Source organism: Cervus canadensis, chromosome 11, assembly GCF_019320065.1.
Source record: "Cervus canadensis isolate Bull #8, Minnesota chromosome 11, ASM1932006v1, whole genome shotgun sequence".
Lineage (NCBI taxonomy): Eukaryota > Metazoa > Chordata > Mammalia > Artiodactyla > Cervidae > Cervus > Cervus canadensis.
Genome location: NC_057396.1, coordinates 57,823,778 through 57,894,965, shown reverse-complemented (window position 1 = coordinate 57,894,965; position 71,188 = coordinate 57,823,778). Strand labels below are relative to the sequence as shown.

The 71,188-nt window shown below is 45.7% G+C and overlaps 1 protein-coding gene across 9 annotated transcripts; it reads left to right on the top strand.

Moving 5' to 3' along the window:
• Positions 1-22,017: 22,017 nt before the first annotated feature.
• Positions 22,018-70,103, top strand: WT1 (WT1 transcription factor). 9 transcript variants are annotated; one of them, XM_043482401.1, is made up of 10 exons: positions 22,018-22,758; positions 28,304-28,426; positions 28,837-28,939; positions 38,741-38,818; positions 39,852-39,902; positions 59,196-59,292; positions 61,314-61,464; positions 65,223-65,312; positions 65,922-66,005; positions 68,706-70,103. In XM_043482401.1, exons 1-10 carry the CDS (start codon positions 22,314-22,316, stop codon positions 68,825-68,827), a joined length of 1,344 nt encoding a protein of 447 aa, XP_043338336.1. In that variant the 5' UTR covers positions 22,018-22,313; the 3' UTR covers positions 68,828-70,103. The 9 variants fall into 9 exon arrangements, with proteins under 9 accessions (XP_043338336.1, XP_043338335.1, XP_043338338.1 ...); XM_043482400.1 differs by having other exon boundaries at positions 65,922-66,014; XM_043482405.1 differs by lacking the exon at positions 22,018-22,758 and adding an exon at positions 26,339-26,839 and having other exon boundaries at positions 65,922-66,014.
• Positions 70,104-71,188: the final 1,085 nt, after the last annotated feature.

Genomic DNA, 71,188 nt, shown 5'->3' with positions numbered 1-71,188 from the left:
CCAGCTCCTCATGCTGTATCATCAAACCCACGCTGGCCAGCTCAGCAGGCCTTTCAATGGAGCGTCGCCTCACGCCTCAGTAAACAAGGAGCCGGAGTCAAGGGAGCCTTGCCTTGACATTTGTATCCAAAATTGAATTCAGTCTGCTCAAATGCTCGCTACAATTTCTAGTGTGCCTTTCCCACCTCCCTTCTGCTAAGCACAGCCAAGTCATAGACTCAGGCAGAAGGAAAGAAAGTGATGGGTGGGGGTGGGGCGTGTTTTGTTTCATGCAGAAATAAACTCCACTGGTCAGCAGTTCCTGGCCGACCAGCTCAGAAACAGTCTTTAATAGGAGTCACTTTGGGAGGCCAAGGCAGAAGGGTGTGAAGGTCTTTTGCAGGGGAAGGTGGTTCCCTCTAGCCACCCTTAAGCTGGTGGGGCCCTTGAGATGCCTGAGGCATCTTACATGTCAGGAATTCGGGCTTCTCCCGAGGACGCCTACCCTACAGTTCCCTACCACTTTACAGAGCCCATGAACACAAGTGCTGGCCCATAGAATCCTTGCAGAGCAGGCACCATGCTTGGGTGTGCACTGAGGGCAAAGGGCTAGAAACGATCTCTCTTGACTCCACCTCCAGGACACCTCTCTCCTCCATTATTCAGCCCCCAGCCCCATCCCACACCCTGCTCAGCCACCAGGGCCCCTCTCTCCTCCGTCTGTTGCCTACAGCCTCAGCTCAACTTCATTACAGACATTAAAAATAAAAATCCTATTTGCTTGTGCTAACTCATTTATTTAAAAATCAACTCAGACACCTTAATTCTATTTAATTTTTCTTTCTTTCCTGTCCTACACCCCCACCTCCTACCCAAATATGATGCTTTCTTGACATATGGGCACCCAAGAGCCAAAATCCAGATTGAATGCTCCTACTTTTGTTATATATGGGCCAAACAGTTCATACTCCTGCTAAACTTGGAGACAACTTTTGGTCCTAGTTTTTATTTCTCTGATGTTTCTTTATTGGAAGAAAGGAAAGAGGCATCACAGTAGGAAAAGATGGAGGGTGGGGAGAGCAGAAAGCAAAATAAGGATTTATTTCATGCTGTTTTAGCAGGCCGTGGTAAGGCTTCTAACTTTGTCATGCTTGGCACATCCTTAGCCCCTAAATGCAGTTCATCAACAGACCTTGCTGCTGTGATATCTTGACCTCTGCAATATCTCCAAGTCTACACATTTCTCTTCCTTTTGACCATCTTCACTCTAATTCAATCTTCCCTCAGTTAGCTCCTATGATATTGTACCCACTCTGGGATGGTAAGTGTATGTCTCACACTGCAGGCAGAATGACTGCAAGGGACTTTGAAGCCTCATGTTAACCCCTGTAGGGAATAAGGATAACAATCACGAGCAGCATTGTTAAAATTTGTTGAACACTTCCTTTGTGTCAGGCACAATTTTTAAAAAATTTTTATTGGGGTATAGTTGGTTTATGATGTTGTGTATCAGGTATACAGCAAATGAATCTACTTATACACACACACACACACACACACACACACACACTCTATTTTAGATTCTTTTCCCATATAGGTCATTACAGAATATAGAGTAGAGTTCTCTGCTATCCAGAAGTTCCTTATTAGTTATCTATTTCAGGTTCCTTTTTTTTTAATGCTTAAATATCTGAGTCATTTAATCTTCATAACCTTAGAGGTAAATATGATTATTCTCATTTTAGAGATGAAGAAATTGAAGCACAAAGATGTATGTAATTTGCCCAAGGACAAAACAGTTAAGTGGTGGAACTAGTTTAGGAATCCAATCTAAAAGAATTATTAAGAAATGCCCGAAAAATAGATGCAGTTGTATAGAACAGTCTTTTGGACTCTGTGGGAGAAGGTAAGGGTGGGATGATTTGAGAGAATAGCATTGAAACATGTATATTATCGTATGTGAAATGGATCGCCAGTCCAGGTTTGATGCATGAGACAGGGTGCTTAGGGCTGGTGCACTGGGATGACCCAGAGGAATGGGATGGGGAGGGAGGTGGGGGTGGTCAGGATGGGGAACACATGTAAATCCATGGCTGATTCATGTGAATCTATGACAAAACCACTACAATATTGTAAAGTAATTAGCCTCCAATTAAAATAAATAAATTAAAAAATATATATATTCCCCCCCCCCCCAAAAAGAAATACCCGAGTGATTAATATTTACACATGTGGCAATGACAGAAGAGTCACAGACAGGTGTGAATTTTTATACAGACCGCACAGGATGGCAAGGGAGTTGCATCTCACTGATTGATTGGGAGGAGCTGCCTGGGCCGCTGGGTTGAGAAAGATCACAAGGCTACATCGGGACCCAGTGGGAAACTGTGAGGGATTAGAGATGTCTGTCCTGGGCCAAGTCGTGGCTGGAGTGGGGAGTGCATTTGTTTCCTTGTGCAACAAATTACCACAAATTTAGTGCCCTAAAACAACACAAATTTATTATCTAACAGTCACAGAGATCAGAAATCCCAAATGTGTTTCCTTAGGCTAAACTCAAGGCATGGGCTGGGCTGCACTCCCTTCTGGGGGTTCTTCCTAGTCGAGAATCTGTTCCTTGCCTTTTTCAGCTTCCGGAGGCTGCCTACATTTCCTGGTTTGTGGTCCAAATCCAAGAATTGCATCACTCTCACTCTTACTTCTGTCCTTACTTCTCTGTGACTCCGCCCCTCTTGTCTGCCTCTGTCACTTAAAAAAATTTTTTTATTCATTTATTTGGCTGCTTGGTCTTGGTTCCAACACATCAAGATCTTTGATCTTCCTTGTGGCATAGAGGATCTAGTTCCCTGACCTGGGATCAAACCCAGGCCCCCTGAATTGAGAGCAAGGAGTCTTGGCCACTGGACCACCAGGGCCTCCCCCGTCTTCTGCCTTCAGTCTTTCCCAGCACCAGAGTCTTTCCCAATGAGTCAGTTTCACACATTAGGTGACCAAAGTATTAGAGCTTCAACTTCAGCATCAGTCCTTCCAAAGAATATTCAGGGCTGATTTCCTTTAGGATTGACTGGTTTGACCTCCTTGCAGTCCAAGGGACTCGCAAGAAGTCTTCTCCAGTTTGGGCTGCTATAACAAGTTACCACAGACTGTGGCTTATAAACAACAGAAACGTATGGCTCACACTGGTGGAGGCTGGAAGACTGAGAGCAAGCTCTGGTTCTGGTGAGAGCTTTCTTCCAGGATGCTGACATTTCACTGTGTCCTCACATAATGAAAAGCCAGCAAGCTAACTCTTTGGCCTCTCACTAATCACATCTGTGAGGGCTCTGCCCTCATGACCTACTTACCTCCCGAAAGGTCCACCTCTGAATACCATCACATTGGGGATTAGGATTTCAACAAAGGAACTTTGGGAGTGCGGGTGGGAGCACAAACATTAAGTCCATAGCGTGAGTCTTTTCTTGATATTGCTATCTTTTAACTGCACCAGGGGACAGAGGTCTGATAAGAACACAAGTGTGTTGCATCCGTTCACTCCTACAGAAGACAGTGGGAAGGGGGGGTGAGTTGCTAGCCTTGCAGCAGCTTCATTCTTCCATGGGGAGAACACCTCTCCTTTCCCAGCTGTAGCAGCTGGGATTAGAACAATACCAGTCTGAGTCCCAGATAAAGTCAGGTCTTTCAGGAGCTCTCACTCTGCTCAGGATATAGTTCTAGATTCTCAGCAAAGGTGCCCGGTGCTCTAAGCCTTGCCCTCATCTCCAGTCTTGCCTCTTATCCCACTCCCCCTACCAGCAATCCAGCCTCCAAGTCCAACTCCTTCTGCCTCAAGGCCTTTTGACGTGCCATTCCCCAATTCTGGAATGCTCTTGTTACCTCCTTGTGTCCAATTAATTCCTACATATCCTTGCTGCTGCTGCTAAATTGCTTCAGTCGAGTCCGACTCTGTGCGGCAGCCCACCAGGCTCCTCTGTCCCTGGGATTCTCCAGGCAAGAATACTGGAGTGGGTTGCCATTTCCTTCTCCAACATATCCTTAGGCTCAGCCTAAAATTATATCCTGGAAGAAACTTTCTTTAACCCACAAATCTAAATCAGCACCCCTTCCCCACTCAGGTCATAAAACATGGGGTAGTGTCAGGAACTTGGGGCCTGGACTTAACTGCTTGACCTGCTATCCTAGGCCCATCTCTCATTAGCTTGGGCAGGTTATGCAAACCTCCATACCTCTGAGAGCTTCTACTGCAGAGTATCACCATGAGGATTAAATGAGATAATCCATGTAGAAAGTTCGGAAGAGTGTACTATGAGTATAAGCTACTGTTTTCCTTTATAGCAGTTATCCACATTGTAATTATAAAATTTCTTGTGTTATTATTTATTTTATATCTGTTTTTCAACATGTAGCAGGTTCTGCAGTGGTAAGGTAGTGTGTTTCTTGTCCTCCACTGTACTGGCAGTATCTAGCATGCTGTCTTCCATGCTGAAGATTCTCAACAGGTATTTCCTGGATGAATGGGTAGATGGGTGGATGGGTAGATGGCTGGCTGGCTGGCTGGATGAACATATTACCTATTCCTGGAGTAGGTCCCATGAAAAAGTAACACTTTATCAGAAAATAATCAATGTAATTAAAGGGCATTATCTGGAAATTTTTGATTGTCAGATTCCAGGCTGATTAGTAGCCTAAAGTTAGATGCAACATTCACTGTCTCTCCTTTTCTGGGGCCTGTTCTCACCCAGGGCCTTGTGATGCCCATTGCTGGGCAGATTTATGAAACATCTCAACCGACGCTTACATTCCATATGTCACCATTTACACATTCCTGCTGGGGTCAAGGTGGGGAATGGCATGCGTGCTAATAGCTGCATTTCTCACATGAACTTTCTCATAAACCCTCTTCTCAGCTCATTTTACTGATACATTATAATATGCTTTTATAAACAAGTGTTCAAGGGCATGAATGAATGCTTCCTAATTTCCATTTTTTTGAGGACTACAAATCTTGCAAGGACAACTAGAAGTTTCTTACCTTCACCCTTCCACAGGCCAGAATTCCATCTGAACCATTCTAGAGGCTCCCTAAGGAAACAGGACAACATTTTCCAGTGATTCTAAGCTCTTGCAGATCCTCCTTCCTTAAGTTTCAAGGATACTACATCTATATATGTTAATTGTGCACTTCTTACTCTCATTCTGTTTGAAGTCCTATAAAAAGTGCTCTTTTGCCAGAAAATAGCCAACAAAATCGCCAAATCCAAATGGCCACCGCTGAGCCTTGTTCGTCAAGTTGGTGGAAACCTCCCACGGAATGTTTGTTTCTTGGCAAGGAGGCCAACCAACATCAGTCTTCCTGTGCCTTCATTTTCTTTCTGACCTGAATGGTCAGCCAAGCCCTATCTTTGTTCCATTTGTCAAAACACCATTGTTCTTTCTCCTCCCTGTGGCAGTTTCATTTCTATTGTTAAAAAAAAAATCAAAAGTCAGAGCAGCCTTGGTTTGACAGACACAGGTCTTGTTGACTGTGTAGTCTGATTTGTGGCCAAGAGCCAGTCTCATCTATAGTGCTCAACTGACTGTGGAAATCATCTCATGCTAACCAACTCTGGCTCCATCAGACTACAACCCACAAAAGAATTTCTGTCACCAATTGTTCGGTGCTGGGGGGGGGGGGCGGGTCATGATTTATTGGGTGGTGGTATCTACAACAGGGCAATCTCTTCTTCCAGCTATAACATCCTCATGTAAAACAATAAGATCATTAAGAATAAAACAGATCATTTTTCTAAGAGAAACGCCTGATAAATCTGCATTTTGGAGAGTAGGTAGCCCCAGGTTATTACTGAAGAAACACACACAGTTCAGTGCTGGCCTCAGCCTGTTTTATTCAACAGCAGTTCTCATCTGAGGCTAGGGCGACTGAGGCCTTTTTAGATGCCGAATAGAAATACTATGATTTTGGATGCTCCCACTACCATGAACTTTTCCTCTTCCTCTCTTAATATTATTTGCCCAGAATGTGTATTTTAAAACAGAATTTGTAATTCAGTACCTATGTTAGATTGGATTTTAGATGCTACTTAAGGGGAGAGGGATTTCTATGAAAATGGGTAAGACATTTCTTCCGTCTTTAAAAATCCTCTGTAAGTTGTCATTCTAAAATAATTGTTGGGACAATTTATTTAATAGATAGATTCTTTTAAACAAAGATTATTGGGAATTGAACTGGGCAGTTTGGGGGATTTCTGAAGAGAAGATCCTACCGACTACCAGAGAGAAAAAGCTTATTTCATACATGCGCTGAAGAATCAGATGACTTTGGATTCCCCAAAGACAACGTCTAGAAGCTAAAAAGCAAAGAGCAACGCCTTCAAAATCCCAGGGGAAAATTATTTCCAACCTATCATTATTTACTTAGCCAAATATTAGTCAAGAAAAGGCTAGATTAAAATTATTTGCAGACATACAAGCCCCCTCCAAGTCCATCTCCACCTTTCTTCACCCTGCCCTGGGCCCCTGGAGGCTGACCTGAACTGACTGCATCCATGGGCTCTCTTACCTTTCATTTCTCATAGGATTTGGTCCATGCAAAGTACTGGCAGGGCTTGGAGGGAGAAAGATGAGATCAGATTATTTGTCCCTGGCTCCTTCCCTGCCAAGTCAGCTCAGGTTGACTTCCTTACCCAAGGCCAGGGTCCATGAAAGGTGGCCCTCTCCACTCTTTCCAACAACTTCAGTTTCTCTGGGTTCCAGGAAACTTTGCTTGCCCCCGTCTCAGCCCCAGGGATGGTAACAGGATCCCTTCAGTGACTGTGGTTAGGATGCTTCACTGCCCTTGTTGGTTTGCCTTTAACCCTGCCCGTATCTTCTTAAATAGACTCTTCATTAAACATTCCTCAATTACCCCCATGGGAATGTGGGGTAAAGGACCTGTTTCCTAAAGGACCCCAACCTACGCAAGCAGTTGCCTGGATGACAGTAGATGGTTTCCCTCACTGCTTGAAGGCAGTATATTTATGATGAAAGGCTTCAGCATCATGTCAACCTGGATATGTATTCCAGCTCTGCTATTTTGTACCTCTGGGACTTTGTACAAGTGACAAGCTTTCCATGCCTCATAGATAAAATGGGGATTTTATGTGACTTTCCTCCCAGTTTCTATGAGGATTGAATGAAATAACCTAGAAAAAAATGTACTGCAGTGCCAGTCATTTAATGAGGACTTCCCAGGTGGCACTAGTTGTAAGGAACCCACCTGCCAACGCAGGAGACATAAGAGAAGTGGGTTTGATCCCTGAGACAGGAAGATCGCCAGGAGGAGGGCATGGCAACCCACTCCAGTATGCTTGCCTGGAGAATCCTATGGACAGAGGAGCCTGGTGGGCTACAGACCATGGGGTCGCAGAGTCAGACACAACTGAAGCGACTTAGCAGCATGCAGGCACAGTAAAAGGTAGTTATTATTAATTATTATCCATGTGCCACGTCTAGCCTGCCAAGAGTGGTCCATACTTCAAAGGGCCAAGTGACCCAAAGGGCAGAGATGCCACCCTCATAAGCCTTAAAACCTCCCTTGTGAATCCTGAAGGGATGCCCAAGGAAATGGAACCACACAGGAACCCACGTACCCAGCCCTGAAGTGTGGTTTGGGTTGAGAGGGCTGCTCTTGCTTATGGAGGGGGGGTGGACTCTGACAGACAGGGTGGGGCATCCTCTGGCACCTGGCTCCAAGTTCTGCCCACTGTCCCCAGTTCATGCTCACAGTGTTCTTTGCCAGAGGAGAGGGAAAACTGAAGTCACAATGTATTTCTCAGCAGAGCTGTGATCCCGAATACCTGGATGAGGGTTCTGGTTATCTTCCTTTTGAGGGCTTGACTCCCTGCCTGGGATACTTAACACCCCTCTTCCACCACCGTCTGAAAACCTCCAGAAAGTCAGCTTTGATGGAGTTCTGTCTTTCAGTGTAATTGCACGTTCCCAGTTTCCCCCTATGGAGCCATCTTCCTTTTTTAAATTTGCAATATTGCTTTAGTTCAAGACTTGAGGATTGTTTGTGTGAAGGGGAGCGTGGAACAGAGATGAGGTATAAACAGAAGTTGCTTTTTCAGGAGAGGTAAAAATGAGAAAGCCCAGGTCTGTAAATGTCAAATATGTGCATACGCTTCTGTGCCTGTGTATATGCATGCTTGTGTGAACAGCTAAACGTGCATATGAGCTTCTGGGTTTCTATATGTGCATTTTCTTCTTCCTGTGATCACCAGATATAGCCTAGCTCTGAGATCTTTTGAGAGTCTTCTTGCTAAAAACCTAGGTAGAGTCTTCAGTAGAGCTGCCGCCTGCCTTATTTAGACACAGTATTGGTGTGCGCCCACATTTGGCCTCTGCTCCCCATCCATCCTGGCATACGAAAAGTCAAGTCTGGAGAGAGGGAGAGAGACAAAGAGGAAGAGAGGAGTGATTCAGGAGAGAAAAAAAATCAACTTGAGACTCCTTGAAATAGCACATTCCTTGAAATAGCACATCCCCCAGTACACTGACACAAATTCACGTATTTAACAAAAAAATTAATTTCAGGGACACAGCCATTGTATTGAAGCAGGGTATGCCAGAATCTGACATAAACAGGAAGTGGGTGGGTCAGACTTTAGTTGACACTGTGTGGTAGAAACAGATTCTGTGGCAAAAAATATTTATTTTTACATTGGCCCATGGATCTTGTCATGATTGGTTAGGACATTAAGTCTGATTCTGAGGATAAACTCTGTGCCAAGGGCTGGTGCTGAAGTGGATCCCCGAGGTTTAACCACTTTACTTCCTTCCAGAATTCAGAAGTTAGACTATACAGAATGATGACCGTTGCTCCGGTTACACAACCTTCCAGATGGGCAATAGTGGACAACCCAAACCTCCTGGTGTCTATTTGCTCATCTTGGGCATGGTGATAATAACTGCTAATTAAAATGGTTGTTATGAGAAAATACAGAGAATGCATGAGAGAGCCTACGCACTTCATAAATGACGGCAGATAATTACTATTATGCAAAGGAGAGGAGGAGGAGGGAAGGAGGGATGGAGAAGGGAAGGAGGGGGAGAACTAATTACATAAAAAAGTCACCCAGAGGGCCATCTGGGGAGCATAGAGTCATTTTATAGTACCCTTTAAAGAAATTGTGTTCCACATTCTCTTAAATAAGCTTGCTAATTTCCCTGATGGGGCTATTTCTTTGTTTCTAAGCTTCAGCATTTTATTCTGTTGTAATTATACAATATTTCAGGTCTGACATCAAAAAGCGCATCGTCTGTTTTTATCTTTCTCAGCCCCATCCACATCCTTAGTGACGGTTGCCAGGTATCCTGGGGTCACCCAAAGTACTTTTGTTCCAGAGACCTTGCAAAGTAAGCCAATGCAGTGATTTAGAAAACTTCTCTTGCTTGTGGACAAAAATACATTAAAACAACCAAGGGAGTGATTACTCTTTGGGATAATTATTTTTAATGCCTTACTAAACACGTTTGCAATGCTTTTCAGGTCCTTTGGGATTCAAATTAGAAGAAAATCTTTTTTGTTTGTTTTGTTGTGTATCTTGGAACTTGATCGTCGGTAAATGTCTGTGATGTTTGCATATTGTGTAACACTCAACTCTCCCATCCCCACTCCTTACTTCCAAAGGCTATCAGGATTTCATCAGCTTTGAATAGGCAACAATATCAAAATACACGGTGGAGAGAATTAACGGTTTCTTTGTGGCTTTCTGGTTATCTTCCTTGACTATGCTACCAAATGCAACTCTGAAAGAGGCTTGTTGTGCTTTGGCGTTTGATCAGCCACTCACTTCAATTCAGTTCCAAGCCAGAAGAGCTCCCCCTTGGGGTATCTTTGTTGCTAAATCTGTATGAGGCATCATTGACTACTTTTAAGTGAAAAGATGCTGTCAGCATATTAGGTATCTTGTCAAGTCCTCCTTAAAGTACAATGATTCTTTCCTAATTTTAATAATATTGTGGTTAGCTAATTATGTCACAGGCCACTAGAAGCCCTCTCTCTAAAACCTAACGAAGTGGCCTTTAGTCTCCCTGATCACCATACTGAGGAGTTTAAGAGAATTCTTGGACTTGATCTAAGTGAGACCTGTTACAAGGAGACTTCGTACAGCCCAAATTCCACATCCTGCTTCCACTGTGACCGAGTCCTACAGCATAGCCAGACAGTGAGCAAGTTGAGAGCAAGAACTGCGTCTCGCCAGTTCAGTTGCTGGGCCCATAACAGGCACACAGTAAGTGTGGATGAGTGAATAAATAATACATGTTAGTCGCTCACTTGCGGCCAACTCTTTGTGACCTATGGACTGTAGGCTGCCAGTCCCCTCTGTCCATGGAATTTTCCAGGCAAGCATAATGGAGTGGATTGTCATTTCCTACTGTGAGGGATCTTCCCGACCCAGGGATCGAACCCATGTCTCTTGCGTCTCCTGCACTGGCAGACAGATTCTTTATCACTGCAACACCTGGGAAGCCCTGGATGAGTGAATGCTATTATACAAAGATGGTTCTCATCCACCACCAGCTTGGCCTTGGGGACAGCTCTGCCACTACCTAGCTGTATAATCTTGGGTTAATTATGTAATGTCTTATCTGAAAAATAAGGGGTAGGGCTAGAAGCTTTTTAAAGTTCCTCGCAGCTGGAACCTGCCGCAAACTGCTGCTTTACCAGAGAGAATTTATCTTCTATATCCTGTGTGCAATGAGTGGTACCTGGTAAGGCACCATATTGAGTCAGGAAAAGGACATGGTGAAAATCTTCTTAGTAGGCGATATTTAGATTCCTCTTGCCGCAAATGATTACTTAAAGCACGTGCAAAATGAAAAAGTCCAGCTGTCTCAAATATTCTCATCTTTTGAAAATGGTTCTGTTGATAGAATCCACAGGGTAACTGAAGTCTCTACGGAGTTCTCTATGCACGTAACCTATCTGAGAGGAGCAGGTGAATTTTTTTTTTTTTTAAACCCAGCCTCAAACAGAGAGATGATCAAGAAGCAGTTATGGTATTAATAGGTTCACTTTAGATCTATCTGTGATAGACATAATTAGAAATGCGTTTAGCAAATACAACTGCCTTGAGGAGATGGGGCTAAATTGACCTAACAGATGTTCATGTCCAATAATAATAATGATACACTGTGTTTATTTGGACACCGATTAAACTGTTACTGCCGACTTCAAGGCCCCAGTGCAAAATCCTGGATTCAGATCCTGTGGATTTATCACACCCAATGGAGGACACTGGCTCTCTAAACCTCTGAATGGATTATCCTCTTCCATTAGAGTGGGCTCATCCTTTCCAAAAGATAACATCTTGTTTCTCTGGCCTGAATTTCCCTTGACTTCTTTCAAAATACAATTTGTGAAAACAATGTGTGAGAACACATGACAATGGGAAGTACTCAGTGGGAATCCTGCAATAAACATGTCAGGTGTATAAACTAGCTGATGCTATTTATTTGGTCCTTAAGAAGGAAGTATTGGGATAGGATAAATTGCAATCATTTTTCAACATCTTAGATTTCTCCAGTAACGCATATATGTTGGCAGACCTTAGCAGATCATGCTAATTTATTTGTAAGCCATCAAAGGAAAGAATAAAATATATGACTTCAGGCAAATGAATGGACTGGAAAACCAAATTTGGGCAACAGCTATATTTTCTTACGCCAGAAATAAACATGTCAACATGGTAAGGAGGGTTTTGTCCCACTCCTGGCTGAACTTTTGAGGGGTGAGATGGCTAATATCGAGGGACCCAGTTTTGTGGTCTTTTCTCACAAATTGTTCCACGATTTAAGAAAAGGACAATCTGCAGCGTGACACAGCAAACCAGGTCAGAATAATATTTCTTAATGGCGATTCCTGCAATGTTCTATTAATTACAGCAGCGGTTCAGAATTTTCTGTGCCTTGATGGGTTGTATTTTTAATAAACAGGCACCCATTTTTAAAAATTTAATGTGATATAAAACTGAGTTCCAAGGAATCTCTAATATGTAAGTGATGAAAAATGATGCGGGGGAGAAGAAGCAAACATGTGCCTATCTATATATACACCATACACCAGTGTCCAAAAGATGATCTTTGTGAACATAAAAGTTTATGCTGCCTCTGATTTGTGTGACTTTTAAAATGCACTCGCAATATTTAGGGATCTTGGAGCATAACATCGGAATAGAAACTCTTTGCCCTAAATTTGTGTGTACTCTCTGGCTTTCTCTTGCTTGCTCCACATGGATTCTCCCTCTTTTCTAGCCAAATTAGTTTACCCACAATTCCCTTTGTGGATGGCATCTCTACAACATGCCTCACCTTACAACATTCTTACCTGCCTATTTCTATTGCCGCCGTTTCTTGAATCTGGGGACAGGGATCCTCCAGCTCCTCTGGGGTGGGGTGGGGTACTCTAGTTCAAGTCGCACTCCTCTAAGAAGAATTTTCCTTTCTATCCCAGCTAGCAATAATGATCTCTTCTACTGATAATATTCTAGGGCAGAATTTCTCAACCTCAGCACTTACTATTTTAGGCTAAATAATTTTTTGTCGTGGGGGGAATGCCCTGTGCATTTAAGAATGTTCAGCAGCATCCCTGGCTGCTACTCACTAGATGCCAGTGGCATCCACCTTCCTACTCCCACAGAGTTGTGACAATCACAGATGTCTCTAGATATTGCCAGCTGTCCTCTCCCCCAACACCAACCCCGGGTTCGGGGCAAATCACCTCAGTTAACCACTGCCCTACAGTTCTTCCCAAATCAGATCACTGATGCTGGAGAACAATGATCAGGTCCTTAGCAGTACTTTGGTTCATGTTCTAAGTTATTTGAAGATTAACGAATAAAAGATGTTTTTTAAAAATTATCAGTTGGGAGTTTCTAAAAATTAACACTAGGTTAATTTGAATCAAGTACTCTTGCCTGGAAAATCCCATGGATGGAGGAGTGTGGTTGGCTGCAGTCCATGGGGTCCACAGAATCAGACACGACTGAAGCGACTTAGCAGCAGCAGCAGATCCTCAGAAAATTTTAATAGGCGTGTATATTATTGCCTTGTCCCTCTTAAAAAAAGCTTTATAGAACTATAATTTTAATACCACACTATTGAGTTGAAATGAGAATACACAAGTTTAGAGACTGTCTCTGAAACTTTAGAAACATTACTGTTGAAATTACTAACCATTGCTGATAACCCTTATAGAAAATTCAGTGATGTAAGTTCCTCTCAAATAATAAGCTCCTTTTGTTGCTAGAAAAGTTGGTCTCTTCTGAAAAACTGGGTTTCTTCCTTCTATTGCATAAAGAGAGATATGTAACTAGTTTTATTTTCCCTTTTCGAGTTGGCTGTCAGGAAGCTCAGAGCTAAGATTTATGTTCAATTGCAGTAGCTATTCTCATTCTCTCATTTCTAACATCAGTCCAATCTTTCCTCCACTAGCTCCACTTAACTCTTATCTTTCACCTTTGCTCTAACAGCTTTCTTAAATCCATCTTTTTTATAAAATAAAATTTTAAGCAAGTGGAGTCCTTATCACTTACCATCAAAGCCAGGATGCTTTTGGAAGTAAAGGGAAAATAATAACTAAGCTGGGACAACAGCTTAAACTGAAGCTTCCCTGGGCAAAATCAAAATGTGATGTCACTCTAGAAACACATAATAAATAGATAACAGCAATTACTCCATTCCCAGGGCGGGGATAATTAAAGATAAACATGTGCCCTAAATAGAAAGTCAAAGTTATGTGCTTCTTTCTTATTTATCATGTGTCAATCTGTTGATTAGAGTTTAACATTTATTATCCCTTGGGAAATGTTGTAATTAGCCTCTATATTAGTAGAGGGGAAAAAAGTTTAGGCATTCTTAATCTATTTAATTTCTACCAAAGGGAAGAGGGGGATCCTTCAGATCTGGAACAGTGATCACAATAGAAGTTTCATCTGTTTGTGATTTATGGAGACTTGGAATTAAATGCACTATTGACCAGTATCAGATTTCTAATGACTCTATCTTGTTTTTCCTAAGCAACTTCTCATAAACTTTTATAATATCTTGAGCAGCCAGCTAATACTATGTTCAGGCCTGTTTATAGAACTATTAATAAATGCTGTGTGGTAACTCCAGGAAGACAGTCAAACTGCTTTTTCTCTCCACTGGCTGAAAACAGTTTCCTGCTTATTTTGAAAAAGCATGGGATGACCAACATCTTTGATATATGTTAGATATTCTGCAAAGATCCCAGTGGAACTAAATAAAATTCTAATTTTTATCCTAAAGAGCTCACAATCAAAAAGGAAACACTGTCAATGCCTTGATTGCAGTCTTTCACAAGTGAAAGAGTGAGATATCTATGCAGCCCCAGGTAGTTTGAAAGAAGATAGGAATTTGTTTTTGTGTGAATGCTCAGAATCATGTTATAATTCAAGTTCTTGAGGGCTGATTTGTTTTTTGAAGTCAGCTAATATTCTCCAATTAGACAAATTAAAATTTAATTACTACCATTTAGATTTCTGACCACATGCGAGACACCATGTAGGCACTTTACATGCCTTGTGTTAATCTGTTCTCAAAACAACTCTGTGAGGCAAAGGTATTATTAGCCCCATTTTACAGTTACAAAAATTAAGGCTCAGAGAGAATACAAAAGTCACCCAAAGTCTACAGAAAATAAGTAGCAGAGGAGGATTTAAGCCCCAGCCATCTTATCCTTAAGTCAGATTCTTTATACTAGTCTGTGCCTCCAGAGTAAGAAGCTACTGGTGTAAAAGTGTAGGGCCCACCTCTGAGCCTAGGAAAATGACCAGAGAAGGATAATAGTAACAGCAACATCCATATAGCACACACTCTCTGCCGAGTATTGTTTACATGTATCTCATTTAATTCTCACAACAAACACAAGAGAAAGGCCCACTTTTCAAACGAAGAAAAACATGAGAGCAAATGATGGACCCCAGTGCTTCCAAGAGTATTCCTTTCCACTGTTCGTTCTCATGTTACAGATCACCCTGATAGTTCTGTGCATTGCCTAGCACTTTACAGTTTTCAGATCACTCTGTATACTTTATTTCATTGTTTTCATTATCCTCCTTTTCCAGATAAGGGTACTGAAAAATCAAGACCCTAAGTTATTTCTCCAAGGCCACGGTCATTGGCAGAGACAGGATTTAAGTCCAGGTTTTCTTGTGGCTAGCCTGGGATTCTTTATTCTGGACCTGGCTGCATACCTGAAATGTAACTATAAGGAAGAAGGCAATCCTAAACTTTTCAAGCTGACTTTAGCCTTGAGCTTTCTGTACTGAAAGGAAAGAAGTTGATTTTGAAGCAAAGTTACATATTTCCTGTTCCAGGGCCCAGGTGTAGGGCACAATGATTTCAATTTACTTTAAGGTGGCAACATCCTTGCCTGAGATCAGACTCTTGAGCAAAGGGCTTCCCTTCCTGGCCTTCTCCCCGATCCAGCAAGAACAAAGATTGCTACCTTTTCTTAACTCACACCAATACCAGCCCTAAGTCTAGAACTCATTAGTTCTTCATAGTTAGAAGCAAAAGGCAAAGCAACAGAAAACCAGACTGTATGTTAATATAGATAACAGCCACCATTTATGGAGTGCTTCCTTTGGGCTAAAAAGTTTACACGCTTTATCTCATCTAGTTCTCACAACTTGAATAAGTGCTGTTATTTTTACCTTTGAAAAGGAGAAAGTCAAATTTTTCAGAGTCTCAGTACCTTTCAGTCCCTCAGCTAGGGCTGACAATTTTAATGCAGCTCCACCTAAACAGCTACCCAACCGATTCCGTAAAGTCCAGCCTGGTAGGCAGAGATTTATCTATACCAAGCATTCCAAATCCTTCAGAATCTCCCTGCATCTTGGCAGTAGGGTGGGATACTTACTAAACATGTTAAAACACGGCAGTGTGGGTAGAGGGCAGAATGAAGTGAGCGTGATTTGGTGCTGCCATCCCCAGGCCTCCTCGTTCCTTGTAGCAGTTATCACGATATGAAAGCATCTGACTTGTAGCTTGTCTGTCATTCCCACTGGAATGTAAGATCCATGGGAGCAAGGCAGACCTTGTCCCCACATTGCTTTGGTCCCAGTCCCTGCTACAATGCCTGTCACGTAAGATGTGCCAATGAATAGTTGCTGCATGGTGAATAAATGAATGGAAATGAAAGGATAAGGATGCCCCTGCTGGAGATAAAGGGGAGACTATTCCCTTTTTCTGGTTGACTCCATGATTTTTAAAAAAAGCTTCAGAGCAATCATTCTAAAAACAAAACAACAACAAAATGCCCTGCTTTGCCAAGGTTTACGGAGAGCCTCGGTTATGGGTTTTTCAAGCCACTGCTCCTTAAACATTTTATCGATTTTTGTCTTGGGTATACCTCTGCTAGGAATTCTGGCAGTTCCCTTCCCTTGCTCCCCCACACCTCTTCTCCCAGACGACCTCTAGTGAACACACATCCTTCTGCTGATCAGCTGCATATCCGGGTTCGCAGACGAAGGCCCAGGTGGCCCTCCACTAATGGCTCATCCGTTATCTGTATGAAGAGCCAGTGCCTTTCTGAGCAGATTTTTTTTTTAAGCTAAACATTCTATAGAAAGCAACACCTTTTGTTCTTTATCTCTTCTTTCCTTATTCCTGTGCTTCTGATCAAATATATCCTTTAAAAAAACTGTTTACTGAATATTCCAAATGCAAACTGTTCAGATTTTTCCTTTCTGTCACACATTTTGAGCACCACAGTGCTAACAGGCTGCTCTAAAGAATATTCCCTTTGTGCCCTGCCATGGCCCCCATATTCCTTGCTTAACATTTGGATATTTTTACAACATATTCAGTTTGAAAGATAATACTGATACCTCGTTTTATATGAACATTTATACACCAGGACCCTGGCAAGGAACTGACTTCATTGGGATATTTTATGGCTTAATTCATCTGAATGATTTATATCTCGTTTTGTCTAAGTATTTATGCTAATAAATTTAACAGATTCCCCCTTACTGCCTGGTCCTTCGTTTTCTTCAGGGGGTCAAAGTGAGAGGAAAATAAAGCAGCATGTTACTAAAGAAAGAAGGAAGAAATTGGCACAACTGATTTAGAACACAAATAAAATTACAACACAAATAACATCTCTGATTACAGTTAAGGTGGGGCAAGTAAAAAAAAAAATCCTAGATCCAGATAGATTTCCGTAATTAAGCTATCTCTCAAAGGCAGAATCACAAAGGTGACAGAATATTTAGCAAGCTAATTTACTGAGGAAAGTTTTGTTCCTATATAATTAAATCCAACACTGAGGAAAAACTGACAACTATTAAATCGAGTGCAGTCTGGAGAGGGAAAGGGGATAAGATAAAATCCAATCTATAAAATATATTCCATTATCTTTTATAGGTTAAAAGAAATACTTGGAAAGAATCTTCTAAGATGAGAAGATTTTAAGATTGTGTGAGGATATTTTTTTTTACAGGTGCAGAGTAAGTTCGGGTTTTTTTTTTCCTCTTGGTTTTTTTTCTTTTCCCCATCTTTTTTTTTTTTTTCCCCTGTTGTTTGCAAAGTTGAATCTGGGGTCAGGAGTTCTAATTGTAACCTCAGACTGGAATTCCAGATGGTGCGCTCAGGACTAGAAGCAACTCTCAGCTCATCAATTTCATAGGCCTGCGTATCTGCTCTGGCCACGGCCCGGCCTCCATCCCCACTGTGGCATTAATGCAGAACAAATTGAGACATATCCTCTATATAATTAGTTCCAGAATTTAAAAAGATTTACGGTATAATAATAGAGGCAGCGCTGCGGAATCCTTTCATTGGGGACTCTCTCGCGGTGGCATCAGAACAGACGGGTAACCCCGACCGCTTTAGACACTGCGAGCCGGGGGTGGGGGAAAGGGGAGTTTTGCTCTGCGCACCTCGTAGTGCGCACGGGTCTTGGGACCCCAAACCAACTGAGTCTGAACCGTAGATGGGAGATTGGCCAAAAAGTCCAGTTAATTTTCAAATGAACAGAGGAGGCCGGGGGGTAGACAATAACAAAAGCCCTTCTCTTACTTTTCTTTTTTTCAATTTAGATAAATGAAGCTGGGATTTCCACCGCCTGCTCGGGGATGGAAACCAGCCTAAGCGCCTGCCGAGGCCCAGGGTAGGCAGTCTGCTAAGAGCTGGAGTCGGCGGGGAGGAGAGGAGCAGCGGTCAGACGCGTGGAGCTCGGGCACTGGCCTCTGCGCGAGGCGCTAAATCGAGCGCTGGTTCCTTCCCGGCAGCCCACCACTCCTTTTTGCTGTCTGCGGCCCCGGGCGCGGGCAGGCGGCCCCAGCCTTTGACAGATCGCAGCGCCTTGGTGTGTTTATTCAGTTGTCGGCGGCCGCGGGGGTGACGCCCGGAGCGCGGCTCCGGAGTACGGTCTGGTCCCTGGGGCCGCGGCTACAGGGCCAGGCTGGGCGCTTGGTCAGATCCAGTTAACGGCGCCGGGGTCAGAGTGGGGGTGGGGGTGGGGGTGGGGGTGGGGGTTAGAGGACCTCCCTCCCCCTCCCACTCAGCCTCGATTTTAAAATCTTGTAATAATTAAGCCCCTTCCAGGCCAGGATGAACTTTACCAATGACACCAAAGCCACGTAGGTTTCCAGCATCTCCCTTCCTCCTTTCCTTTACTCCCCATTTCATTAGCTCTAAAGAGGCCGAAGGTGGTGGGTTAAGCCCTGAGAGGAACCTGGGTTCCTTGGTTTTGCCACTCATTTGTTCAATGTCCTTGGACAATAATAACAAAAAACTAACTTTCATCGAGGACATAGGCCAACACTATCTTCTGTCTACTCCTGAAGACCTCTTGAGGGTGGGTACTAATAACTCATTATTTCATGTGACCACTAAGGAAACTGAGGCTCCCAGCGGCTACAGACCGCGTCTGTGGTCCTCCAGCTGCTGGTTACCTGGTGGGGAGCTGCGATCCCTTTCTCTGGCCACCCATCCCTTGCACTTAACCACTGCACGCCACAGCTGCCTCTCCACCCTCTGCTTGGGCCTCAGTTTCCTTTTCTGCGGAACGAGGAGTTGAATTTCTAGCTCTGTCAATCGGTGGTTCAGACCACATCCTCTGCCAGAGGTCTCCTCGCTATATGGGGGGTGGGAAGGTGAGTGAGAGAAAGGAGTAGCCAGGTCTCCGCAGCCCCCAGATCCCTGGGACCTTGGGCGGGTCTCGAGCTGCCGGAGATGCCGCCGATCGCCCTACCTGCTGGGGCGGGCAGAGGTTGGACCTTTCCGACCAGACTGTCTGCCCGGCTAAGGGCGCGGAGGCTAGCCGAGCGGGCGCGTCAGCCGGGGGAACCGCAGAGCGCCCGCCGAGAACGTTGTCTAGCGGAGGGAGACGTGGAGAGCTGAGGGACCGGATGGGCGCGGTAGTTTGCGGGTTTCCCGGGGTTGGCTCCGGGGCGCCTGGGCTCAGGGCACGGACGCGGGCGAGACCGAGGGACCTTCGAAGATCTCATCTCGGGGGAGGCTGCGGCTTCGGAGGCACAGCACTTATTTCTCTGCGCTGTGGATTGCAGGGGACTCCTCCCACCGCTTCGGACTACAAGGTCGGGGTGAGGGGGTACCCCAGAGTCGAAATGGGGATCGCATCACTGCTTTTCCCTCTCTCAAGAATTTTCAGGCAAGTAGAGTCCTAAATTTCCTAGCCCCCCTCCCCTTCCTCTCACCCCACCCCCAAGCAAAAACTGTTTTTCCCCCTTAAAGTCAGAATTAAGCGCCCTTGCTCTCTCTAGGATTCAAAACCACAAAAGGTCACAGTCAAGCCACCCTCCTCCAAATACCCCCAATAAACTGCAAAGAAGGATAAAAAAGAAATAGTCTCAAGCTTTCCCGTTTAGAGGTGGAAATCCCTGTCTTTTCCTAAATGGCTTGCTTTCCCTCACAGCGCTTGAGAAAAAACTACTTCGAAGTATAAATAAGAGTGAAGGGTGTGAGACAGGGGTTTGGGGCATCCTAGAGGGCAACTTGGCCTGAGAATTCTGAGAGGCCTTTCTCCATCAAAAAGACTAAAAGCCCATGTCCTCTGCCCAGCGATGGAGCCCCGCGCAGGCTTACAGATGCCGCGTGCGGGAGAGGAGTGGGCGGCCCACAACGAGTGTGGGCGAGAAGGAGCTGGCCTCCAGAGCCTTTTCACTTCTTTAAAAAGGAGAGAAAGAAAAAACTTCTGAGCGCAAACTTCGAAAAGTCAGGCACCAAAGTCGCGCAGAGAGGTGTCCATCACTGCGAACGTGGTCCAGCCATCAAATGGGTAGCGCCTGTTTCCGACCTTTGCCCTCAAGGCTTCCTTCGCCTCCAGGACGAGCGACCTCCAGAGGGACCTGTAGTTAGCGTGTAGGTGCCGCACACGCTGCGGGGCCGCACCCAGAACTCCTGGCTTTTACTTAGTGCAAATTAATTAAAACCAAAGCTCCTTGTGAGTAAATCAAGGCTTTAAAAACGCCCAGCTTCTTTATAAAACAACAACCTTGATTGTTGCTTCACATGGACTTGGCTGAAAATCTTCGGGCCCCATCCGCGGCCAGCCTCGTGTCAGAGGCCAGGCGGCACCCGGCCGCTTCCCGCCCGGCGCTCCTGGCAGTCCCAGGCTGCGCCGTCGCCGCTGCCTCCTGGGCGTTTCCACGCGCTCTGAAGCGCACTCCCATCCAGGTTCCCGGCGCTTCTAGCCTAGGATCTCTTTTCCGACAGAAGCCGACTATTTTAGAAAAACCAACAAAAACTAAACAAAACCTCAAACACCTGTTCTGGAGCGCGGGACTCCCAAAGAATGACTAGGTAGAGCCAGGAACCTGACTTGGCTGCGCCAGGCGCTGGAAGCTCCCAACGGTAGGAACCCTGCCTTGGGCCGCTTGAGGTTCTCCTCCGTCCCCTTAACCTGGCTTGTGCCTCTTGGGCAGTCACCGCGCATCCAGAGTGGTACTCCCGACTGGAATGAGCGGAGGCAGAGCTCAGCAGGAGCGGCTCCGGGAGCCAATCTCACCTCCAAGGACTTCGTATCCAAACCTTCCTCACCCCCTACCCTCCACACTCGGCGCCAGGATTCTCCGACAGGAATCTGGGCATTTCCCTAAGGGTTTTCTTTCCTCCCAAACTAGCCGCCATTCTGTTTTGCCGGCTTCACCGTCGAAGAGTTAGATACTCCTCACTAGAAAGGGAGATGAGGTGTCGCTGGCACCGATTTCAGGTACGCGGAAACCGCCCTTCTCTGGGCGCAAACCTCACCATGTCACCAGTCAATGGAATTACGCTCCGTTTATTACAGTTGATGCAACCTCCAGGTCACCCACCTACGCCTGAGTCTGGCCTCTGGAATCCACAAAAAGCCACCCCACTCCCTAGTGACTCTGAGATTATGACCACCAGTCCAGTCTGACGGCTCTAGAAGCAAGAGCCGGACTCGCGGGCGCAAAGCAAGGAATCCGCCTTTTTGAAGTCCAGGAAAGTTTTCTGCAGCTATTCCGAAGTTCCCGCCCTCGTGGAGCCCCCTGCCCCTCCCTCCAACCCGCCCTCCCCGATTAACAACCCCATCCCCACCCTCACCACACAGGGATGCAGGGGGGACATTCCCTGCTCACCTGGAGCGGCTCGCCAGTGCCCCGAGGCGCCCACACTCGCGAAGGCCGAGAAGGGGAGGTGGGGGGGAGGCCTGTGTCCCACAGGCCAGCGGAGAGCGCGTGGCGGTAGGAGAGGAGGGTGTCTCCGAGAGGGACGCTCCCTCTGGCCCGCCCCCCACCCCCACTGCGCGGACGCCCCCAAGGAGTCGCGCGCCCTGCCTGGATCCGCTAGGGCTGCGGTGTGAATGGAGCCGCCGAGACTCCTGACTCCTCCTCCTCCCCCGCCGCCGGCCCCTCTTATTTGAGCTTTGAGAAGCTGGGGGCAGCCAGGCAGCTGGGGTAAGGAGTTCAAGGCAGCGCCCACACCCGGGGGCTCTCGCAACTCGACCGCCTATCCGCTCCCCCCTTCCCGCCCTCCCTCCCACTCATTTACTCACCCACCCACCCAGAGCCCGGACGGCAGCCCAGGAGCCGGGGCCCCGCCGCCTCCTCGCCGCGATCCTGGACTTCCTCCTGCGGCAAGAGCCGGCGTCCACGTGTGCCCCGGAGCCGGCGTCTTCGCACACGCTCCGGCCCGCGCCTGGGTGCCTTCAGCAGCCCCAGCTGCCGGGGTTCCGGGGTCCGGAAGGCATCTGGGCCAAGTTAGGCGCGGCGGAGTCGAGCGCCGAGCGTCTGCAAAGCCGGAGGGGCCGCGGAGCGTCCGGGGTTGAGCCACAGCAGATGGGCTCCGACGTGCGGGACCTGAACGCGCTGCTGCCGGCCGTACCCTCGCTGGGCGGCGGCGGCGGTTGCGCCCTGCCCGTGAGCGGCGCGGCGCAGTGGGCGCCGGTGCTGGACTTTGCGCCCCCGGGCGCCTCGGCTTACGGGTCCTTGGGCGGTCCTGCGCCGCCGCCGGCTCCGCCGCCACCCCCACCGCCGCCGCCGCCTCACTCCTTCATCAAACAGGAACCGAGCTGGGGAGGCGCGGAGCCGCACGAGGAGCAGTGCTTGAGCGCCTTCACCGTCCACTTCTCGGGCCAGTTTACCGGCACGGCTGGAGCTTGTCGCTACGGACCCTTCGGTCCTCCTCCGCCCAGCCAGGCGTCGTCCGGCCAGGCCAGGATGTTCCCCAACGCGCCCTACCTGCCCAGCTGCCTCGAGAGCCAGCCCGCTATTCGCAACCAGGGTAAGCGGGCTGGGGAGCGCCCCCTACACGCGGGGCGGTGGCGGCTGGGTTGTGACCGCGCGCGGGCACTCCCCGGTCCTACCCCTTCCCTGACCACAGCTCTTACCCGGTCGTCTCCCCAAGGACTGTAAGGGTAGAGGAAGCCGCAGCTGGGGTAGACAGGAGGCCCAGGGAAAGGAGGAAGTCCACGGCGTGGGTTCCTGACATCCTCCAGGGCGGGGAACCGGACCCTTCGCTTGAGCCGGGAGGTCATCTGGGGCCCTTGGACCCCAGGAAATTATCAGGCTACTCCTGATAAAAATGGGAACCGGGAACCGGTGCAATGCCTGGCTCTGACTTGGGAAGAGGTTTTGTCGCTTAAGGCACCACCAAACGTCTGCAAGCATTGGCGTTTTAAGACCCAAGATTCAGAGTGGGACCAGCGCGTGGTGAGCAGCCCTTGCTGCGTCTACCCGCCAAAAATGCCAGGAGCTCCTCTGGCCCTAATAGAGGGACCATAAGTACCTTGGACCCCTAGAATGAGTAAATGAATGAGCTGGAGACAAAATAGTGGATTTCCTGGATCCATGTCCCCGTTTGCGTTTGGCTCCAGTGTATAGTAGTGTAGAAGTGGATAGCTCCTGGGTACCAGCTCAGGTGTGGCCACGCGGGCTCCAGGGCTGGAGAACCCCGTTTATCCGATTCCAAACTGCGCGACGCGGTCCTACCAGGCGGTGAAATGAGGCCAGAGCGCCGGCTTCCTTCCAGTCCGCCTCAGGCGCCTCCTCGTCGTTGAACCCGGGTCGTAGCTGGAGAAAGATTTTTGCAAGACTTGAAAGTTGAAACAAAGAGAGGTTTATTTTCCGTTTTCAGTCCCCGTACAGCAAGGGACACAGCCGTGGTTTTCTCATCTTGAGCCGTCGCCCGCTTTTTCTCAGGGACCAAAGCAGAATCAATCACGCCGAACTTCTGCATTTTATTTTGTTTATTAGACTTAAGCGCTGTTGTGAACCTAAACCAATGGTGGTTGATTCAATGTTTTAGGAAATGCTTTAAAAACGCAGGGGCGGATGCTTTTCCTAGAGCAAACATTCGCTCGGGCCTAGGACTAGTCTGTTTCTGGAATGCGTGGGTTGGGAGCAGAAGAGTGCGTACTGTTTGCAGGAGGTGCTGGGGTGCCCAAGGAGTGCGGAAGAAGGGCGGTGTTCTTCCCGCCTTCGCGCGCAAGTTCTAAACGCGTATCGTCATATGCGCGACCCCATTCACACCCAGCCGAGAGCACCTGGCCCGCCAGAAGCCCTAGCGAAATCGAAACCACCCTCCTCTCTTCGTTCGGGGAATCTGGGATCCATGTCCTCTGGAAAACCTCAAACCCACCCATGAGGTCCCTCCAGTCTAAATCTTTCATAAAGGAAAACTAGTGTTGGAACTCAAGGAGTATTGGAACAGTTCAGTGACGATTGCAGATTCTTGTTCTCTGATCGTTCCACCTCTAATTAGCACGTTGGTGTTACCTTTGGTAAATCTCCAGATCTCAGTTTCTCTATCTTGTAAGAAAGCCCAGATGCCCAACCTGATGTCTGACTCTGGTTTGAAGTTCTATGCCACAGAAGTCCGCCCCCCGCCCCCAACCCGAGTTCTAAACACAGAAGGCCGCAGCCACCTAAACTTGGTTGGACCTAAAAGGGCAAGACTGGCAGGCAGGTGTATGAGGTGAGTGAGTCTCTGTTTGGTAGTGTGCTATTTGAAGACACCTTAGAAACCATTTGACAAAGTACCCCGTGTGCAAATACCATTATCATTTTGAGTCCCTCTAGGTTCTATAGGGTTTTTGGAACTAGGACTCTGTGGCTTTGGTTGGATCCATGTGTCCAAACTTTTACAGGGTCATCTGATGCCCAGAATTCCATCAACTCAAGTCTCAAGGTTGAGACTGTGGGCTTCCTAGCCAGCCCGCACTACACATAAGGGGAAAAAATCTCAATTTCTCTCTAGAGGATAGGTCTGAGATGTCAAAGAGAAAAGGGACTTGGGAGCTGGGGACCACGACTAATAATAGGTAAAGGAACCTCCCCCCCCCCCCAACATCCTGGGGAATTACTCAGTAGAGAGGCCACAGCCTGTAAGCTGGTTCCTATCTTTAGGCTTAGGTTTTCTCTTGTGATAAAAACATAAGGGGTCACGCTTGCCCAGTCTCTGTGAGTCACTTGGCAGCTGGGAGCTGGGATGGGATATCAGAAGCCACTCGTGGCTCAGCCCTGGTGTTGGCAACCAGATTGGGCCCTGAGATTTCAGATTTATTCTCTTGATTTCTGGGCTTCCTGCAGCTCCCCCAGGAATGTGGAGTCTTGGCGGGAGGCTTGAGTTGGGGAAAGCAAGGGCAAGAGTTCCTTCCCCACAGCCCATCAGCTGGCCAGGGCCAGTTCCAGGGGAGAGGAGTCAAGATTCTGGATCCCAGTCTCCAGGCAGGGCAGCCTGCAATGGCTCAGGGGAGGAGACAATGGGTGGCACTCTTGCATCTCCCCCCACTCCAAGGTATCATACCTCTGTTGGTTTTTTTTCCGAGTTTCTTAAATATTATACCCGGTATTCTAATCTTGCTTCTAAATACTCATTCAGGAAACATTTATTGAGCACTTATTCTGTGCCAGGCACTGGAAACTGAATGTTAAGACAGAATGTCTCAGCCTTTGCAAGACCCTCACAGCCTGATACTGGAGGAAATCTAGACTCTAAGACATAAGGTGTCCAGGAGATCTCTCTCTGGCAAAACTTGGGCTCAAACCCAGACCATTCTAGGCTATTTCAACCTCCGTTTCTAGGGATCTTGGCCCCCCTGTTGAGATGGATTTCCTCTTCACTGCTGGACGGCACCGAACCCACTGTAGTCTGTGTGTGACTGGTGGGGGATTTGTCAGAAGGGGGAGGACTTGCATTCCCAAACTAAGTGCGAAGATTGGGAAGGGAAAAGGAAGACTGCTTGAGAGTCTGAGCGATTTCCCCAGCCTCTCCGGCGCGCAGAATCCTATCCCTGGAGGATACCTGGTTATCACCCGACCACCTAGTGTCACACCGGGACACCAGCACAGCCCTAGTGCCAAGGGCGCCCCCTTCGGGTCGCTTTGGAGAGGGTATTTCGTTGCGAAATAGCTTTCCCCGTACGCTGCCAGTGCCGCGGCTGCGGAGTCATCATTTTCAACCCTTGGGACCACTTTCCTGATTGAGCCCGCTGTCCCCTCCACCCGTCAGCTCCCACGGGGGCCTGGCCCGGCCAGGCTGTTCTGTTCCCGGACTCCTCCGCTGCGGCGGGCGGGGGAGAGAAGCGCAAAGCGGGTGTCGCTGCTCCACGCGGTCAAGGTTGCACTGCTTTGCCCGGCCGAGAGGAACCGTGGGAAAGGCGCTACCTTGGCCGCTGGAGCCTCTCTCTCTAAGGGCTGTAACAATACAAGGAATCTTTGAACACGCTGTCCCCTTTGGCCGGCAGCTGTCCCTCCCCCGGCCCCCGCCTCCGCGCTCTCAGAGCTCGGCTCAGTGCAAGGCCCCGGGACCACGCGCTCTAATCAGTGCCGCATCCGATAAGCTTCTAATTTAAAGGGCCTTCTCCCCTCCTCTATGAGGGCGCTTTAACCGAGGTGCACCCTCTCTCCGGGGAGGGGGGCCTTGGGAGCCTCGTGGGGCGCGGAGTCGAGGCGATCCGCGCAGGAGCGGCCTCCCGCAACGGTGGCGGGGCCGCCTCCCGGGACAGCACGATGCTCCGGCCGCCGGCTCAGGAATGGAGAAGGCTCCGTCTAGAGACGACTTTTTTGTCGCTCCTGTTTCTCCTCTTTATTTAAAAATCAGTTCTTTGAAAATTCGGCCTCCCCCTTGCAAAACTGGGCGCTCCGAGCCAAATTTCGCTTGTCAGCGGATTGGTAGGCCTCAAACACAGCGCGGCCTCCGTTCCCAGAAGGAAGTGCCTGGAAGCGCCAGCGTGCTCACCCTGACAGCTAGCGGGCCGGCGGTTATCTTTGCCCACTTAGCAGGCCAGAAATAGAGGCCTCCGGGGTCATGCAAATTGCTAAAGCTGGTGGCTTCTTAAGTTGTCAACCTGTGGCGCCAATTGGTACGACAGACTCGTAAAATTCGTTTATTAAGACCTACTCCAACCCTCCCTTCCACTCAAAACAGACCACATTCCCCGAAGTGGACTGTAAAGCTTGGTTTTTGTTTTTGTTTTTGTTTTGGGGGGGGGTGCTTTTAAAAGACGTGGGTATTACCTTTCACTGTTCAATCTAAGTCTTCAGGGACGTTTGTTGTAGAGCCCTGATTATGCCTGGGGCAAGAGTGGGAGAATGGGGGTTGTTTGACTCACCCCACTCCCAAGAATTGAGGAGGGGGGGGTGGTTGGAGGCTCAGCTCAGTGCAAGAGGCGGGGCCCAGCGAGGGCGGGGTAGGGGGACTGGGTTCAGCCCAGTGGCCCTGCAGGGAGCCGATGTGAGCTTCTGGACTAATATGATTCCTCACTTGACCAGGACCTCAGTCCAGAGACTACGGAGCCTGCGCACAGGAAGGGACTCGATCATTGGGTTCAGGACTCAGAACTGATCTTTATCTTAGCTGGAGGATGCTTTTTTCCCCAGAGGTAGCTACAGTTTTGCAGAAGCCAGTGGGGTAAATGTTTCAAGTACTTTGGTGACAGTAATCACAGAAGGAGACTACGTTTTTTCAACCACCAACACGTGTCTCCCCCCCCCCGCCCCCCGCGTCGGAGAGCTGGGGAAGAAGGCCGCGACATTGCCTTCGGTTTCCCGGTAGGGAAACTGAGGCATTGATCCTCGTGCGTACCGTGTAGGGAAAGGGAGGTACACTCTCAGGCACACTCTGAAACAAACAGGTTTCCCGGCCCGGGACGCAAGGAAGTCGGCCCCTGCAGTGATGGTTACAGTCCGATCCGCAGGGCTGATCCGAGGAAGGACGGAGTAAGGCGCAGGGTCGAGGCCCGCGGGCCCAACTTGAAAGGCCCCTTCCTTTTTTTCTCCTCACCAGCTTTCCCGAGGGCTTTGGGTGTCAGTGGTGTCGGGTCGCGCAGCCTCAGACAGATGACATTACTCAGTAATTACCCTCCCCCATTTAAAGCCCAGGCCGTTTAACTGGCCCCGAGTAATTAATGAAAGTTGGTGCGCGGGCCTCAGATTTACGGCTCCGAGTCAGCCCCGGGTCAGCCGAGCAGATCCATTTCGGTCGCCCGCCGCTGCCCCTGCGCGAGAACCGCGCTGTTTTGTTTTGGGGGGAGAACGACTTTCTCCGCCGAGCGGCTGAAAGTTTTCATACTGGCGAGGTTCGGTGCAGAAGCCGCGGACGCCGTGAAAGACAAGGGCGTAAATAAATTGGGAAACTCTGGGGGGCTCTGGGTTTTACTCGGGGAAAGGGGCGGGGAGTATGTCCCGAGGTCACACTGGGCCCGGCTTCCCTGGGGGCTAATTGGCGCGGGATCCGAATGCGGGACTGGGCGCTCCTCGCCGGGTTTCTGGTTCACGGGGTCCCTGACTCCCCGCTGACGCTGTTTCTCTCTCGGCCTCGCCCGCAGGATACAGCACGGTAACCTTCGACGGGACGCCCAGCTACGGCCACACGCCCTCGCACCACGCGGCGCAGTTCCCCAACCACTCCTTCAAGCACGAGGACCCCATGGGCCAGCAGGGCTCGCTGGGTAAGCCGGGGTGGGGGTGGGGGCCTTCTCCCCTCCTTCCATGCCGCCCCTGCCTCCCCAGGAATTTCCAACCCACAGCAAATTGGGGAAGGGAGAAGAGGACAGCTAGAAGAATTTTAGAAATAGCCTAATCTCAAAAGAAAAGATTGTTTTCCCCCAACCCCAAGTATGTTAGCTCTACTCCGACGGGACTGAGAGTGTCCAGAGGGTCTTTTCGGTGTTCTGTGCGGTGACTGCTTACAAGAAGGTAAAGGGAGCTTAGCTCGCTGTGATCCGGACGCCCATCTCTCGGCACGGCCCGGGCATCCAGGCCCCCGTGCGCCCTGCACAGCCTGGGGGCCCAGCCCCGCCCGCGGCCCCACACCCCAGCCCTCAGCGCGCGCTCACCGCGCTCTCCCGGCTCTCTGCAGGGGAGCAGCAGTACTCCGTGCCGCCCCCAGTCTACGGCTGCCACACGCCCACCGACAGCTGCACCGGCAGCCAGGCCCTGCTGCTGAGGACGCCCTACAGCAGGTAGGAAGGCGCTCCGCACCGGGTCTGGGTCCCCGCGACCCCGGAGGGGGTGCTCGAGCTGGCGGGCCCTGGAGTGTCCGCCGCAGGGCGGCCCCGCCTGCGAGCCCTGGAGGCCACGGGCGCCTCGAACCCACTGGGCTCCTTGAAGCAAATTAAAGCCCATCTCTTGGCTCCTGTCTGAAAGACGTAGGTTTCCCGGTCTCCCGGTTGTCTTACTTTGAATATCAATGAGGGCGGTTACTGTTTGCAGCTGAAAAGCGGAGCTTTGAGGATTTTTTTTGGGGGGGGGGGGAAGGGCTCTTTGCTAGGAGGACTTCAGCCTCCTCGGGATCAAGGATTAAACACGGGGTCCACTTCCACCCAGTGACCCAGTTTGTCTCCCTTTCCCAGCCCCCTCCTCGCGCGCTGGACACACTCGCCAGCCTTCTCTGAGACCAGTTCGAGGGCGCGTATATTCGGGCCACCCCCTTCTCCCCACCCCAGTCCCCCAGAGTCTCGGGTGCAGCAGCGCCCTCGGGGCGTCTTCCCCAGCGCCCCGCTGCCCCGGACTGGGTGCGGGATTGCAGGCCGGCGGCTGCGGTGCCTCGGGAGAGACAGCTCCAGTCCGCGCCCGCCCTTCTTCCTGTTCCCGGGAGGCGGAAAACCAGCATCTCCCTCCAAGCTCTTTTCCTGCCCCTCGTGCCTTCTCGGCGCTTGCTCCACCCTCCACCTTCTCTTCCCCCAAATTTATTCTTCAACTTTGGGTGAACTTGGCCGGCATCCCGCGTCGCCGATAGGGTTGCCTAGTAACTACACCCGCTGGAGCCGGGAGGGAAGTGGCCGCTCGCGGCCTTTTGAGGCCGGGGATTGGGCGTGCATTACCTCATTTTCCACCCCTACCCCCGACCCGGTGCTGCGGGGATCCTGATACCGACTGCCCCAGACTCATCTCCATCTTCCCTCCCCTCCGTTGGAAGACCCGGGGCTGACGTCAAGGGAAGGAGGTAGTGAGGTAATGAAGGAAGGAAAAGCGCCTGCCCTGGGAGATTGGTGGAAGGAATGCCGAGCCTGGGGGCCCTCCAGCCCCACAGGTGGAGGAGGGGAAGGGGTCTTCGTTTCCGAGCTTGCAGCGGCTCATCCCAACCCCAACTCCCCGGAGTGTTTAGGAAGCCGAGCCTAGGACACTGGTCTGATTCTCCCATCCTGGGGAGGGACAGAGTCCAGCCCACCTACTTCTCTAGGCCTGGAGTACACAGACTTCGGAAACCTTTCCTTTTGACTGGGGAAATCCGGCATATCTAATCTGATCTTGGATTCAAGATCACGTTTTGTTATTTATTTATTTTTCTTTCTTTATGCCCCACCTCCACTAGATTTTTTTTTTTTTTTTTTTAAGAGAGAGACGGCAGGGGGAAAAAAAAAGCATGCAGTTTGCCCAGGTTCAGGAAAATCTCCTGGAGAAGGGCATGACAACCCACTCCACTATTCTTTCCTGGAGAATCCCAGGGACAGAGGAGTCTTGTGGGCTACAGTCCATTGGGTCGCAAATTATCAGGACACGACTGAGCTACTAACACTTGCCCAGGTAGAGACTGAATGATCACACCTTCTCACCCTCTAGTCTCCCTCCCTAGCTGGTAGAACCAGTTCTGTTCTTGGTACAGCAGGCCCAGGGATCTGCTCCTGGCAGCCATGGTTCAGCTCACTGGAATGGGTGCAGAATCCGAAATTTCTGTTGTGAAACACCTCCCCAAGCAAAACTGAGATGGTGGGATCATTGCCATCTTTTGTAAGGAGCTGCTTCTGCCTGTTTCCAGATTGGCATTGCTCTTATTCTAGCCTTGGGGTGGAGCGGGCTTTGGAATGGTTCCTGGTGGGATGACCTTGGCCCAGTCCTTCCTCCTTGGCTCCTGGTTGATGCCTCACCCCACGCAGAGAGGAAGACCTTGATACTGGAATGGGTGCTGTTTAAATGGGCTGGGATACCTCCTTGGAGGTTGAGGACTTGGGGGCTTTGGAGTCTGGTTCAGTAGTGACACAGCTACCCACATTTCTTACTCCCCCCTCTTCCAAGCCTAAGTTCACCCTGTGGGTCTCTAAGAAGGGACTGAACAGCCTAGAAAGGAGTCAGGGATAAAGTGATCACAACCTCTGGCTTAATAGCAATTCTCCAAACTGAGTCCCTGTGGTGGATTTTGACTTACGGCTGAATTTGTGGTTGCTATGAAAGTAGGAAAAGTCACTTGGATTGCATTTTGTACATAAAAATTTCACATTTTCTAATCCATCTTCTAACTGGCTGCTGTGTAAAGCACTTTTGTCAGGTTCATCTTTCAGAGTTATTTGCTTATCCCTTTCTTCTTTCTACATAATTGGAACTTCTTTGCTCACTTTTGTATGAATGTCATAAAAATACCATTTTCTCTTGTTATAGGAAAATTTCTAAGTAATAACATCTCCTGAAAAAAAATTTGTGACCCCTGTAGGAAAAGTTTGCTCCCTTGAAGTTGGTGCTGCCTGAGTCTTTGAAGCTCCATTCACCCTAAATTCACAACATTTCTAATCACCTTTCAAAAATCAGATACTTCCCCTGCAGTAATGATGGATGTACAGGTATAGGGATGTTTTAGGATATGTGCATCCCCATTACTACTGTTGTGTCATTTCCTTCTTTCCTATTTCTAAAAAAAGTTTGAAAGGTTATTTAAATGCTTTTGTGAACACAGTTTTTGAAAAGCATAGGAAATACAACTAAACTTTAATCACTTAGATATTCAGTGGTTCTTCTGCTGGTCCCTGGCTCTGTTCCCTTTTCTGTCTAAAATTGGGACCTCCTGGGAAAGGCTTGCTTGTATTTTTTGAATTTGTATTTTGTTTGCCTTGTTGCACTTGCTAAGGCAGCCTGCCAGGACTCTTTGCCCTGCCCTTCCAAAGCTGCTTCTGTCTCCCCAGTCTTGGATTTAGTCTGGGGTTAGTGTATTTGGTATATACACTGACATTAAATAAGCACTGCACAATGTGAATTTGCTTTGAGAAAATTCTCAAAATTCTCTGTTAGGAGAGAACTGTAAAGTGACTCGTGTCTTTTAGGTAACAGATCTGAGGAGGTACAGCTGTATACAGATGTGATGAGTAGTGAATAAAAAATGACCCCAGTCTACTTATGGAAAGTGTCAAGAGATAGTTTTCTCCATCCTTCTCTGCCCCCCTCACCCCACATATTGCGGGTGGGCAGAGTTTATTCCGAAGGTCACTAAGGGTTCTGGAGCCAGATTTCAGCCCTTCTGGAGCCCAGCGATCATAGCTGGGTGAAAGCTCGAGCCCTGATTACATAATCACTGGGCTTTATTGCGTATTTTATGCTGTGGCATAGTGTGCTACATGCTTCGCTCAACTGAGTCATTTAATTCTTCTGATTACCTTTGAGGTCGGTACTCCAATCGCCACTCTGCTGAAGAAGAGATAGATTCAGAGACTCAAAGTAACTTGCTCAAGTTACCTAGCAATGAGAATCAGAACTTGGATTGGATCCTCAGTGTCTGTCTTTAAAGCCCAAAGGGATTCCAGGTCACTCACTGTCCTCCACCTGAAGTATTCCCCTTATATAGCACTGTTGTTAATAATTGATAAGAGCAAATGCTTACATAAGCTTATTACCTCCCGAAACCATTCTAAGCATTTAATCTTACATTTAATTTGAAACTCTTTGAGATAGGCAGTAGGTTATCACCCCCATTTTGCAGGGGAGGAAACTGAGGCCCTTGGAGGTGAATTTGCTTGGTGAGACACAATATGGGACAGAACAGGTGTGAGGCTCTGGCATCCATCCTCTCTACCTGCCCCCAGCTGCCTGTCCTGATGCTTAAGGGCCGTTTCCTTTCCAAAGGTGCTGTCTGCTCTAGGTCTTGCTCGAGGAAGGTCTTTATTCCTCACATCTGTGAAAGAAACCCCATTATCCTTTCGTTTTACCCATAGTTTTCAATCAAAATTGCTCTGTGGATCAGAGGCAGTATTTTCATCAGTGAGTATTGTAAGAGCTAACTTGAGCTTTCACTCCAAAAAGTCTTTAACTTACAAAGCCTCGGTCTTTCAAACTCCAGACTCCTCCAGCTTTGCCTTTACCAGTAGTGAGAACTACTGAAGTTCAGTCCAGGCTCCTAAAGAAACAGGCTGAAAGGGCGGAGACCTTTCTCTTCATCCATCCAGTCCCAGGGGGAGCAACAGCTTCCAGGGCCACCCTGATCTATGCTTGCCCAGAGCAAGGCCTCAGGGAAGGTGGCACCTCCATGCTCTTATGAGGGGCAGAAGTAGTGAAGTCCAACCCCACGAAGCACAGTTTTCCCCTGATGTTGACCTACAACAGGCAGCGAGCAGGGCTTTCCCTACTCACTTCCCTTGCATCCTCTTCTACAAGTCCTCTCATTCCCGCTGCTTGCGGAGCCCCTTAAAGAGAGCAGTCCTTGACCATGCCCATTTCATGGGTTGATTCTCACAGCTACTTTGAAAAGGAATTCTGGGCCTGAAAAATATTCCCACATGCACTAATCTTTTTAGACATGATAGTTTCCTTTTCATTTTGTTCTTTTACTAGATTTGCGTATCCATTTTTAGTAACTGTGCTACCAATTTAAACGAGAATGCTTATTTCCTTTGGCCCCTTGTCAGGTAAAACTTCAAATGCAGAAGCAGTAGTTGCTGATTTGAATATTTTTGATTGAATGGTGATGATTCACCAGGGATGAACAAATTGTCTTTCATGTGAGAAAAGCTTCTAGCAGCTTATAGAGCTTCTGGGGAATTCAGTCAGTGGGAAGTACATGATCTGCCATTTAGGTTGGCCTTCAGTGTAGAATTAAATCAGAGAAGAGCTCTCACCTGAAGAAATAAAATCATAATTAATAATGTCTCTTTTTACATGTACGTCTACAAATACTTGATATGCTGTCCAAGCTTCACTGAAGACAATACTTATTTCCCATATAGGTAGACATGAAGGCAGAAAGTCTGAAATGGTTTCCAGGGTGGTGGGCAGTGTTATCAAAGAAAGGCTTGACTTGAACTTGTCTCCAGGGAGCAGGAAAAACCTAGTTTCAAATATTCCTGCAACTTTTGTGCTGATCAAGTGTTTATGAATAGAAGTTAAAGCCCCGGTGGGTTTTTCTTTGGTTCACTGGTGAGCCAGAGAGAAATGACAATACCAAGAGATTGACTGTAAAATGATTTTTCACCATGGCCTGCTGGGCAGAAATTATTGAACAGGCCGCCTCCATGGCGCCTCGGAGGAAAGAACGCAGGAAAAGGTCTGCGTGGAAATTTGGCTGCAGCCTCGGTGCATGGGCCTTGGTTATCAGGTAGAAGTGTGGGGCAGAGCTATTACAGAAAACTCTGGCAACATGAATTCTGAGCACAGATGCCACTTACATGTGCCTTTTTTCTTATTGGGAATTTTTTTTTTCACCCCGGGAAAGACTTTTCTTCCACCAAGATGCTGGTTTGCCAGCTGATAACCCTCTGGCAGGGGGCTTCCTTGGTGGCTCAGTGGTAAAGAACCCGCCTGCAGGGTGGGAGATGTGAGTTTGATCCCTGGATCAGGAAGATCCCCTGGAAAAGGAAATGGCAACCCACTCCAGTACTGTTGTCTGGGAAATCCCATCGACAGAGGAGTCTGGTGGGCTGCAGCCCGAGGGGTCACAAAGAGTTGGACACGACTCAGTGACTAAACAACAACCACCATCTGGCAGAGGCAACTCCGGTCTTAAACAGTCTTTGGCAGTCCCATTCCAGTGGTAACAAGGATTTTTCTACCTCATTCTTCTGAATATACTTAAACACACTTAAAGATGAAAATGTACTTGAATTACACATGCATTTGAAGAGTGAGGGAGTTCTGGTCCAGATAACAGCAGAGAGCTTTTCTCTTCCTTTCTTTTTGTGCAGAGGTCGAGAACTCAGTAATCCTGCAGTCCAGGCCAAAACAAACTCTATATGATCTACTACTGATTTCCTTTTAAGTTCCCCTTCTTGCTAGGACTGACTTCCTTTTATTTTACTCCAACTTGCATTAATCCCAGTTATAGAAGTTTCTTTCCTCTCTCCCTTGCTTCCAACTTCAAACATTTCTTACATAGGAAAACAGTGACTTTTTTTTTTAAATTTCAAGATCTACTTAAAAGAAAATATAATAGGCACCATGACTTTTGGAATATATTTTGGCAGCCGGCAATTTCAGAGTTCCTTTCTGAGCAGACAGAGTTAGATGGGGAGCTGAAATGCCTACGTGACCACTGTGGTCGCTGTGAGCCAAACCACCTGCTTATCTGATCTCCTCTGGGAATGAGGTGGTCGACACCTACAGTGGTTATTTAGTAATTAGATGCTTTGTTTGCCAGGGGTCATATGTTCCTTAACTGGTGCTGCCTCTTTCTGTGGGTTTTCATGATGAGAGCTGGGTGTTGACCGATCGCCTGAAGAGATCAGAGCTTGGGCCCGGTATTTTTAGCTCAGATTCACATTTTGTTCTCTCCCAGCAGCAGCTATTGTCATTACTGTCATTGACTTCCAGTTGGAAGACGGTGCCAACCAAGCTGACTGACTGAGCTGCTGAGGTGCCCTGGCCAGCAGAAGGCAGGATGTGGTTAAAATTGTGCTCTGATTCTATGGCCAGCCTCAGGAAATCTATTTGGTTTCTTGTCTTTTGTTTGGTTTTTGCTTGGGAATTTTCTGAAAGCCCTTCTCCTTTGGCCCTTTTCACCTTCTCTCCTCTTACGAGGATTTGCAGGCTAAACGATTATCAGGACTACTGAAATCCAGACGTGGGGGTCCTCCTGGGACCCTGGCGCTCTATTCTCTTTCACCTCCAGACTCCTGTCTGTATTATTATTGTATTGTTTTAACTGTTGTTTAAATAGCAGTGAAAGAACAAGGCTCAGAGTTCAAATAATGCCAAGAATCCATTAAAGGGGCAGGGCAGGGTGGAGTATCAGGGGTATCAGGCAGGTCGGCACTGGGCAAGTCTCTGAGCCTCAGTCCTCCTCTGATAAATGACGACCATAAGGCAGTCATAATTACGCCTGCCTCACAGAGTTGTCATGAGGAATATTGGTGATGTGTGAATGTACTGTACAAAATCTGATGGGTTAGAAAAAGTGAAATATGTTATCCGTGTAGTCTTGAAAGAGTTATTATTAGAGCTTCACAACATCCCTGTAAAGTTAGACTGACTGAGATTAAAATTCCCATTTAACAGATGAGAAAACTGAGGTACAGAGACCTGAACTGATTTGCTCAGGGTCCTAAAACTTACAGAGCAACCCTGTTCAGTGGAAACATAATGCAAGTCATCTACTTAATTTGAAGTTTACCAGTAGCCACATTTAAAAAATTAGAAACAGAAAATTTTTTAAATATTCTATTTAACCCCAAAAGCCCAACTCTTATTTCAGCATGTGGCACTCTCCATATTTCAGGTTCTAAACAGCCATGTCTCACTAGTGGCTACCTATTAAGCAGTGCAGTAGAGAGGATTTTCAAGCCCCCACTAGGAAGATACGTACATAAGGTTTGCTTTCTGGGGGCCAAGAAAATGTACTTAAAAAATTATTTTCTCTTTAGGAATCTGTTGGACTATTTTTTAAGTCTGTGAGAAAATTCCAGAATCATAAAGTTAGATATTTGCGACTCATTGACCCATATGTATAAACTCCTGTCACTCACCTTGCTTCTCAGACCTCTTGAAAACTACAATGTTGTTAGTCTTATGCAAGGATGAAATAATTTCAGAACGATCCCAATCCCAGTAGGACCTAGGAAAATTGTCAGCTGGGGCTGAGTGATTTTAGTTGGTGAACAATTTTTAAAAAATCAGTGACAAAAGCAGAGAGCCGTCTGGGGAATACAATGCCTGTTGGCTGAGATTAATGGCAAGATTAATAAATGGATTGCTTGATGAAAAGGCACAGAAGAACAAAAACCAGTAGAGATTGTGGAGGAGGCCGCTTATTAATGAACTGTCAGCCCAGAGAAAGTTCAAGAAACTCTTCTGTGTTAAATGCAGCAGGCTGGCACTTCTAATAAAAATTGGGGTCCTTCAGGAATTAATTACACTGGCGTTACAGCAAGAATTCATGGAATTGCGAAATGCAGTGGCACAGACCAGCACCGGCCGCCGCTGCGAACAGAGAGGCTGCTGGAGAAACTAATCTTTTTTTTTTTTTTTCATTGATATGTAGTATATTGTAGTAGCATAATAGCCAGTTGGACATGGGAATGAATGATGGGGTCCAGATAGGCGCTGACTAATGAAACTACACATACTTGGAGTTTGAAGTCACTTCACATTTCATATGTAAAATTCCCTCCTGGAATCTGATTTCCTCCTTATTCTGTGTACCCGCCACTAAGGAGTTCCAAATAATTTTCAGAGTCATTCTATGAGAGGCGGATGGACTCTACCGTGATTTATCAAGCGATGTTGAGCGAGAGCACAAGGTTCATTTATTCCAAGGGATACATGCTGTTACTTCCCTCACCCCTCCACAGGTTCCCAGTTTGGCTGGCCTGACAAAACCTTCTCTTAATTAAACTTTGGTGTTGCCTCTGCCCGGTGGAGGAAGCAGCCCAAAGGAATGCGGTGACAAGGTGTAGATTGTCCAGAATTTGCAATCTGGTATCACACACATTAGATACTGAAAGCTTCTTACCTTCTTTCCCTTCTGCCATGAAGGTGGAATGGAAATGGTCTGTAATGTGTTTAGACCAAAGGTTCCCAGACAAAACCATTCATCTCTCGGGTCTCAAATTTCATAATTAACAATTTTACTTTAGGACTAAATGTATCCCTAATAGAATTTGGCTATTTAGGAGATTTCTGGTGATCAGTTGTTATGTTAGTTTTCTAGGAAGGAGATGAAATTGAAATATGAAATTAATGAAATAGTAAAAATAAAGGCATGTAATAAAGATGTTGAGTTGTACCATGCAGGATACTTTTGAGAAGAGTGTTATTTTAGGAAATAAATGTGACAGCTCTTCTATAATGCATTTAGAGAAGTGTTTTAAGACATGTGCAATAAACATGGTTTTAAAAGTTGTATGTGAAAAAAAGAGAATAATTTTTGATTGGTTTATATGGTGATACAGTTTTCCTTTGGGGTCTTAATGTAAATGATCCGCCATTGTTTTCCCTTATATAATAAAGGTCTGGGTTGGGGCCTTTGGGAAAAAAACTCCCTTTGACTTATACCATGACCATAAAATTTATAGAGAATGATTCCTTGAGTTGTATCTAGAGTTTATCATCCTCTTTCTTCTGCTTGTCATATCCTTGAGTATTAGACCATCCATCACCCATCACTCTTTGACTTTTCAGGCCCTCATAATCCACATGATACTTATCCTTTTGATTAAAACAAGTTAATGGCCTTTTCACGAATAATTAATCTGCTGTCTTTCTACTTTCAGCTCCAGGCTTTTAACTTTAATGTTGAGCTATCCAGCCTGTGTTGCCTTTCAAAGTTTCACTCCCTTTAGCCTCTTCCCTTCAGAGGTTTAATACCTCTTTAGAAACTTCAGTTTGCTCTACTAAGGTTTTTTAAAGGCGTCCAAATTGTTCTCACATCCTTTCTGCTGTGTGTGAGGTGAATGACATGTGGAGATCAGTGGGATGAAATAAAAATCATTTTAGACTCTTGTATTCTGTCCATTCTGGAAAATGTGGAAGCTTTCACTGTAAAGAAAAGTTAAAAGTCTATTACTTTTTGGAAAAAAAATTGCACATATATATGTTGTATAGTATGAATTTCTAACTGGATGTTTTCCTGACAGTGACAATTTATACCAGATGACCTCCCAACTTGAATGCATGACCTGGAATCAGATGAACTTAGGAGCCACATTGAAAGGGTAAGTTCTTCTCTACTGTTTGCCTGCAACAGTAACTTACACCTGTTTGAACCAAGGTCCTTATACTGTAGGAAGAGAGCACAGTTGTAGAATAGGCGTGGCTCTCTACAGAATTAAGATGCTTTCCTCCTTCTCCCAGTTGATCAGTTTTGTTCAGTATTAAATTTTTAGGAATATAGTTAGGGGATGTTTTTGTCTAGAATGAGGGGGTTGAGAATACTGGGAAAACTCCGTATGGCCTTTCCTTATTGAATGTTTTAGAGTTCCTCAAAGTTGTGTCCATTCAACCTTGTTTAATATTTATGTTTTGCTTGTGATATCACCGAGGTTAATCATTACCTCATCCTCCCAAGAAATGCTTTGAGTTTACAAAGTCCAAGATCTAAACTCGTAGCTGAAGGTGATTTGGACCATCCAAAGTCAGATGTGGGCACACCTGGTTGCCTCAGGAGGCTTTTATCACATTTGATACACAACCAGAATACAGAGAACACAGCAGTCAAGCATAGGTAGGGGCAATTCTCTGCACCTGGAAATGAAAAAAGCAAGGTGGGACTTGCTTTAAACAGTAAAAGAAGTCATTTTTAGTTTTGAATCTGAGTGGATAGGCCGTCGGATACGACAGTCATGAAGCCCTTGTGGTGTAACTGGTACTCATCTGGGTCCCCTCATCCAATCTTCCCGATGGCATTATGATGCCTCCTAGGCACTGTTATCCTGTTTTTCAAAGAAGTTCGTCAAGCTCAGACATTTAAGTAATTTCCCAAGCTCACATCATACTGTGTGTGATAGAGCTGCGATTCTAAGTCCACTTCTGATTCCAAAGCAAAGGCTCTTTCCAGTCTCCCCGTGGGGCCTTCTACTCCCCATCCCCACCATCGGCCCGAGTGGGATCAGGGACCCAGTTCAGCGCTCTTGACTAGCCGGCCCCTCGAATCCGTGTATTTCGTGGCTTCTCATTGGATTGTGGGATCTGGGCGTGCTGGAGCTGGGCACGCTCCAGTCCCCATCCCCACCTCTTCTTTTCTTCTAGAGTTGCTGCTGGGAGCTCCAGCTCAGTGAAATGGACAGAAGGGCAGAGCAAGTGAGTGGACGATGCGATGATGGCAAAGCAAACGGTGTAGGCCTTGTTGACTGGCAGCTGGGGTGATGCAGGAGTTAGGACTGATGACGGGTAATCAGGGCAGCAGCTGGTGCACAGGGATGGGAAGAAGCGATCCATTTTTTTTTTCTCTCTCTCTCTGCCTCCTCTTATTTACTGTAGATATGTATGTGGGTAAAAATGGAGGTGGTGACATTTCTCATCAGCATACCCCTGGAAAACAATTTAAGAAATGATGCCTTAGGAACCCTGCTCGTTTCCTGGCAAATGTTTCAAAAAATATTTAATTTGTGGTATTACACATATTTCTGTTACATCAGTCAAATCTTTCAGCCATACTTAACTTGCCTTTTCTCTATTTACCTTTAAATCTCTCAGGGAGAACTTAATTTTTACCCCAAATCTATGGTCAGACTTTCTGCAGAGACTTTTTAGAATTCCTAAACATCTGTGTTTTCCCCAGCCTTACAGCCTGAACCCTGGGACATTTTTGTAACTGTTTCTTTTGATTTTGTTTTCTCTGCTTAAACACCAGAATCAGCCTCCCTCTTCTGGCCCTTCTTTCTTTTGTTGGTTCTGTGCTTTTTTTTGGATCATCCTTTGGTGATCAGCAAAGTTGTTTTTCATCTTCTAAAACTATTAGAGCCTTCTTTCCATACCTAGCCCCCAATTTTTCAACTCTTTTAACCAAATCTCTACTTTCTTTCTCTAGACCCAAAGTATAAAAGCCTGCGGTTGATTGGGAATTTTTCTCTCCCCACTTCCATCCAAGGGTTGATGACAATTTCAGCATTGTATCTTTCCACCTACTTGCAACTTATGTTATCTTTCCTGGTCCCAGCCTTTCTTTCTGAATCCCTTACTTTTCTTCCTTCTCCTCTCAGAATTCAGTAACTCTCCCCAAACTACATGCCAAGAATAGAACATGATTGTGAAGCGAGGAGTATGTTTCAGTTTTTTTAAGTTCTTCATGATGGAATATAGGATTGGTTTGTTTACTTAATTACAAAATTATGTATAAAGAATCTTGGCATATATTTTAATCTGGGTCTTTCCATTGGTGAGATAATCTTGGTATCTTTTAAGATCTTCAAGCACATGGTATTAGTCACTTGCTAGGGAGTCAGAAGCTATAAGGATGTAGTGCTAAGTGCGAATAAATTTGTTTTGTTCAATCCTGTATATGAAACAAAAACTAGAAGAGTTTTCATTGATCTGTTGTTTACATTTTGGAAAAGGATTCTTGAAATTAAAACGTTCTTCTTGAATACTTTATTCAGAGAGCTGTGTGAAAAGCATCAAGTAACTCCCAGTAGATAGTCTTATTGAAGAGGACTGTAACTGTTTGGAGAACAAAAAGTTACAATTGTCTAGTTTGTTAATATCTTCTCTCACATTGGGTTTTTAATCTCTTTGGCACATACTGTAAGTCAGCTAAGTGTTTGCTTCTGTGTGGGAATTGAATATTTATCTAAAGGTGGATGTGAACCTTATTTGGCCAGATGTGAAGGGCTTTATGTACTTCTCTTTTGTTTTCACGACAATCCTGTAGTCACACACATCTTTTCAGATGAGGGCTTGAGAGGTTATGCTACCTAACCAAGTTCACTTAGCGAGTAAGTGTCAGAGCCATGTTGGAACCCACTTCTGTCTGACTGTAGGACCTGGGCTCTAGACTAGAGTTTCTTAAGCTTTTTAGACTGTGACCATGGTTAAAAATACCTTTACACTGAGACCGAATGTACACAACACACACATACACACACATTTTCACAAAACAATACAAATGCTTTACTTACTGATGTTTTCTACTTTATTGCATATCATCTTAAAAAATGCTGGTTGTGATTTTACAACTCTCTAATGTATCATGACCCACAAATTGCCTCTCTTTTAGCTCTAAAAATAGCAACTCCTCAGCTCTTTCCTTCAAGCCCATGAACAGCTGAGAACTGGATACAATTGAAACTAATATCCCAGTAGAAAGTGGTTTTCCCCAGGGGGTGCATAATCTGAGTAGCTGTCTTTATTCTCTGTACCAAATTTGTTTTCCTTTGTCATGGTATGAAAAGGCTGTTCATGGAAAATTTGGGCAAAGATACTCTGTGAAGAAAGACAAAGAGAACTAACTGTATTTTTGCATTAATCCATAACTAGTGTCTGGACACTATTTGAAATCAGTGGTGTGAAAAGTCATGGTGACATCGTAGATCTGTAACAGGAAAACTGGATGTTGAGTCATGTTTTGGGGGGGGGAATGATGTAATTTCTAAATCACTCATAAAAAAGAAGCATCATCACATTTTTATTAAAAGATTGTGTACCTGAGACTAATACCCACTAAATATTTGTTCACATCTTCTTTCCTTGAAAATCATACTTTTTTAAAAAAGAATAAGTTTGTTTCCTTGTGTCCCAAGCAAGTCCACAGAGACATCTTTCATTAGATGTTGGAGAGCAGTGTTATACTGGGTGGGGATAGAGTTTTAGGGAGAGCAAGGGCAAGATAAGAAGAAAACATGAAACATGGGTGAGGAGGGGCTTCCCTGATCTGCCTGCAGTGTGGGAGACACAGGAGATGTAAGTTGGATCCCTGGGTTGGGAAGGTCCCCTGGAGGAAGAAATAGCAACCACTCCAGTATTCTTGCCTGAAAAATCCCATGGACAGAGGAGCCTGGCAGGCGACAGTTGATGAGGTCGCAAAGAATCGGACACGACTGAACGACTAAGCACCCACACAAGGGGGAGGAAAGAATCTTGCCACTGATTTACTCCTGTCTCTCCTTCTCCCTTTAGTCATTTTCATCTCTGCATGCCCATAGGGATCAGAGCTGCTTTTATGACGTCAACTGGGAGAATGTTGTATTTCAGTTTAAGTCAAAGAGAAGATACTTTATGAGGCTACTTTCCTAACTCTGACCGCTTTCCTTACCTACAAACAATGAAGTTAGATTTTCTAAGTGGGTCATTGGGAGAAAAAATTGCAGGGAAATCTTTCTCAGCACTAGTCTACTTTTCTGAATAATTTTGTGTGTGGCACCTTGCATTGTTGTCTGCTTTGTATTTCTTTAGAAGCATTGTTTGTGTGTTCCTAATTCCTGCTGATTTCCTAACGCTGCTCCCAAGCCCAGCTCCTCTGTCAGCCTCTGTTTTGTCTCTTCTGAAGAAAATATCCTGCAAAATGGAGAAACACATCAACCTTGACCGTGGTCCAAGTTGTTAAAACAAGGAAGAAGTTATTCTCTGGGGACTTGGGTAGGGGGAGTGGGAAATTGAACACAATAGAAATGTGAAAGGAGTGCTGAGCAAAATGAATGTCCCCTTTGCTGGTCCAAGAAGTTCAGACTGTTGGGAACACACAGTATTTGACCTGTGGATGCTTGAAAGGAAAAACGAAAGATCTCAGGATGAGTGATGTATGGTGAAAACAAAGCTGCGTTTTTGGGTAGGGCCAAGGCTGTCGAATCTGGAGAGAATCCCCACTAGACATGGTCTCATCCCTGAGAACCTGTGCCAGAAGAGATAGCTGTCTTCTCTGGCTGGGAGTTCCAACACACAGCCCAGCACCTTCCCTCTCCAGCCCGTGAACAGAAGGTATCCGTCCAAGAGATTTACTTCTCGAAAATGGATAGCTTGCTTTTCAGGGGCTCCTGGAGCCTGTGATGCAAACACAAAGGTGGAGAGAAGCGGCTCTGGGAATGTCAGCATTCCTGAGGGTACTCCTCCACCTCCACTCCCAGGATAAAGCTGTTAATTTCTTCTTTTATATGGTTACATTTATGCATTTCAACTGTGCTGGACTTGGCTAGAGTCCGTTAGCTGGACTTCCCAGAACAAACCAGGGGACTCTCCTGGGTTTGCAGGATTGAGATGGGGACTGTGATTTAGTCCCATCCCTCCTGTTCCTTTTCAGCGTGGACTAGTCCAGTGGTTTCTTTGTCTTCACTTCACTTCTCTGCTGCTTCTTTCCTTCCTCTAGCTTTTCATCTTTTCCCCCTTTTCTCTTTGGGCATATATTCAATTCATGTGTACATTTATAGAACAGAAAATCCAATTTTATAGGAAAGGAGATTAACACTTCCTGCAGCAGCCCCGATGAAACTACTGTTAACATTATGTCGCATACCCTTCAGACCTTTGCCCATTTGTGTCCTTTTCTTTTTTATAACAAATGATCGGCTTTGACTTAGATCTAATTCAGCAAAGGTAGTTCTGTAGGTCATTGCAGAGTTCTGTGTTTTCAGCTTCATGAGAGTGCTCTTGAAAATATTCTCAACCTCTTAAAAATACTTCGCTTTAAAAAGTATTTTGGGCTTCATAGACTTATCGCCTCCATACTGTGTTTCTAACTATTCTATTTAAAGCAGGGAATGAATTTTATCTTGTAAACAGAAGCGTAAATGACAGATCTGTTCAGGTCAGGAGAAGAAAGAGACAGAGCGGGAATCATTCAAAAGGAAGGTGGTGATGAAGGGGGCCCAGCTGGGAATGAGGAGCATGGAGGACTCAGTGCAGGAAGAGGTTAATGAGGGTCCTAGTCTGTTGATAAAGGTGTGTATTGGAGTTTGAGAAGGTATATCAGGTGAATGGAGGATCTCTTTCATGACCTCAAGGAGTCTTTTGGACCTCTCATGTCTATGGTTCCATCATTTGAGACCCTCTGCTCTACCATTTCGGAGAAGGCAATGGCACCCCACTCCAGTACTCTTGCCTGGAAAATCCCATGGACAGAGGAGCCTGGTAGGCTGCAGTCCGTGGGGTCGCTAGAGTCGGACACGACTGAGTGACTTCACTTTCACTTTTCACTTTCACGCATTGGAGAAGGAAATGGCAACCCACTCCAGTGTTCTTGATTGGAGAATCCCAGGGAGGGAGGAGCCTGGAGGGCTGCCGTCTATGGTCGCACAGAGTCGGACACGACTGAATCGACTTAGCAGCAGCAGCGGCAGCTTTACCATTTATTCTTCTCCCTGTCATCTACCCGCCCCTATCATAATCTCTAGCTAGAAAAACATCAGTATAGAAGCTGCACTCATAAAACATCATCCAAATAAATGCAACTCTGGGATGAGGGGCTGCTGCCTATTTTAGTAGGGTTTTTTTTTCCTATTGAAAGTGAACACCTTCATTTATTCTAGTTATATTTCTAACTCTTCACTTTAAAAGCAAAGCCACAGATGTAGTGTTCTTAAGGCTAAGATAGTAACTTTATCAAAATGAAAACAGCTTTTCCCCCTTTGATTATAAAAGTAACACAGGCTTATTATATAATGAAAAAATTCAGACAGTACCAAAACATTATAAAGGAAAAAAGAAAAGTCATGTGTTATCTCACCACACAGAGATAACTAGTTTTTAAACATATTGGGGTATATTTGTATCTGCAGAGAAAAAATTCTGGAAACATTTACTGAACTATTAACTGTCATTGCCTATGAGAAGATTAGAGGGAAAGGGCAGAAGCCTGATAGAGATGAGTTTAAGAGATCCCTAGTGGCTCAGCAGGTGAAGAATCCCCTGCAATGCTGGAGATGTGAGTTTGATCCCTGGGTCGAGAAGATCCCCTGAAGAAGGAAAGGGCAATGTTCTCCAGTAGTCTTGCCTGGGAAATTCCACGGACAAAGGAGCCTGGTGGACTACTGTCCATGGGGTCGCAAAGAGGTGAACAAGACTGAGCATGCATGGACTAGCACTAGGAGGAGATATGCTGGAGACATTGTATTAAAACAACACACTTCCATGGAGTTTTGCAGCAAAAGGAAGCAAAGAAGTGGGGTTCTAGCTCAGTGGGGAGAGAGGGTCAGGAAAAGTTGGATTTTTAAAAGTTGTTTTATTTATATTTAGATGGAAGCGCTTGCCTGTTTGCTATTGAGACATGATCAAGAAGAGTGAAATTAATGATGAGAGGGGATAGAATTGCTAGAACAAGGTCCTTGAAAGAGAAGAGGCTTCATGGGCACCTAGGAGCTGAGATAGTTTATCTAGTGGTAATATCGGTTTTCAGAAGCTCTTTGGTCCTAAGGATATTAACCCTTTGCTTGTCATATATACTGCAAATGTTTCCTCTGTTTTGTATTACATTTTAACATTATTGTTTTTCTGCCAGAAATTTTTATTGTCATAGTAAAAATGATCAGCTTATGTTTCATAGTTTCAACTTTTGGCTTTTATATTATGCCTAGAAAGATTTTTCCAATTCCAAGTTTGTTTTTTTTAATTTACTTTCTATCTTTTGGTTTATTCTTTTGATTGACTTCTTAACATTTAAACATTTAATTTATTCTGAACTTACTTGACAACTGGATTCCACCTTAATTTATTTCTAAATTTATTTCTAACTAATTCTATCCCCAAACTGCTTTGAATAATCCATCCTTATTACCTTTATCAATTTTTGTCTCATTCTATGTATGTCAGATGTCCCTATTTTGAATTTCCTCCTTTTCAAGATTAATCTTAAAAAGATTCATGATCTTAATGCCTCTGTCTTCAAACATCTGTTTGAGAACGAGTGTGATTCCTTTTAACGTATTACAAGGTTTTTCTTCTGTTTCTTCACCTTGAAATACTTTATGTTACTAATGTCAGCTGAAAAAGTGAAAGTCGCTCAGTCATGTCCAGCTCTTTGCGATCCCATGAACTATACAGTCCATGGAATTCTCTAGGCCAGAATACTGGAGTGCGTAGCCTTTCCCTTCTCCAGGGGATCTTCCCAACCCAGGGATCGAACCCAGGTCTCCCACATTGCAGGTGGATTCTTTACCAGCCGAGCCACCAGGGGAGCTCAAGAATACTGGAGTGGGTAGCCTATCCCTTCTGCAGGTGAATCTTACCGACCCAGAAATCAGACCAGCGTCTCCTGCATTGCAGGCAGATTCTTTACCATCTGAGCTACCAGGGAAGCCCTAATGTCAGCAGTAAGGTGGTGCCTTTGAAAGAGATAATTATGTCCACTGGCCCTCACATGTACCAATCTCCATTTCAACTGGAGAGGCAGGAAAGGGCTTAGTCTTAAGACCCCTGAGCTTGATTCTGGGGTTTTAGGGAGGATTTTTTTTTTTTTTAGGTAGTTGAGAATACTTGAGTAAAAATTTTCAGATTTAAGAATTTAAGAGTGTATGAGCAAGCTGGGTGGGAGCCTTTGAGAACTCAGGCTGAAAAAGACCCTGCTAATTTTCTATAGACATAGAATTTGTCTGTCATGTGAATTTGGGACACCTGTTCTTAGGGTGAAACTAGCGGCAGTCTCTGGCCATAGAGCCAAAGCATTGAGAATATAGAACCCAGTGAGTTAGATGAAATTGGGATCTGATGAACTAGCACTTCAGTACCAGACACATGTAAGGGGAGATCCAGCTCTTTGTTGTATGGTCTGGTGAGGTCGTCTGTGAGAACGTGAGTTCCTATGTTTGAATGTGTTGAAGTAGGAAGCATGCCTGAAAATATTCTTCCCAGCAGTAGCAGTCAGTAAGTAGAGTGGGATTTCTTTTGAAGGGGAGCTGTATTCTCCCCAAACTGTTGTGGGAGACTAGATTTTAAATTGCTTTTAGCTGTGCTCTGAGTGTAAAATAAGAGAAAAAAAGACAGTTGGAGGAGGTTTGTATACCATGTCAAATGGTGAGGAAAGCTTGATGGTTCATAATGGCTGATTTATATAAACGTTGTTATCAGGCTATTAACCACTCAGCCTATATTCCCTAATAAATAGTGGCCAACGACTAGACTGCATCGAAGTGAAAACATGAACTGTGACTGTAAAGAAGCTCTTGAAACAGAAATCCAAACAAGTTTCAGTAGTAATAGCTAACATGGTTGGAACAAGTGGTCATTCTCCACAAGGTAATACTTTGAAGGACCTTTCTCACTGCTCACGTATAGGTATCGTGTTTTGGTATGTTTGTTGAAAAATAAATGTGATTACTTTTAGATAACTTATATTATGTATAAGCAGGAATTTTTCTATAGCAAGTGGCAGAACCCCAGTTGTAACTTGGTCTAGGTCAAAGAGGGAATTTAAATTTAGCGGCGTATTGTATTTTAAATCCTCGTGTATGGATTCAGGAGCTGAGACAGTGTCTTTAGAACACTGTTTAATTGTCCCTTGCCTCTGCTCTTTTGTGTTGGCTGTCTTCTCAGGCTCTCTTCGTTGTGACAGAAATAGCTGTTTTTGGCACCTACAGTTTCATAAGAAGACTGCCTCCCTTTTGGTTCTTCTCCACCAAAGGACTCAGGGAAGGCTCTGATTGGCCAGGATTGGGTCCTGTAGCTAGAGAATGCAGTGATCTGATTGGCCAAGCCCTAGGCATGTACTCATTCCTGGAGCCTGAGGGTGGATTCGAGAGGGGTGGCTCCCTGAATGGAGAAGAGGTCTATGTTACCAGAGGAAGGTGGGCAAAAAGATAAAAGGACGTTCGAGGGATTTGAAAAGTCAGAGTTAGTGAAAGTGGAGTGAGTCCTCTTCCCCTCCAGATATGATGTGGAGCTGGATGCTGCAGGGATGTACAAGACCTGGATAGAAAATGAGGATGGTGTCGGGATGGGGAGCCTTCTTTCTAATGCTCGTGGAAAAAGTGTTCATTAAAAAGCATAATAGTAAGAATTATTAGTATAATATAATTTTTGATGAAAAATTATATACAGATATTTTAATTACACATAAAAAATAATACATCTTTTTCTTGAGGTCTGAACTGAAATGAAACACCTGAAGGCAGGAAGAAAATAAATTGTTCAAGTAAAAATATGGCTGATTGTTTCCTGCAGACTACTGAGGAAATTTTATACTCATAAATTATCAGTTTACAGATATTAAGTTTTTTTTAACTCAGTCAAGTTTAACTTGGTTGTTTCATTTTTATATTCTGCTTTCTATGCTGGATTCGTAAAAGAAACTGCATCTTTCAGTCTTTGTTTTCAGTATGCTTGTTCTAGCTATAGGGAAATTACATTTTCATTCAGTAAAGCTTTAAACCCAAGCATTCTGGGGTGACCATGGAGGCTTCCCGGGGGACTTCTTGACCCTGAGCCTCTAGGACTGATCAGTTCAAGTCTGTCTCTGGCTGGTCTGTGTGTATGGTGAGCATTTGTGGATAAGGTTATTGTTTTGTTGAATTTTTTTGTTAATAATTGTTCCTTCTCATCTCTTTTATGCTGTAACTGCCCTCCCCACCCCCACCTCCTCTCTTTTTCTCATACTTTGATTTGTTGAAGATAGCAGGTCAATTGGTCAGTAGAATATTTCACAATCAGGTTTGGCAGATTGCTTCCTCTTAAAGTCTTTTAACTTGGGATGTCCGTGCCCTGTTTTTCCTATAAATAAGTAGTTAGATCTGGAGGCTTGATTAGATTTGGGTTCCTCTTTTTTTGGCAAGAATAATTGAGAAATGGTGGTATGTTCAGTCTCATCTCTTGTGTTTAAACTTTCAGGAAGTGAACTTTTAAAACGTGATTCCATTGCTCTTTTCCCTCCAAACTGGCACACTAGACAGGGGTGATGGTTCTCAAGGCTTGCAACAAAGAGTATTTTCTTTTTGCACTGTGTATTTTCAACACCAAAAAAAAAAAAAAACAAAAAACCAAACCAGGCATCTCAGCATCTCATATATAAGCCTAAGAAGCAAAATGGAGTGAGAAGAAGGGTTGATGAGTAAATTTCATTTTCTAGATACACCAGAGTATGAGGTTTCCCCGTGTGTTTCCCTTTAAATCTGATTAATTCTGCAGAGACAAAGGAAAAAGGTGAAGATGGGGGGTTACTCACCTGGCCAAAGATTAGAGGTGGGAGAGAGAAATCACAGGTGGAGGTTTCCCCTTTTTGAATATTCATATCAAATGCTAGTTGCCCTCAAAAGGCTCTCTCTTTTTTTTTAAACCTCTTCTGTTGATAAGGGATTTCAGGGCAGCTCTGGTTTTCCTCATCTGTAAAACCTCAATTCCTTTTTATTAATCTTCTTGTGCCTGTGAAATATCAAAATTAATCATTTCTAAAGAAGCTACTCTTTAAACATTAAGTTTTTTTTCTGGGTCGAACCTCAGTGTACAAGTTTTTTTGCAGGAAGAGGGCTCATAACTTGTGTTATATGAGGGGCATTTTTCTGTTTTTACAAACTTTCGAAGGGCACGTGATTATGTATTTTAAAGCTGTCTAGGAAAAGCAAACTTTCTCAGGATACATTTTAATGCATTTTAAAGCTGTTTAGGAAAATGTACAGTCTGTGTCACAGCCAAAAGTGGAGTCATGAGATGTATGCTTTGCTGATAAGTTCTTCTGCTTAGTTTATTTTCCCAGTTAGGTAGAAAGAAATTTTCTTGTAAAAATTTTGTTCACCGTCGACTGCTCTATTGCACACAAGCAGACCATTTCCTTCAGTGTACCTTGCCCTTTCTTATACCAACTAAATATTGTGCCTCCAAGCAGAAGCTCAGGTGTGCTAAGAGTACATATTTGAACTTGCCCCTCACAGCCCCCATTCTCCTATCCCACTCCCACTGTGTTTTTCAAACCTTCAAACATGGATAATTTCATTCATACTCCAGGAGAAAAGAGCTAGGGATTATTCAGGTGTCATGATGATAGAAGTGAACCCAGGCTGGGCTTGCACCACCAGAATTGTACAACTGGCTTTGAAGGAAGACGAGCTACACGGACCTGGACACAAACACCCTGTCTGCTGCTTGCCACCTATCTGACTTTAGGCACATAATTCGATCTTACCTTAAACCTCAGTATTCTTTGCTTTAAAATAGGGATAGCACTGTTAAGTGCCATTTGTTGAGGGCATACCATGCACCAAGCAGCGCTTTACTTACCTAATCTCATTTGTAACAGTCTGATGGGGAGTACTGTTTTTCTCATTGTGCACGAAGCTGAGGCCAGGAAGGCTAAGTCATTTGCCTCAAGTGATGCCCTTAGTGACTCCTAGCATTGTGCTTCGGATAAAGAGTATGTTTTATAGATCTCAGTCGGGCTTCCCTGGTGGCTCAGATGGTAAAGAATCTGCCTACAATGCAGAAGACTTGGGTTCAATCCCCGAATTGGAGAGATCCCCTGGAGGAGGGCATGGCAACCTACTCCAGTATTCTTGCCTGGAGAATTCCATGGACAGAGGAGCCTGGTGGACTACAGTCCATGGGGTCGCAAAGAATCGGACTCGACTGAGCGGCTAAGCACACACACACATCTCAATCACCAGGCTTAAAAGAAGAATATGAGAAATAATTCCTGTGGTTAGTCACCTCATACATATAACTGTAGACCTGAACGTTTTCTTAGGATAAGATTACTGAGTGATTTTTTTTACTTTTGTTCCTCATATAGCTTAGCTCTTTGGTTTTCAAGCAAATGTATAAAAATGGGTTATTGCTTCATTTTACAGAGAAGGAATCTGAGTCAGAGTTTAGATGATTCACCCATAACCACAGAGTAAATAAATGATAGACGTGGGCCTGGAACACAGGCATTCAGATGCAAAACCCATGTTCTTTCAGACTGATCTTTTGGGTTAATCTAGAGATAAAGAATCTAGGTTAATTTAGCTCTGTCAAATATATCTGAAAGAAACCAAACAAATCCAGTTCCTTTGGTATGGTAGGCTGAATAATGACCCCCAAAATATCCAAGTCCTCATTCTTGGAGGCTATGAATGTTGCTTTCTGTGGTAACAAAGGATTTGGCCGATGTGACTAAGTTAGGGATCTTGAGATGGGGAGACTGTCCTGAATACCTGAGTGGGCCCTCACTGTGTAATGAGTGTCCTCATAAAAAGGAGGCAGAGGGAGATTGGACTACAGAAGAGTGATTGGGGGTGTGATGAAGGCGGCAGGAGGTCAGAGTGATGTAGTAAAGTGAAGGAGGGGCCAAGGCATGCGGGTGAGTTCTGGAAACTGAAAAAGACACGGAAAGAGATTCTCCCTTAAGCCTCCAGAAGAAAATAATCCTGCCAACACATAAACTTGAGTGCAGTGAAGCTTATTTTAGACATCTGCTCTCGGGAATTGTAAGAGCATCAGTTTGTGTTCTTTCAAGCCACCAAATGTGTGATAATTTGTTACAGCATCTGTAGATACACTTCAGCTTGTGTGTGTATGAGTGTTAGTCAACTCTGTTGTTCCAACTCTTTGTGACCCTAAGGACTGTAGCCCGCCAGGCTCCTCTGTCCCTGGAATTCTCCAGGCAAGAATACTGGAGTGGGTTGCCGTTCCTTTCTCTAGGGAATCTTCCCAACTCAGGGATCGAACCTGGGTCTTCTGCATTGCAGGCAGATTCTTTATTGTCTGAGCCACCAGGGAAGCCCCATACTTCAACTGACTGCACAGCAACTGCAGTTTTCTATCTGTAAGTCACTGCTAAAGCCTACTTTCAAACGGGCCAGTGATGTTTAGAGGTAAACCGCTGACTCCTATAGATGATAACTTCTGGATTTTGGTCTAGCAGCACTGACCATTCCTGCTGTTCAAATATGCATCCTTTCAAACTTTCAAGGGTTTGGAAGATTCTAATCACTCAGTACTTAAAGAATGAGACACATCCCCACCTCCACTCTGTTGCCAGGTAGGAGGAGGCAACAGAATCCAGATGGAGTTTTCTAGCTTGCAGTTTAAACTTCACTGCTCAACCTTTAAAGCAGAGGTTGCAAATTGATTGCCCGTAGGCCAGAGATAGATTTTTTTGACCGGACAGGGATTCTTTACAATTTCAGTTATTTCCCAGAATTTAAAACTCAGGTGATCTCACATAAAAGTTGTGACTTCTGACTTTCCTGGAGAATGTAAAGATCTGGCAACATTGGGGTTATGTAATCGATAGTACTTGCCTGGTAGATGGGGGTCCTCGCTGCCTCCTTTGGGCAGGAGTTGGGTGGCTGGGTTGGCTGTCCCTGTCAGTTTGATGCCATCTTTCTTTCCAGGACCGTTGTCATTTATTTTTCTCACTTGCTTGGCCCCTGTAGGTAGGTACCTGAGTTTGTGGCTCTGCCTTAAGGGAAAAAAACCAAATCCATATTCTGAACAGTTTAGCAAAATCATTGACCCTTGGCTGATAATCATGGAAATTCATGGAGCAAGGTGACAGAAGAGTTCAGACTTTGCCTTAGTTTTTGCTTAAGTGAGGCAAATATCTTAGTTTTTAAATAGGAAGGGAAAAAAAAACCCAGTAGATTCTGGAAACTATAGAGCAGTGAGATTAGCATGATTGTTGGTAAAGCTATTAAGCTGGATTTTGGAAAGCACATAGGGAAAAAAGCAAGAGTTTAGGAACAAAGATTGTTAATCATGCACAAGGCAATGCTCGAGTCTGTTTCTAGAATTACTAGTCTCCGTGGAAGGTCACTAATGTAGTTGATCTTTATTGCAAAAAGACACATCAAAAAAGTTATTTTTTGATGTCTTTGTGGATAGTTATTGGCTAAGTACTTAAATGAGTGATTTGTGCCTAGTTGAACAACAAAACCTAAGGAGCTGTGTGCAGTATCTTTATCAGCCTTGCGAGTGGTGTCTCGTGTGGTGCTCCAGGGTAGGAAGAAAGCAGCAGTTGCGTTACCCTCAGCTTCCTCTCCCATATGGTCCCCCGCCTGCGCCAGGCCCACCGACTCTGCTCACCTGCTGGCCCAGGGCTGCCCTCATTACACCTCACCGTCCATCCCTGTGCTTTCTGTGATCATCTTGGCCAAAGAGTCATCAAATCCTTTTTCTCTGCCATTCAGCCGAGTCCAGTATTTTATCTATCAAAGAGTGTTTCGCGAGGCAACAAAGCATGAAAACATTTTATAAAGCACCAGTTTTTTTCCTAAGAAAGCCCAGCCTCTCTCAGGCTTGGGTCACGTGCCGTGCCGTACATAGTGCCAGGCCTCCTTTGCCTTCCTCTCATCATTTGGTTTGGAAGGAAGTCACTGTGTGTGCATTTCAGCCCCGAGGGAGATGTGGGACTGGTGGGCTTCATGCTGTCTCTAGAACCTGCCTTCTGATACCGATTGGCTCCATGAATAATAACACCCTTGTCTCTGGGTCATGACAAGTTTTTACCGCACTTCTGGGGCTCTGTGATTCCTTTCTTGAAAGGGGCATCTTTGGCCCCAGAAATTTCTTCTCTAGGCTGGTAACTCCTTGCCCTTCTTGAAAGGCTTAATGGTTTCAGACCTGTAGGATTCCTACTCTCACTCCTGTTTGGTTCATCTACAACATACTCACTGCAACATGTACTGGCTGATCTCTTTGGGGATAAAGCTTGGTTTCACTTGACCATCTAAATTAGCAGCTGGTTCTTAACAGTGGCTATTGATGTAATGGCAGCTGCCGTCTTCCTGAGCCCTTTCTCAGACTGATTCCTGCTGATGACTTTTGCTCTCTTGGACTTAACCCCATCTAAGTGACTAGATTCTTTATGGTAGCTTACCTCAGGTTGTCTCATGGAGACGCCTTTTAGAATCTTTTCACTGCCTGAATGTCAGAGATCAATTTTACATACTGTAAGTATATGCAGCAACAAGGAAGAGCCTTTCTTCTTATGAAAACATTGAAAAGGTACTTTTCAAATGTTGAGATAACATGAAATGGGATGGAAAGCAAATGCTTTGGAAGTCAAACAGTTGAGGATGACTCTCTAAAGGAAATAGAATGGAATTTGAAAGATAAATGTGTGGTCCTGAATTGCAGTAAAAAACAAAAATCATGCCTTCAGGTTCAAGGTTGGAATACCTGGCTTAATTGTGGTACATGCCAGGGTGGGAGTTGGAGATTTCATTTGACTTGAGGAAGATCACCATGACCTGAGTGCTGAGAGAGGATGTGCTGTTACATGTGTTAGCAGCAATGCTTTGTCCAGGTTGAGAGGGGAAGCCCCAGACCCTCTACCCAGGGATTGAGTCCCAGCAGCCGGTGGGCATAATGCATCGTATTGGCTAGCATATTGACTTAAAAATTTTTGGAATGAAATTTCTTTGGGTGAGGCATTGCTCTCCAGTGTTAGGTGTTTGTTACTCCTCTGATACTAAAGACTCTGTGATCCTTCCTTCCCAGTCTCTTATATAAATACAGTTCTCTGGGACTAGGGTCCACCCTAAGCCTGCTCTTTGAGAGGGACTTAACAAAATGAAGGGGATGAAGAAGAGGATGTTCTGGATGGCATGGAAATGAGATGCCAGTTCATGTTGTCGTAGTTGAGAGAGCCACAGGTCTGTAGTCTGGAGAGTTGTCTTCAGATACCCGAAGGGTTGTCTTGTGGAAGAGGAGTTAGATTCGGTCCACCTTAGGGAACTCTTTTAGACTGTGCACCTTACTTGAGTCAAAGTTGAGAGGTGCAGAAAGGAACAGCTTGATCTCCGTTTTCAAGGCTGTGTTTACTGTACAGTGGAGGAGACACACACAGATGGCTGTAAAATAGTACTACTCTGGTTCTCCAGGAGACATAAATGAGGAGGTGGATTTCTGCTCAGTTTAGAAAGGCCTTTCCCAACAGTTAGATTTCTCTGGTGGCTCAGACAGTAATGAATCGGCCTGCAATGCATGATACCCAAGTTCGGTTCCTGGGTCGGGAAGAACACAAGTGGAGTGGGCTGCCTTGAACACTAGTTACCGGTCATGTAGTCCCGCTGATAAAGATGAGCTGGAGGAAGTTGGAATGGATGACTTTTCTGCCTCTATTAATCTATGGTTCAGGCCCCTCAACTGGCTTTGCTTTTCTTACCCGGAGAGAGTCATTGCCAAGCTGAATGCCCATGGGTTGAACTCAGTGTTCTGGGTGGACCATGCTGGAAAGAGTGTGAGGTGGCATAGTTTCCACCAGGTGGAACTGCATTGGTGTGTTTGTTTTATGGAGACCCAGGAGCCAGTAAGAACGGACCCGGCTGTTTTTCTTGTTCACGAACCTGCTAGAAGAATCTAGTGGCATATTTGGCAGGTACAGTCTTGTTGCTGCTTTTGTTTGTTGGTTGCATCTGGTTGTGAAGATCATGGCATCCCATTTGAGTGGGGCAGCATTTCATTTCCTGGGACAAGTAGGCTGAGAAAAGTCGGTTTCCCATGTTTCCCACCTCTAGGAATCCAGGTAACATCCAGAGATTAGCTGCTGAGACAGGAGATTCCAAGTTCTTCCCGTTTGATTTGTTATTGTTGTTTAGTCGCTTAGTTGTGTCTGACTCTCTTTCGACCCCTCGGACTGTAGCCTGCCAGGCTCCTCTGTCCATGGGATTTCCCAGGCAAGAACACCGGAGTGGGTTGCCATTTCCTCCTCCAGGGGGATCTTCCCAACCCAGGGATCAAACCCAGGTTTCCTGCATTGTCAGGTGGGTTCTTCACCACTGAGCCACCAGAGAAGACCTTTCCCTTTGATACTAGAACTTGAAAATAATTCAGACTTCTATTGTTGGGTCTCTGAGCCCTAGAAAACATGTATGTCACATTTGGGCTCTGTGCAGACGGCTGAACCAAGCAAAGGCAGCCTGGGAGGCAAAATGTTCTGGTAGCACCATTCTTGTTCTGTCTGTCCTCTTTCTGCTGCTGTATCACCATTCTCATCAGGGCTCCCTTCCCCACTGTCTGTAGAATGCAATTGTTAAGGAGGCCAGACGGGACCTTTTTCTTTTGGCAAACACGTTCTAAAGTTCTGAAGGGCAGACACTACCTGAGTTTGGCATTTCCTCCCAGTTTTGTGTGTCTGACCCTGGGTCGGCTCTTTGGGACATTTTCCCCCTAGATATGTCAAAAATCATCTGAAGGATGTGGAGATGAGGTGTAGGAGGTTAGAGGGAGCAGAACTGCCACCCACCTCCCCCAACTGCTCTCATCACTTTGTAGGAAGGAGACAGGCGGTTCTTTCTAGAAAGCCTGGAGCCAGAACTAGTGGTGAAATGCCACAGCTGCTGTGGCCGCAGGGTCTGTGGACGTGTGCATCGTCCTGACAGACACTCTTCCCTTCCAGGAATTCTCTCCCCTGGGTGAGTGAGAGCTGAGCCAGCCTTGGATGGAGTGGGTTACCTGCCTCCTATATCGGGCCCCTGGGAATCTCTAGAGTAACAGAGGCAGAGGGTGGGAGTTCTCAGTCCTGACAGTTAGCCTTCACCCAGAGGCTTAAAAAAAATGCATGGACCCCAGTCCCCAGAGATAAGTTTTTTTTTAATAAATACTTGCAATTTTATTTTTTTTGGCACAGTCACTTTAATTTTTATTAAGCGTATGGTTGATTTACAATGTTATGTTACTTTCTGCTGTATAGCATAGTGTATCAGTTATACATACACATGTATCTACTCTTTTTTAGATTCTTTTCCCATTAGGCCATTAGAGAATATAGAGTTCCCAGTAGGCCTTATTAATTATCTATTTTATGTTTGGTAATGTGTGTATGTCAATCCGTCTCCCAGTTTATCCTTTTCCCCACCTTAATTTTTTAAGAGCTTTATGTATTTCCATAGTGTACCATTCACCCATTTGCAGTGTACAGTTCAGGGATTTTAGTATATTCACAGACTTGTATGACCAGTACCACAGTTGGAGGACATTTTTAACAATCATGGGCTTCCCTGATAGCTTAGTTGGTAAAGAATCTGCCTGCAATGTAGGAGACCCCAGTTCGATTCCTGGGTCAGGGACATCCACTGGAGAAGGGATAGGCTACCCACTCCAGTATTCTTGGGCTTCCCTTGTGGCTCAGTTGGTAAAGAATCTGCCTGCAATGTGGGAAACCTGGGTTCAATCCCTGGCTTGGGAAGATCCCCTGGAGAAGGGAAAGGCTACCCACTCCAGTGTTGTGGCCTGGAGAATTCCGTGGACTGTAAGAGTCGGACACAGCCGAGTGACTTTCAGTTTCACTTTACCAGTCACTCTCCATTTCCCCTAAAAATCCTCAGTCCTCGGCAGTCGACCACCTGTCTGCTTTCTATCTCTATAAATTTGCCTCTTCTGGATGTTTCTTGTAAAGAGAATCATATAGCAGGCGGCCCTTTGTGACTGACTTCTTTCTCTTAGCATAATGTTTTCAAGGTATGTCATGCACTTCATTATCATGTACTTCATTCCTTTTATCATCAAATAATATTCCATTTTAGGAATATACCGTATTTTGTTTATCCACCATCAGATGACAGACGTTTGGGCTGATTCTCATTTTTGGCTATTATGAGTAATGGTACAAATTGTACAAAATGGTACAAATGGGTACAAATCTTTGTAGGGAAATATGTTTTCATTTCTCCTGGGAATACACCTGGATGTGGAATTTCTGGGTCACCTGGTAACTTTACACCTAAGCTTTTGAGGAACTGCCAGACATGGTTCAAAGCAGCTTCACCGTTTTACAGAGGCATTTCATAAAAGCTCCCCATGGTGAATCTAGCTGCGATTATAATGTGCTGCCCGTGGGTTGCAGTTCTCACCTTGCCTCATTTGGTGCTGGTGGTTGTAGTTTTTGTAATCTTTGACTGCACCCTGTGGCATGCGGGAGCTTAGATCCCCAACCAGGAATCAAACTCACTCCTCCTAAGTCTTAAGCACTGGACTCCTGGGGAAGTCCACTCAGCCTCATTTGGAAGTAAAACAACTGAAGAACAGAGAGCAGCTTTTACCCAGAGGAGAGAATATTTGTAGAGCAGAACATCCACCCCTTCCAAGGTCTTCTTTCCAACCTTCTCCATCCCTCACCTCTCACTGGTAGTCCAAGGCTAACTGAGCTCTGGCTCGGGGACTGGTCAGTCTAATGCTGGAGGAAGTGTCCACCTAGGATCTGGCTTGGCTGCAAAGAGTTAAGCTGATCTGGAAACCTGATCTGTGGTTGAAGTGGAGCAGAGCCCCAGATGTGTAATCCCCGCTTCTAAGGATATGACATCTCTTCTTGTAAGCGTCATCGCTTTCTTGGTGCTATCTGGTAAAAATTGAGTCATGAGGTGCCGACAAAAAATCCCTTGCATTCAACGTGAAATTTGAGGCATCTGCTCATTCCTGAGATATTCACAGCTGTCAGCCCTGCTGTCTTGATGGTAAACAACTTGCTGGGAATGAACTCCTGCCACTGTGACTTTTCCCTGGCTTGTCTGAGAGAGGCATGGACCCAGATGGTTGCCCTGGAGAGTGTGAGGGTAAGGCACGGCGTGGGGGTCACCCGAGGATTGAGCAGCTCCTCCTCTCACAAAGCGCTGCTTCCAGGGTAGCCCCAGTGGAGGGAGGCAGAAGCCAACCAAATTGTCCCGAGAGCTCTGAAAGGACGTTCCTCTCCCTGCGGAGGCGCATGGCCCTGACGTGTGCCTGTGAACCAGCCTGAGTCCTGTTCTCCCTTCTCTGTGTTTGCAGCCACGGCACGGGCTACGAGAGTGACAACCACACCACGCCCATCCTCTGCGGCGCCCAATACAGGATACACACCCACGGCGTCTTCAGGGGCATTCAGGTGAGCACCGGGGCCCCGGCTGCCTCTTTCCTTCCCAACAGCCTCTTAATTCCTCACTGCTGGCCGTTTGGCCCTGGCAAGTCTGTCCCTAACCATTGGCTCCTGTGTCAGCAGGGATCCCCCGCCTCTTCCACTGGTGCAGGCTGGGGGGCCTTCTCCTCTCCAGAGGCCAGTGTGGATGCAGCCGCCTCCCTCAGACCAGGGTGCTTTCTGCAGAATTCCCTTCTTTCCTCCTTCACTGTTTAATTCACCATCTCTAGGGTAGGCTATGCACATCTTATGTTGGGGCTAAATGAGCTTGAATTAATGACCTGGACTCTGGACTTTTAAGACTTGTTCTGCACGGTCAAGTGCCCAAAGGTAGACTCTGTCTTTGCTAAGGGAGAGTGAGGAAAGGAAAGTAAAATGGAAACTGAATGGAAGGCCATCTTCTGGAGCCTCTTTTGGGCGTTCAGAACCACGCAGTTACCAAGGATTTGTGTTTGTGCCTTTGGCGTGTGACTCTGTGGTTGCAACAACATGAGTAATGGCTGAGATACTTTCTCCAGAGTAGTCAGCACATTAGCTATAAGTTGTGTGTGGGCCAAGTTCCCACGTGATGTGTGGAGCAAGTGCTCTGAGATGTTCTGATGAATGTTTCCAGAGGCATCGTGGGGATAGAACAGCGTGTTCCCTCATCCCAAGCCTTCCAATGGTGAGAATAAAGGTGAGGGTGACAGAAATATGGACATCTGATGGAAGTCAGACAAGTACTGTCCGGCTTCTCCACCAGGACCAGCTGACACTGACAACTCCGTTTTATTCCCTGTTGCCGTGTGTGCGGCCTCTGGGGTGGATTAAAGGAACTCTATGAAACTCTTTTTCCCTTCCTTTTCACCAAGCCCAGTTTATCAAACTTACTGTTGTGGCCTGTGTTCATTTTCTTATAGAGTGAACCAATCTGACACAGCTGGCTCCTCATTTAAGCTTATTCCACCTTTTGCCTTAAGACTCTGTGGCCCATCAGTAGTAGAGCCGTATAACACTACTGTATGTTTACTTTAAAAAAGATCGCACAGCAAGAGGTGAAATAGGAGCTTGAACATGTGCTTGTGGATGGTGTGGGAAGTTAACAGGAGTGGGTAAGCTTAGAAGTGGTCTCGGGTCTTAACACAAACTGTGGATGTTCTCTTGGGCCCTGACTTGCAAAGCTATGTGAGGGCAAGGAGGGTTCAGTGCTCTCTCAGCCACTTGCATTGCTTTTGTCTATGACTCATTGGTCCCCGGAGCCTAAGGAGCATTTGCCTCACTGTTTCCCTCTAGCTTCTTCTCATGGAGGACCGACCATGCACACACACTCCTACAGGGTAAAGGTGGTCCACAGAATGCCCTGTGATGGACATATAAAGTGGGTGGAGGGCACACACACACAGTGCTTCCTGGTGTCTCTATTAAAGGATCGTGCTGGCAACACTGTGGGCTTGCTGTGGTTTCAGCTCCCTTCACAGACAGAACCCTCACCCTCACCTCCCAGGATGCATTCTTCTTCCTTGTCATTGACTCACACCTGGGAGGTTGCTCAGTTGGGGGCTCATTTTTCTCTAAAAAGGACTTCCCAACCCATTGCAGATGGGGCCCAAGGTCATGTGGCCTGGTGTCCCAGTGGGAGGGCATAGAACCTGGGGCTTTGACTTCCAGACCTCTTTGCCTCAAGATGAGAAGCTGAGACTGGGAGCTCTCCCAGTGTGCAGCATTTCTTTTCCAGATGCTCTGGATCAGCAGCCCCAAGACAGACTTCATCTCAGGTCCCGGTTCTGGTTGATCAGCAGTGATGGTCTTAGGGCACAGCACTGTCGAATGTGCTGCTCTGTCATCCACTAGCGATGTCTGCTTTGGGCACCTCAAGTGTCGGGGGGAGTGGTTTCAGGCATCGCATCCACTGTCCCTGCTTTGGGAATACTTCAAAGCTCGCTTTCCTTGGGACCAGTGTGAGTGTTCACATGTGGCTTAAAGCCTCTGTTTATCTTATGCTCTGCTTGCAGGATGTGCGGCGTGTGCCTGGAGTGGCCCCAACTCTTGTCCGGTCGGCCTCTGAGACCAGTGAGAAACGCCCCTTCATGTGTGCTTACCCAGGCTGCAATAAGAGATATTTTAAGCTGTCCCACTTACAGATGCACAGCCGGAAGCACACTGGTAAGTGCATGTAGCGTCCAGCCTTGGTTCTGGTGGCTCAGGGGTGGCTTAGGAGCCCCTGCTTCTAGCTGTCACTGCCAGCACACAGGTGATTTCTAGAATGCAAAGTAGGCACTACTTTCAGGTGATGGAAAAAGGCTGTCAGGCCATTTTGTATCCTGAAGTTCTACCCTTAATTAAAAAAGGGAAGAGCAGAGTAGGTAGAGAATTTCACAGAATTAAAAGAGACCTATGCTTGAAGTCTGGTTTCACCACCAGGTGGTATGACCTGCAGCAAGTTACCTAACCACTCTTCAAACTTCATGTGCCTTCCATGAAAAATGGAGATGATAGCCTCCCTTATACAATGGTTGAGACTAGATTAACTTCTAAAATCAAATTGAATGAAAGAAATTAGAGATATGAACCATCTCATACAGTTTGCTGTGTCAATAAGACTGAATAAATGCTCTTATTAGTTTTAACATAGTATTAGCATCTCTTAAGGGAGAGGAGCTAGCCTGGGAGCTTGGTAGTTGGATGATTCTAGGAACTTGATGTGCAAGGTCATTCTGGAGACTTAGGATGAGATGATCCAAAGAGGAACTTAACTGCTTGGGTTAGTAATAACCAACCAAGTAGGAATGGGAAAATGGCTTCTAAGTTTAATTTTTGTTTTGAACCTAAAAAAAAAAGATGATGATTTTTGATGATGTTTTAAAGAATACTGGATTTTCCCACAGGTCACAGGGTCTGCCTCTGGAAGAGAACTGGCCATGTTTGGTTGTTGGCCACAGTGAATGTGAACATCGGTTTCACAGATCTCTCTTCTTGGTTGGCCTTGTGGGCACTAGATGGGAATGTGACTGAGTTTTCCTACAGGAAATCAGGGCAAAGTGCAGGCTTTCCTACTGGGGAGCTGGTACCATTTTTTTCCACAACTGAAGGTAGCTTCTTTGTTATAAGTACCATTATTGTTTATTATTGTTTCCCTCATAGCTCAGTTGGTAAAGAATCACTTGCAATGCAGAAGACCCTGGTTTGATTCCTGGCTTGGGAAGATCTGCTGGAGAAGGGGTAGGCCCACTCCAGTGTTCTTGGGCTTCCCTTGTGGCTTAGCTGGTAAAGAATCCGCCTGCAATGTGGGAGACCTGGGTTCAATCCCTGGCTTGGGAAGATCTCCTGGAGAAGAATACTGGCTACCCACTCCAGTATTCTGGCCTGGAGAATTCTGTGGACTGTATAGTCCATGGGGTCACAAAAAATCGGACATGACTGAGCAACTTTCACTTTCATTGTTTTATTGTTACTGCGGACTTTTCTTTGGGGAAGCTGAAGAAGAAAATGAGCTGGGTTCAGATCTCTTGAAACCATTGGTCTTTGCTAAGCCATTGTGTCTGAAGGCTACAATTCCAGCATAGACCTGAGCTTGCACTCAGTAGACCACCTGCTTTGATGCTGAATATGAGAAGTTGCATGTTATATTGTTATGTATTTCCCCAAATGAGATCATTTGAAAAGTAATGATAAAGTAAATGATAAAGTATGATAAAGTAAAGAAATGATAAAGTAAAATTCTGCCTAGACAAACACAAGAGAATACATTGAAGGCAATATGGTTGTAGAAATTATAATGGAAAAGAGGCACTTAGAAAACAGTAAGGGTTAGATGTCTGTGGGAAGGGAAGGCAGTAAGAAAGATAGCCATGACCCTCAGACCTGCTGGAACCTTTAAGAAACTCTTCCTTGCAGAAGACAAGGAGGGAAGTCCCCTTCTTGAAAGAGTGCCATCTTTTTGTATCTATTCCTAATAGTACAGACTATTATGTTAAGAACCTGTTATTAAATACTTTCCATGGGCCAAATTCTCTACATTCATTATTTCATTTTATTCTCACACACAGAACAATTATCCAATGGGTAGGATATAGGGAAGCCAGACTCAAACTCATGCCTTTTAACTCCAAGTCACAAGCCCCTTGCTCAAAGAGTTGATGGTCTGTTTTGGAGCCAAGACATACAAAAGTGAAAAGGGAGGAGAGAATGTGTGATGATAGAGTGAATCTGGAGGCTCTGAGAAGATTCATTCAGAGGGTATTGTTTTGAGTGAGCATTGTTTGTTTCTTGGAGAAGGAAGGGCTTGGGTTAACCATTAAAGGGTAGGCAGGGTTGGGCAGAGAAAGTAAAGGATGAGCAGAAGCAGAAAGGCAGAAAAAAGACATGAGACTGGATAGAAGTATTGCTTTTTCCAGCTTGAAGAGCTGAAGTTAAGGTGCTAGGCTGGATATCAATAGAAAGTTGAGGAAAGGTTCCTGCTCTCAGGATTTTCCAGCCTGTGGCAGAAGGTGGATCTGACAAGGCCCCACGTCAGCCATTCTGTAATGAGGGAAGGAAAGGCTTTCTATGTGAACATGAAGCTTCCAAGAAGGCATCGCAGAGGAAACAGTGTTTGAGAGGGACATGCTGTAGAGTTTATGGTGGGATAGGAATCTGGAGATAGGGACTAAGGGTATTTAGTGTGAGCAAAGTTCAAGGCAGGGTTCAGGAAGGGTGAGCTCTGTAGAGCAGGAATATAGATGAATCAGGGAAGCAGAGGAGGTCTTGAGGCTAGAAAAATAACCAGGGACTGCGTGACAACAGAGAGAGCCGGCTGATCCTGGGATGGCTTGCTCTCCATCCCAGAATGCCGGTGACTCAGAATTCTCATAAGAAGATGGGACCATCCAAGGTTGCTCAGTGTACTCAGGGAGCGCAGTTCCTGGGATTTGGCTGAACTTTTTCCTGCAAAGACAGGGGCGGGGCTTCTCCATTGTGAGGCAGGAGGTTGTGTAATCCCATTCCTGCCTTCTCTCGAGTAAAGGGATACCCAGACCTCTAAGGCTCTGGCTCCTAGTTTAATTTGAGCCTCTTACAACCCTGGAGTTGTTTATACCTGACTCGGGGATGGGAAGTCAGTAGCAGAGAACACCAGTGCCTTAGGCCATAAAACATCAAGTCCTTACTCCACGGGGCCAGCTCCAGGGGACATCCATCTCAGAATTCTGCCACAAACGCAAGTCTTGGACTCAAGACCGCTTTGGTTTATTATTTGTTTAAATATTAGCTGCCAGTATTTTTTGAGCACTGCCTCTGTGCTGGGCTCTAAGCTAAGCCCTTTCTGTGGATGGTCTGTTGTAATCTGTTTATAAGTCCTTGGAAGCTGTCAGGTCATTGGCCCCATTTCACAGTGAGGAAACGACACCTCACCCAGCAGATTGAAAGAGCTGGATATTCCCCACCATGTCAAACTCCATGACCTGAGTTCCCTTTGCTTCCAACTCAGCCTTATTCACCCAGCCCCTGATTCTGCGCCTCCTGCCCATGAATGTATGTATGTAGGTGGGACTTCCTCCTAACCCTGTGGTTGGCATGCATGCACGCTAAATCGCTTCAGTCGTGTCTGACTCTGTGACCCTATGGACAATAGCCCGCCAGGCTCCTCTGTCCTTGGGGATTCTCCAGGCAAGATATTGGAGTGGGTTGCCATGCCCTTCTCCAGAGCATCTTCCCGATCCAGGGATTGAACCTGCGTCTCTTACCGTTTCCTGCATTGGCAGGCCAGTTCTTTACTGCTAGCGCAGCCCAGGAAGCCGCCTAAGGTTGACAGCATATCCCTGAAACCTTCCACCCAAGTGCCTTTCAGCATTTCGGGATCCTTTCAGTCCCAGTAAGAGAAGTTGCCTCTAATGAGATCTTTATTTCCAATATCATTTTCCAATGGAATATATGTCTTCCCCAAGGTGAGAAACCATACCAGTGTGACTTCAAGGACTGTGAACGAAGGTTTTCTCGTTCAGACCAGCTCAAAAGACACCAAAGGAGACACACAGGTTTGTAGGCTCCCTTCTCGTTGCCGGCAGTGTGTTCCCTTGGGTCATGGTTGATTTTGTGATTCTCTTTATTGTTCAATATGGGTGTAAGAGGGTCAGCCGTTTTTTGAAGTTTCTCCAATAATTTTCCCTCCTAATTGCTGGGGATTTACCTTCTCTTTAAAAAAAAAAAAAGAAGAAGAAGAAAGAAAAGAAAAGGAAACATCCCACATTCTCCCTTGAAAACCACAGAGTCATGATACTCCCACTAGCAATTTGCTGATGATACAACTGAGTCTCAGTAAAGAACACGGGTGGGTGGAGACCAAAGTCCCATCTGTAGTGTGTGATTCACTTTTTCAGTCTCAGACACAGCTGAAACCTCTCTGAGAAGCTGGACACTTGTGGTTAAGCAATAGTTGTTCCCAAGACAACAGGTCTTCAAGGATTACTGAGCAGCATTAGGTGACTCCTGCTGGGCCTGGGGTGTTGGGGAAATCTGAGGGCGAGCCAGACTGCAGGTATGGCTGGAAATGCCCAACTCCTCAGGCTGCCGGGAAGCAGGCCTTGTGGGCCTTGCTATGCCCCCACGTGGTTAGGGCCGCGGCTAGACCTTCTCTGTCCGTTTAGGTGTGAAACCATTCCAGTGTAAAACTTGTCAGCGAAAGTTCTCCCGTTCCGACCACCTGAAGACCCACACCAGGACTCATACAGGTAAAACAAGTGCGTAAACTTTTCTTCACATTTATTTTTCTTTATTTTTTTAAACTACTGTTGAATGGAGTTGCTTGTGATGCGAGAGATTGGAAAAGATGAGTGTAAACGTTCTAAACAGCTTTAGATTCAGGAAAGAGAAAGAACAGTGCGTGGCTGTCTTTAAATAATAACATTGTTTAAGAAGGAATGGGAGTGGGAGGTATGGAGATGTGAAAAGAACTGTTTTCAGGAGTGTGCAGAATGAAGTGAAGAGATAAGTTAGGTCCTTGCTGTTCCCAGTTTGTTGCATCACATCTTTATCACTCAGTTTGATAGGATAATCAACCTTGGAGAAAAACAGCAGAAATTCTAGCAAGCCAACCACTTGTACTCATGAAAGTTTGCATTTTATAATACTGTTTTCAGAGACATGAATCTTTGCTCTGCTAAAAGTTAATGCCCCAGGGGCAGTCGTGGGTTCTTCCAGACTCATAGTGGGGTGTGGGTATTATTTCCTTCATAGTAGAATAGAGGGAGGGACTTCCCTCCTCCTCTCTGGCCCGGTGGTTAAGACACAGCATTTTCAATGCAGGGAGCACAGGTTCAATCCCTGGTCAGGGAACTAAGATCCCACATGCTGCATGGCCAAAAATTAAAAATTAAACAAACAAAAGGAATATAGAGAGAAAGGACATTTACTCACACCTGCTAAAAGTTTTTGCTTCTCCACAAGGCTGGTGTGATTCATAATGAAAATAGCACCATCTTTGTTGTGTATTTTCTAGCTTTAGAGGGAGGACCAATGCTTAGGTTATCTCATTTTATCTTTACAACATCCTTGGAAGAAAAGTAGGATAGATAACATTTCATCCCCATTTTACAGATGAGGAGACTCAGGCACATAATGATGAAATAACTGTTTAAAGTCCCAAAGCTAGTAAGTAGCCAGTTCTGTCTGCTCCCAGCCCACCTACCCACTGCTTCTTTATTGGGGAAAGAGTCTGTGTTCACTTTGTGGCCCAGGAAGGAGAGAGAATCAGGAGGAGACCCCCAGTCAGCAGAGTTGAGTTCCCTTGAGAGTTTGAGGAGGATGATGACTGACAGGGGAAGAGGTTAGGATTTGTCCATTAGGAGGTGACCTTTGACAGCATGGTTGGCAGTGGGAGCAGGGGACAGAAGCCAGATCAGGAAGGGCAGAGGGACAGTGAGTGGGAGGCGAGGGAAGTGTGAGCCATGAGCCTCCGTGCAGTCCTGGATTCTCAGCCCCAGCAGGCTCTACTCGCAGACAATCGGGGTACCTGTGCCCCAGAGTCAGTGGGATGGACAACTCATTCCCTGACTCGAGTACCTTTAATGTCACTTCTTTGCCTTAGTCCTGAGCTCATAATTTGGTGGGAAAGAGTTATCATCCCTGGTACCCTGCGCCCCACCTCATGCATATCTGTATATGTACAAAATGACCTATGTCACCAGCAGACTGTTTAATATCTAACTGGGAACTATAGTTGATTAGCCTCCAGTTCTGACCCAGGGACAGTGCCTCCCGTGGGATATTTCTGTGTTTGTCCCATCCAGTATTTCTCAGAGAAGGACTAGCTATATCCTGAGAACCTCCCCAGGTGGTGAAGGAATTGGCTCCTGTGATGCTTTTACTGAGGATAAAGCCACAGCTGCATTTCCATTATGCCAAGGCCCAGGAAGTGTGATGCAACCAAGTGTGTCCTACAGACAGACCTGGATTTGGCATCAGACAGACCTAGGTTTAAGAAGTCCTGCCTGTGTCTGCCCTCACCTGAGGTTCCAGCCTCATCTGTACAATGGGGATAATAAGGCTCACCTTACAGGTTGTTGGAAGGAGTACATGAAATTATATATATTATGTATAATTAATATATATAATTTTATATGTGTGTGTGTATATATATATATATGATAACCCAGCATAGAGCTTAGTACATAGATGGGCATTCAGAAATGCTAATTATCTTTCCCATCCAAAATGAGACTTGGAAGAAACTTCTGAGGCCTCCTTAGATAGAGAAGGAGGCTCGATATTTTGGCAAGCTTTTTAAAAATCTCAAAGCCATGCCTCACCTCAAATCTTCTATATAATGGGTATTACTCTCTAAATAACCCTTTAAGGTAAAAGAAGCAAATGCCATGTGTACTGATGTCAGTGATTTATTTAAAACACCCAGCCCATCCAGAATATCTATACAGACAGAGATATTAAAGCCACAGTTACAGCTATGCTACTGGATGGCTGTCCATTAACGGCATCCTGTGTGATGATCCTAAGTCCCTTGCCTTCCGATTAAGCTCAGTTCCCTCCTTAAACAGCAAACGGGAAGCATTTACACAATTCACGAAACCGTCTAATGACAGGGGTTTTGTTTTACCAAGTGTTTTCCCCCCTTGATTAAATATGAAGTGCCCAGACATTTCCATTAACTAGACTCACTCCTTCTCTCCCGTTTCCCAAGTCTTCTGACTCAGTAACATTTTGTCATTGTCACAGCATTTTAATCCTCGAGGCCCCAGAGGTGCTGCCATGTCAAGGCCGCCTTGTGAGATGAACTAGATGTGTGAGCTTAGGGAAAGAGCTAGAGGGAATCTGGAGTGGGTGCCTTGTGATGATTTAACTCAGGCCTTTGGTAGTTGAACTTGCAGCTCCGTCTCTCCACGGCAAGTGTCTCTGACTGGCCATTGTGTCAACAGGTGAGAAGCCCTTCAGCTGTCGGTGGCCCAGTTGTCAGAAAAAGTTTGCCCGTTCAGACGAATTAGTCCGCCATCACAACATGCACCAGAGGAACATGAGCAAGCTTCAGCTGGCGCTCTGAGGGGTCCACACCGGCCACCGTTATGTGTCCCAGGCAGGACAGAGTGTGAACTCCTTTCAAAGCTGACTTTAAAATTCCTCCTCACTCGCCTGTCAGAGAAGGAAACGGCGGTTGATCTTTCTTCATCCAGCATCTGAGACAAAATGCCTGTACTACTGGATTCTACCAGGTTTGCCCAAAGGAGTTGGTCTCTGCTCAGCCAACTTTGAGTTGACGCGTAAGGCCCTGGAGAAGTGGCTGTCAGTGTCCGGTCAGTTAAAAGCCCGTCGCCATTTGGTCTGGATTTTCCACTGTAAGCAGAGCCACTGTTGGTGATGTTCCCCCGCCCCTTCTCACTTTACGCTCATTTTCACGAGGAGTGGAGTCATTGTACCATTTTCCATCATAGAATATTTATGGGCCCGGGCATGTGGATGTGTCTGCTAATGTAAACTTTGTCATGGTTTCCATTTACTAACAGCAACAGCGAGAAATAAATCAGAGCTCAAGGCACTGGGGGTGAGTCCTGTCCGACATTCCGGAGGTTAGGCAGGCTGCTAACCTGGACCAGGCAACTTTTAAAACTCAAGCATTTCAAGCAGCTGATAAAAAAAAAAAAAAGAATCAGAACTAACCAGTACCTCTGCAGAGATATCTAAAAGAATCTTAGCATTCAGTTAATTCATTGTTAACGTTAGCACAATGCTCTTAAGAAATCATGCTTGAGGATTTAAGATTTTGTTTTTGTGTTTCTGTTTGACTTTTGAGTTGTAGTCATATACATCTTCAGAGATGTACATATCTCCTCACACAAAGGAAGTGGAATTCATTTTTATCATTTGGGGTGTCCTTAGAGTATACAGACCATGCTGGTTATGTGGCTTCAAGTTGTAAAAATTAAAATGACTCTAAAAGAACATAAGGGCTGGTCCAGAATTTCCACTGATAAGATTGTTCTTAAGTAACTTAAATAACTTTGGGTCTCCAAGTATATGTGAAAAAAAATGAGACTTAATCGTGTGAGGAAATCCATTGTTTAAAGGTGGTTGGGTGTATGTGTGTGTGTTTTGTTTTTATTTTTTAAGGGAGGGAGTTTATTATTTACTGTTGCTTGAAATTATTGTGTAAATATATATATCTGATAATGATCTGCTCTTTGACAACTAAAGTTAGGATATGTATAAATGTTAGATGTATCACTGTTTTGGTGTTGATCTTCCAACATATTGATGATAACACTAAAAATGTAACCTGCATTTTTCACTTTGCTCTCAATTAAAGTCTATTCAAAAGGAAAGTGGTAAGATTCTATCAGCTGTATTGTGTTCACATCTTGGGGAGCGTTGAGCCTCTTTTCTACAGGTAAGATGCTGACACTGACATCAGTGACCACTTAAGACTAACCAGGTCCTGACCATTCTTTGTTTCTCTCTGTTGAAACTCGGGAGGCAATCACTGACCCTAGAAGCAGCCAGAGAGCACTGCCTCCTCCTCTCATCATAAAGTAATTGTGATCACATGGGCTTTTGGCTGGACGGGGGGACTTGTATTTTCAGAGTCATTTTCATCAGGCTATCATTGCATTACTTCTTATTCCATGTCAGCAAAAGAGCCTAGAGAGATGCAAATGATAACTGTTATTTTTTTTTTAAGTTCACAGGTACACACTGCAATCAGGAGGGTATAAACTGAACACCTAGTACAACTGAATTTGCAATTGTAGTTGCTATGAAGTAGCTCAGCAGGTTGGAGACAGCTCAGGCTTTCCAGGGCAGCTGAGTGTGAAAGCAGAGATCTACATTATCTATAAACTATAAACTCTCTTCCTGGTTCTGGTGGATAGTTTTTCAGTTGTAAATAAGGAGATTAATTTGGTGCCGCTCCTCTCCACTCCATTATCTGGGAACTTGCATGCATTCCAGGCTTCATTTCTTCATTTAAAATGTATCTTGAACAGACAGCAGCTCACCGCAGGGATTTTTCTGTGTTGAAGTGCAGCTCAAAGTTTGGGGCCGCCTGAAAGTTAGGTCCCGAGGCCCCACTTGGTTTGCATCTGGCTCTTGCATCACTGTTAATTATAGCGAATGTGGTGACTCATTTGTATCAGCAGTTTTTATCTTTTCCTGCCAGAAGACAGCATTTCTCTGGAGAAGCTCAGGACAAGCATGGCAAACGTCAGCGAGTCAGAGCGAGCCAGGTTTCACAACAAAAACGGCCGCATTGTTTCAGCTGCTCGAGGAAGCCCAGAGAGCCTCACACCACCTCAGCAGGTCAGCCTGCAGTTAAGGTCATGGGCTTTGGAAAGCAGACCAACCTGGGTTCAGATCGTGAGTCCTTGGTTTCCTCATCTGTAAAGTGGGGACTCTTTTGTCCCTGTCTGAC

Bases quoted from the DNA above. Each gene is read 5' to 3' on its own strand.
- WT1 (XM_043482400.1), top strand. From the start codon at position 22,314: ATGGGCTCCGACGTGCGGGACCTGAACGCGCTGCTGCCGGCCGTACCC. The intron at 22,759-28,303 runs GTAAGCGGGCTG...CCTCGCCCGCAG, and splicing joins GCCCGCTATTCGCAACCAGG to GATACAGCACGGTAACCTTC. The intron at 28,940-38,740 runs GTAGGAAGGCGC...TTTTCCTGACAG, and splicing joins CTGAGGACGCCCTACAGCAG to TGACAATTTATACCAGATGA.